Source organism: Taudactylus pleione, unplaced genomic scaffold (assembly GCF_031769625.1).
Source record: "Taudactylus pleione unplaced genomic scaffold, aTauple2 ptg000647l, whole genome shotgun sequence".
NCBI classification, from domain to species: domain Eukaryota; kingdom Metazoa; phylum Chordata; class Amphibia; order Anura; family Myobatrachidae; genus Taudactylus; species Taudactylus pleione.
The window spans coordinates 4940600-5005000 of record NW_028285049.1 but is presented as its reverse complement, the minus strand read 5'-3'; the positions used below and the strand labels follow the sequence as shown (position 1 = coordinate 5005000).

At 44.7% G+C, this 64401-nt stretch overlaps 2 protein-coding genes across 4 annotated transcripts in view; both read right to left on the bottom strand.

Annotated features, from left to right (window-relative positions):
- The window catches only part of FBXO4 (F-box protein 4), a 38199-nt gene extending 12718 nt beyond the window's left edge, over nucleotides 1-25481 (bottom strand). Inside the window, exons 1-4 of the mRNA XM_088455252.1 lie at nucleotides 25163-25481; nucleotides 14778-15013; nucleotides 4652-4872; nucleotides 293-368 (exon numbers count right to left, since the gene is read on the bottom strand). Of these exons, the coding sequence (XP_088311378.1) occupies nucleotides 293-368; nucleotides 4652-4872; nucleotides 14778-15013; nucleotides 25163-25342 (713 nt within the window). The 5' untranslated portion in view covers nucleotides 25343-25481. The remainder of the gene's footprint in view (nucleotides 1-292; nucleotides 369-4651; nucleotides 4873-14777; nucleotides 15014-25162) is intronic.
- Nucleotides 25482-34794: 9313 nt separating this feature from the next.
- On the bottom strand, nucleotides 34795-54645 carry RIMOC1 (RAB7A interacting MON1-CCZ1 complex subunit 1). 3 transcript variants are annotated; one of them, XM_088455233.1, is made up of 6 exons: nucleotides 54505-54645; nucleotides 46912-47018; nucleotides 38213-38359; nucleotides 36933-37061; nucleotides 35221-35335; nucleotides 34795-35124 (listed from the first exon to the last, which is right to left on the bottom strand). In XM_088455233.1, exons 2-6 carry the CDS (start codon nucleotides 46954-46956, stop codon nucleotides 34859-34861), a joined length of 702 nt encoding a protein of 233 aa, XP_088311359.1. In that variant the 5' UTR covers nucleotides 46957-47018; nucleotides 54505-54645; the 3' UTR covers nucleotides 34795-34858. The 3 variants fall into 3 exon arrangements, with proteins under 3 accessions (XP_088311359.1, XP_088311358.1, XP_088311360.1); XM_088455232.1 differs by lacking the exon at nucleotides 54505-54645 and adding an exon at nucleotides 53331-53477; XM_088455234.1 differs by lacking the exon at nucleotides 54505-54645 and adding an exon at nucleotides 53231-53323.
- Between the last annotated feature and the right edge of the window lie 9756 nt (nucleotides 54646-64401).

Sequence of the window (64401 nt, the reverse complement as noted above, 5' to 3'; positions counted from 1 at the left end):
GATTTCCCCAAAAATGACAGCACTATTTCGCCTATTTGCGTTTCGTCGAGTCCCCTTTTCGCCGATTTGGAATTGAATATGGGGATAAGCGGGGACGCGCGCGATACTTTTTCGCACCCAAAACCTCCGATAACGGCGAAAAGTCCGGCCTCGGACTTTTCGCTTCTAATTGAATATGGGCCACTGTTTTTCATAGTTTTAGTATATGATCATGGTATTACAGGATGTAAGGGCTGCGCAATAAGCATGAATCAGATAAAGTAATCACGGAGGTCGTATTCTGTGCACTTACCTTGTTGTAGAATATAAGGTTAAAATGTTAAACTTGTGCTGGTTATCGAGCTGGAAAGTGACACCAGAACCAATGCCTGTGGGGGGGAAACAGAATAAATGATAGTATGCATCATGATTGTAAGCTTGCGAGCAGGGCCTTCCTACCTATATATCCGTCTGTTGTTACCCAGTTTTGTTCTATTAATGTTTCCAATTGTAAAGCGCAACGGAATATGCTGCGCTATATATTATTATCCTTTATTTATATGGCACCACAAGTGTTCCGCAGCGCCTTACAAAGTACATAAACAAATAATTTTAAAAGTGACTTACAGTACAAAATAGGACAAGGACATGGATAATATACATTGATACATAATTGACCATAACACCTAGATATGCAACAGAGCGTAAGCAGCCAAGTGTTAGGTGCCCTTGGTGGGGGGTAAGAAGTAGATGAAAGTAAAGTAAGGAGAAGCACAAGAGGCAGGACTGGCGACAGGGGGGGACACCCATACCGGGCACCAAGGATCAGAGGGGCCCCGAGGATCAGGAACAAAAAAACCAGGGCAGCAGTACCTCTTAAAACAGCTGCTGTGTTGCCTGTGACAGCAGCCGTCTAGCCGAAGCCCCGCCCACTGACAATCTTCCCCAGTCAAACACTGGCTCACGTGACATGCAGGGGCCGTGCTCTTCCTCCTCCTGGGCCCCTCCTTCTTCCTTCCTGTTCTTCTCCTCTCCCATCGTTGTTCAACTAACCCCTTGCGGCACCTCTGCCCCCCCACCTGGCACCTCAAACCCCTCCCTTTCGCGGCACCTCCAACCGACCACCTTGCAGCACCTCCGACCCCTCCCTCTTGCGCACCTCTGAACCCCCTCGCGGCACACTCCTCCTCTTCCTTAGAGGTCCAGCTGAAGAGTGTATGTTCCAAGCCTCAAGATGAAGGTAAGTTGCTATGTTATTGTAATTTTAACACGTGTGTGTGTGTTTGTGCGTGCATTTCTGTATTAATTGTTTGTGTGTGTTATATACAGTCAGGTGCATAAATATTGGGACATTGACAGAATTTTCATATTTTGGCCTCTATTCACCACCTCTATGGCTTTGGAATGAAACAAACAAGATGTGCTTTAACTGCAGACTTTCAGATTTAATTTGAGGGTAATTACATCCAAATCAGGTGAACGGTGTAGGAATTACAACGGTTTCTATATGTGCCTCCCACTTTTTAAGGGGCCAAAAGTAATGGGACTATAAACTCAAAAGCTATTTCATGGACAGGTGTGGGCTATTCCCTCGTTATTTCATTATCAATTAAGCAGGTAAAAGGTTGATTCTAGGTGTGACATTTGCATTTGGAATTAGTTGCTGTCGACTCTCAATATGAGATCCAAAGAGCTGTCACTATCAGTGAAACAAGCCATCATTAGGCTGAAAAATCAAAACAAACCCATCAGAGATATAGCAAAAACATTAGGTGTGGCCAAATCAACTGTTTGGAACATTCTTAAAAAGAAAGAACGCATCGGAGAGCTCAGCAACACCAAAAGACCCGGAAGACCACGGAAAACAACTGTGGTGGATGACAGAAGAATTATTTCCCTGGTAAAGAAAAACCCTTTCACAACAGTTGGCCAAATCAATAACACTCTCCAGGAGGTAGGTGTATATGTGTCAAAGTCAACAATCAAGAGAAGACTTCACAGATGGGGTAAACAGGGAGGAAGGAGTATGTTGCAGCAAGTTAGAATGGGAAACTGTTAGTTAATTAATAAATAAATAAATAATGAAGAAAGCGTTTGGCTCTGCTGCGGTGCTGGTTACTGTGTAAAACAGTGATATAGAGCAATATTCAGATGCACCTTAGTACTGGAAAGCCCCCATCACAACCTACTCAACCTTCATGATGCCACCTCTGAGCGCGACTTGGATTAATCTGTCCACGTTTCCTTGTCGCATTTACATTGTTCACAGTTTTAAATATTGTAAAAATTCAGCAGGGTGAGATGTCGTCTCCAGCATAGAAACCACAACCACCGTCCTGTAATAATGTGCTGGGGGCCAGGGACACATCTGTATTGCCCTGAATTACTAAGGACAGGAGGGGTGTGTAGTTGTACTTTACTATTAACGGATCATAGACCGTATATATGCAGATATAGAATATTAGCAGGTGATGCACTTTAAGTATATTTTTATGCTACTTTTTTCTCTGCAGTAATTACATTCATGCTCAGTCAGCCAAAATCCACTGCAATGTATTACGCCACAGGACGAGTTACAGCCGGTGTGGTACGATTTGTCAACGTTATGTCGACAGTCATCAGGTCTACATGATAATGTCGCCATGGTTGAACTGTCGACATGCATGTTGACAAACCGTCCTGGTCTAGTGGTGTCTTCCCTTGTCCCTGCGGTAGCGGCGGCTCTAGCGTTTTCTTCCAAGTCCCGGCAGTCACGTGGTGCGCAGTTCCAGCGGCTAGGTGCCAGAAGCAGCGTTCCGTTTACTATTTTCCTCGCTATCCCCACCCCTAGTGCTAAGCCCTCGAAATGTCGGCATCCGATGTGAATTTTTCGACCTGTTGAACCATGTCGGCATTCTAATGGTTACTGCTGACTATCTGACCGGCAGAGCCGTAACTAGACTTTTTGGTGCCCTGTGCCAGAGAGAGCATTGGCGCCTCTCCCCCCCACCCCTCCATTTTTTTTAAATAGGGACATAATCTAGTGCCCCTGAAAAAAGGCCATAGTCTCATGGGGAAGGGCCAGGGAAGAGATGGGGGAGGCCAGGAGATGCTGGGGATAAAAGAAGAGGAAGCTACAAGAGAGAATGATAATAAACAGGAATACTGACAGACCAAAACAGCGCCCCCTGCCCTGCGGTATGACACTGGTCGCACCACCCTAGTTACGGCCCTGCTGACCAGATACGAGTTACAGCATTGTAACTAGTAGAGAGGTTGGCAACAGTTAGGCAGTGCACTATGGATGTTGGTTACAATTAGACAGAAAAGGAAATCATATCTTGGCTAAGTGTAACAAAACATACAGTAGTAACAGTGCTACCATTAGGGGGACCCTAGGCAGTTGCCTAGTGCACCGAGGGGTATAAAACACTGAGGTGCTCCTGTATGAGGCACCAATCATTGACATCTGACACTGCTGGCCACCACTCCCAGCCTGAGTTGGGAGTGTGGTACTTGGGTATGATGTTCGGGTATGATGCGCCACACTCCCAGCCTGAGAGCAAAGGATGCGGCCACTACAGTACCTCCAATCTGCTAAACTGAGAAGCCTGAGTGCTATTGGTCTCATGGCTTGCAGACTCATTAATACGGCACCACACAGCGCTGGCTACTAAGATTATTCCAGGTCATCTACTTGTACTTCTGAAACATCATTTAGAGGTTTCCTATCTGATGAAGCGGCCTCTGACGTTCCAAATGAGTCATTTACATTATTGGAAACTGCAACCGCTTTTATGAAACACCATCTACTCCAATATCGGTGTTAGAATATTTATATCCAGAACGACTCTTATGGTAATTCTCCTGACACACCTGTTCCTGTATGAGATTCCCTCCTTTCTACTTGCGTCAGAGTTGTCTAAATGATAGTCGCGTCTCCCAGGATCCTTCAACTTCCCGCAGTGTACTATTCCCAATGCGTTTACTCTGTACTACATACCGCACATATACTGCAGCTCTGTAAATGTCTGCAGGAAGGTTCAACTGTCGAATTATCAGTCAGAGATGGAAGCGGCGCTGATATTTACGAAGCTGAGTGATTATCGGTAACCTGCGTATGCGTCAATGTACCCGTAGTCGATCTCAGCGACTTTTTTACTTGCAGTGTGATTGACAGGCAGGGAGGTAACAGGGCATGGCCGCAAAGAATGCAGAAGTGTCGCGACCGTGTTTGGGGGCGTGTCACAGCCTGCATCTGTGATCCCGTACGCAATGTGGCTCCGGCGTGTCAGTTCCCGCGCCATCATTCTGAGTAGCCATAGGGTGACTCAGAACTGCGATAATGATCTGCAGGCAATGCTGCGCCTTTGTACGCAGATGCTTGGATTTGCATTCCTCGGCGTCTGCGACACTGGCATACTTTTGCGCAACGGCTGCCTACAGGATCAGAGTTGCGATGGCGTTAGCCTACGTCTGTGAATCAGGCAATACATGTCCACTTGTCAGTACAAAATAGAATTGAAACAATGTATCAAAAGAAAGCTGCATAACGTCATGGTCCTAACAAAGAAATACATTTTCCACAGGAGGGAATCCACTTTGTATCGCTACATCTTAGGTCTTCTGTGAGGAGTCATAAGCTGCACTGTAGCTCTCTGATCTCACTTATCAATGGGAGTTTCATTCTTACCATCAATTTGCCTTTGCAGGATGCTGACAACTGGGCACAGATCTGGAGAGGACATCATTCGTGTGACCAAAGAATCGTCCAGCTGCTCGAGACCAGGGCCGAACATAGCAAAGCGGGGCTCAGACTGCATGACCAGCGACTGCAGGAAGGAGGTCACTGCGCCATACAGGGGACGTCTGAGTTGCATTGACTTCCTGGTTTTTGGGCAGCCCCGTAAGTATCTATTAAAGGAAAAAAAAAAGTTAACAGTCACTTACTCAAAGGGTAAATTAAGTTTTGTGTGGAGTTGAGTAAGTTAATATACTAGAATACTGATGGCATGTACTGAGGTCTGCCCATTCTCCCTGATTCAGCTGGTTGCTGACGTCTTTTACAAACTAATAGTGGTAATGTATTTACCCTACAGTAGCTATGTGAAGCTCCTATTCACATGAACGGAAGATCATTCATGGAAGGGCTAATAAAACGGCAGCTAGTGCTAAAAGTGAGGATCACACTGGTTGGAGAGGCACAGACATCAGGGCACCAGCTGAACTAGGAAACAAGCGGTAAGTAGGATTCAATGCTATAGTATGAATGATTAAACGTAAGTCTTGTATCAAGAGATCTGAGAAAACAATCAACAAAAGGAAAGAAATATAGTAAATATTTTCTTTGGATTACACACAGACATGACCCCAATCGCTCCCTCCTAGTGTCACTGTGAGGAGTGCTGCTACACACAGTAATGAGCATGACAGTATCAGTGTGGGGAAAAGTAGTTTAGAGCATTTTAGACATCCCACATTTTATCTATAAATTATCTATAAATTCCCCAAAGCCCATAATCGCTGTATAATGTATAAACTCCTTGAGAGTATTGTTTACAACCACTTTACCTTTTTTCTTTCCTCCCACTCCCTCCTTGTCCCTTTTCAGTCTGGCTTCCGTTCTCTCCACTCCACTGAAACTGCCCTCAATAAAGTCAGCAATGACCTCCTTGCTGCCAAATCCAAGGGCCACTACTGCTCATTCTCCTTGACCTCTCTGCTGCTTTTAACACTGTGGAACACCCTCTCCTGCTGCAAATCCTTCACTCCCTTGGTCTACATGATACTGCCCTCTCCTGGCTTTCCTCCTACCTCTCTGACCGATCCTTCTCGGTTTCATCTCATGGCTCCTCTTCACCCCCACAGCCTCTTACAGTAGGTATTCCCCCTATACGTCCTCTCTAGGTGAAGTCATCAGCTCTTTTGACCTCCATTATCATCTCTATGCTGATGATACCTCACTAATGACTCGTATCTCCAACTGTCTATCTGCTATCTCTTCCTGGATGTCCCAGCGATTTTTTTAATCTTAACATGTCTAAGACTGAGCTGATAGTCTTCCCACCCTCTCACATCACCGCACTTACCACTATTTCTATTTCTTTATCAACTGATGAAATAACTATCTCATCTAGTCCCAAGGTGCGCTGTCTTGGAGTTATCCTGGACTCTTCCATCTCCTTCATGCCACAGATCAGGAAACCTCACTGAGTCCTGTCGTTTCCAACTCAAAAATATTTCTAAGATCAGATCCTATCTCACCCAGGATACCACCAAAACCCTCATACACTCGCTGGTCATCTCCAGACTGGACTTTTGTAACCTCCTACTATCTGGCCTCACCAACTCCAATGTCTCTGGTAATGCCACAGGGGCTGCTGCCAGATTGGAGAAATATGCCAGAACCTATCAGGCACCTCAATCATCTACTCAGACTGTGGCTGACCCCCCGCCCCCCCCTCCCCTCCATCTATTGAGGGTGATGCTGACCATAGTAATGCGTCACATTCCACTCAGCAAATTTTGCAAGCCATTTCCACTTCTGAGCAACGAGCCACTGAAAAAATTGGCCAGGTGCAGATTGATGTGTCTTTACTCCGTCAGGATTTACAAAAAATACGGGAGCACCGTATTTCAGATTTAGAAGACGTCACCTCCCCACTAAAACATACAGTTGAGGACTTATCTTCTCAGGTGGCATCTATTCAAACTAAACTTTCCGATGTTGAGGGTCGGCTTAGATGCAACAATATACGTCTTGTTGGGCTTCCTGAAAGGTCGGAGGGTCCTAACCCTGAGAAATTTCTCGAGGACTGGCTAATTCAGTCATTTACCCGTAAGGTCTTTAGTCCCCAATTTGCTGTGGAGCGTGCCCATCGGCTCCCCTCTAGACCTACCCCACCTGGAGCTCCTGCTAGAACCTTCATTGCTCAACTGCTACATTTTAAAGATCTGGACAGTGTTCTTCGTTTGGCCCGTACGAAGGGCCCGCTGCAGCTGGAGAGCCATTCTATTTCAATTTTCCCAGATTTTGCATTGGAGGTGCAGTAGAGTCGCTCGCAGTTCCTGCAGGTCAAGCGTAAACTCCGGGACAGCAATATCCAGTACTCAATGCGGTTTCCTGCGAGACTGCAAGTGGTACATAATAATACTACCCATTTCTTTACTACTCCTAGAGATGCGGAGGCATGGTTGGAGAGGCAGCCCCGTGCTCCAAATTGAAACCTCTTTGTCTCAAATTGTTTGAAATTTTTATTCTCAATGTTTAGTTTATACAGTGCTACAGGTTTTGTAGTAATTACTGTAATACTGCAATGTATAGCTCGCTGACTTTGATATTGTAAGTTTTTTTCTAGATGTAAAATTTATATAAGATTGTTCCACCAGGGGACCAGTTATAATTGTATTTTTAAAAGGGAGTTTCCTGCTGAATATAGTTATAGGAAATTATTTTCTATACCCCCAGTACTCTGTGCTCTATATAGGATTTAGATTGGATTCATAGTTGTTTAGCTATTTTATAGGGGGGTGGTAATGGCATGGGGATTAGGTATACCTCAGATTTTGTAGGTCATACAGGGTGGGTTAGGGATGGGACAGTTTGTTTTGTCTTTTTTTTTCTTTTTCTTTTAGGTCATCAGTATGTATATATGTCACTCTACAGTGTTCCTTGTGATCTACTATGCTATTTATATCTGATATGGCTGTTCAGGCCCATACTTGGAGGTATGTAGTCGGGAAGCCGGCGGACCTAATCCCGACAGCCGGCTTCCCGACTGCTTAATCCCGGCGAGGGTTAAATGACAGGTATCTAAATGTACTGGGTTTAGACACTTAGAGGGGGGATTAAGGTTAGGCACTGGGGGGGGAAGGTTAGGGTTAGGCACCCCTAAGGGAGGGTTAGGGGGTAGAATTAGGTTAGAGAATACTTACATTGGACGATCGAGATTTCCTTCTCTGCCGGGATGCCGCTGTCGGGATTCCAACCGCCGGGCATGGGTCCAGCAGTAAATCATACCGATTCCGTACTGGACCATCCTGTTACATATGGTATATTATCCTGCTTTTTGAGATTTGATGATGGAGGTACATTCCGACTCTTTAGTTGGAACGTTCGGGGCTTGAATGATAAAATTAAATGCTCATTGGTTATGTCTCGCATTAAGAAATATCATACTGAAGTTGTAGGTTTGTCAGAAACACATTTACGTGGCAGTAAAGTTTTGGTGCTCAAGAAACCTTGGGAAGGACATATGTACCATTCTACATTTTCTCACAATGCGAAGGGGGTTTCGGTTTTAAATAAAAAAATCCTTACAATTCAATTTGGAATCTAGTCTAGTTGATGCTCATGGTAGGTTTGTTTTCCTCCGGGCCACTATTAATCATATCCTTCTCCATATATTGGCTATATACATTCCTCCTCCATATAATAATGAAGTTCTTTGACAGGCTGCTTTATTTATTGGTCAATCCCCTGGTACTCCTGTGGTAGGTATGGGTGACTTTAATAACGTTATGGATTGGAGTTTGGACAGGTGGAGGTAAAGTGCTGATAATGTTATGCCTTCCCCTTCGCTCACTTCGTTTGCCAATCTTGTTGCAGAACTAGATTTGTTTGATGTCTGGCGTTGCAGGAACCCAAATATTCTCCAATTCTCATGTCAATCGGCTTCTTTTCATACGTTTTCTCGCATAGACTTGGTCTTGATTTCCCCTAATATATTGCCCATGGTGTGTGGGGTGGATTATTTATCCAGAGCTATCTCTGATCACTCTCCTGTGTTACTCACCTTAGCTTTGTCCCAGGATAGACGGGTTAGTTTTTGGAAATTACACCCATTTTGGCTGTCTGTAATGGGAGCCAGTTCTGAGTTATTGCAGCGTTGAAGGATTTTAATTTAGATAATCTCTCCCATCCGAATCCTAATACTAGGCACGATGTCATTAAAGCGTATATGCGGGGCTCTTTCATGAAGTGTATTTCTGAAATAAAAACGAATAATAGAAAGGAGGAATCTCGACTTGAAACATTGTGCTCACAGTTGGAGTCTCAATACATCCTATCTCAATCGCCCTTAGATCGTGAACTGTGGTTGGGCGCTCAGAAAGAGTGGTCGGAGTATCAATCCAGGCGCAGGCTGCTTTTCTCTAGACATAATCATTATTTTCAGGCTGAGGCTGGGGGCCGTTATTTGGCTTTTCTGGCTAAGGAGGACTCCCATACTAATGTTATACAGTGTATTCTTAATTCTAGTGGTCAGTCGTGTAGTTCGGGTGTTGATATATCTGAGGTTTTTTGCAACTACTATTCCTCTCTGTATGCTACCAGAGTTTCTTATTCAACTGACCAGCTGCAGGATTACTTAGATCGGGTTATCCTGCCAAAGCTTACTCAAGAAGCTATTACATATTTAGATGCCCCATTCACGTTGGAGGAAATTTATGCAGCTATTTCTTCCTTTCCCGCTTCAAATCTTGGTAGTGATGGGATTCCTGTGGAAGTATACAGACAATTTAAAGACTATTTTATCCCGTATTTATTAGATTTGTTTAGTTCTTTATTTAAAGGGGGGTCTTTGCCACCTTCTATGTCTGAAGCTATTATTGTAGTACTAGCCAAACCTGGGAAGGACTACCTGAATCTTACCATCCGATTTCCTTGCTAGCTACGGATGTAAACATTTTGGTATGCAGTCGGGAAGCCGGCGGATTTAATCCCGACAGCCGGCTTCCTGACTGCTTTATCCCGGCGAGGGTTAAATGACAGGCATCTAAATCTAGACGCCTGTCACTTTACCGACGCCAGTAGACTGGCATCCCGATTGAAGTGATGCCATGTGCCGAGCGTGGACAGCTTGGGGGAGGGTTAGATTTAGGGCTCCCGGGGGGGGGACTTAGGGTTAGGGTGGCGGGGAAGGGGGGGGGGTTAGGTTTAGGCACTGGGGGGAAGGTTAGGCACCCCTAAGGAGGGTTAGGGGGGGGAGGTTAAGTTAGTAAATACTTACCTGGGGACGATCGGGATTTTCACCCATGTCGGGCAGCCGCTGTCGGGATTCCAACCGCCAGACAAGCGTCCGGCGGTAAATCATACCGATTCCAAAAATTTTAGCTAAATTACTTGCTACATGTTTGAATTCAGTAATCACGTCCCTTATACACCCTGACCAGACTGATTTTATGCCGGGGAAGTCTACGATCCAGAATCTTCGTAGATTATTTTATCATTTACAAAGAAGAGATATGCTCGGGGAGGAGGCAGTGGTGGTGTCCTTGGATGCTGCCAAGGCCTTCGACTCGGTGGAGTGGGGTTATTTGTGGGCCGTGCTTCACAGGTTTGCTTTTGGCCCCCAATTCATTCATTAGATTGGTCTTCTGTATTCTTCTCCGGCAGCCCGAGTGTATGTAAATGGGTATATGTCAGCTTCTTTTCCTTTAGCGAGGGGGACTCATCAGGGTTGCCCGTTATCTTCTGCCCTTTTCGCCATAGCTATTGAAAATCTGGCTTGTTTGCTGTGTGCAGATCCAGATGTTCAAGGTATTAAAATTAGTGCAGTTGAGGATGTTGTGGCATTATATGCAGACGATATGCAATTGTTTTTAAAAGACTCGGAGGATTCCTTGAAATCAATGCTGCGTATTATTGAATTGTTTGGTGTTTTTTCAGGGTTAAATCCAGCATATTCCCTATTTCTGGCCATATTCCTGAACGAGAGTGGTGGTCTTGTCCCTTGCAGTGGACCTTAAAACTCAAGTACGTAGGTGTATGGATTACGCCCTTAGCCTCGGATTATATTTCACAAAATATTGACCCTATAACAGCTAAATTTAAAACGAAGGTTCATGTATGGAAAAAATTGCCCCTATCAGTTTTGGGGAAAATAAACTTATTTAAGATGTCTATTCAACCCAATTATCTTATATTTTGCAACACTCTCCAGTAGATGTTCCCAAGAGGGTGTTTTCAGTTACTGAGAGAATACTTTCATCTTTTATATGGGGCCTGCTAGAATTTCTATTAGAGCCCTTAGTAGGTCTAGAATTGCTGGAGGGTTGGCTCTACCTAATCTTCGGTTATACTACGTAGTTGCTCAACTGGCTCATCTGGGAGATTGGGTGCTGGATCTGCGGGTGCAACGCTGCTGGGCTTCCTGGCTGAACGTGTGGGAGCTTTCCTTGCCCCATTATTGTGTTTACTCTCTGGTATGTCTGCTTCTAGGCTACCTCCTCTGCTTCGTCAGGGTTTGTTAATTTGGCGATATGCTCATACCCTCTTTGACTGGTCTGATGTAGAACAATCTGATTTTGATATCCCAAATACAGCTTTTTTTCGTTCTCTGCAGATGCGACATGCTGTTCACACACAATTTGCAGGTGTTTCTCCTGTTCTCTCCCCGACTCCTGTTAAGTCCTTAGTTTTAGCTCTGGTGGTCTAGGGGTAGGGTGTCCTTTATTTATTCAGTTCTTAATGATAAACTCTGTCCAGCATTACTTTTGCCTCTTAAGTTTAAATGGGAAGCAGATTTGGGCCCACTCTCGGATGAACATTGGTCTCAATTACTAGGCTCAATTAAATATACTACACCATGTGTAGTATATTTACTACACATTTTTATGTCCTGCATAGAGTTTATCGTACACCTGTTTTTTTGCGCCGTGCTGGTCTTAGGGAAGATTCTATGTGCCCCCGATATCAGGATGAGAATGCTGGGTTTTGGCACTTATTATGGGAATGCCCGCTAGTTTTAACATTTTGGGAACTTGTATGGAGGGATATACTGGTAACGGAACCCTCTTGCCAAGATTCAGTCCTGAGTTATGTTTATTTCTACTTGATCTGGAGGAAAAACATTCTTTGGTATTATATCACTATGTCATGTGTCTTTCTAAGCTGGCCAAGGTCATTGTGGCTCAGAAGTGGTATACGTCTGACCCCCCTTAAGTGGAGAATCCTGGTAGGAGATGTAAATCAGAGATGAAAGACATATGTTCAGATCCCGTAGTGGGATAGATGTGCCATTCAAGACTAGGTAGACTTAATGATGTTGCTGCAAATATATAATAATTGTATTTATTTATTGATATGGGTGGGATGTGTGTGCGTGGGTTTGGGTGTAAGCATTTGTCATGTTCGCCCAACTAGCAATACATTGAATATCGCAGTGGATCTTTATCCTTAAGTACTGATATTTGCCGTGTTCTCTTTAGCTAGGCGATATTTTTATTGTCATTTGTAAGTCTGATTTCTATATATCGCCTGATCTATGAATATATTATATATGTTTTTCATGTGTTTTATCTAGTGTATTATTCTTTTTTCTTCTCTCTTATCTTTATGAATATGTATTATGGTCGTATATGCTGCTGATGACTGTTTTTTTTTGTTTTGTTTTGAATTGTTTGTATTTTTGTAATTCTGGAAACTTGTTCTTAATAAAAAGTACTTGATTTAAAAAAAAAAAAAAAAAAGCCTGAATATAAACTATACATACATCATTGGGTTGTATTCAAAGTTGTATGCAGGGGAGTTTTAAGAGAAGAGGGGACAGCCTCCATTTGGGCTCCCTCCTCTCTGACAGAGCAGTAGATTCTGGCTTAATGCCAGAATCTACTGAGCATGTGCGGGTCTCCGGGAAAATGGAGCCTGTACCTTATTCTCAGGGACATATTTTCTGCGCATGTGCGAGTCACCGGGAATATGGCCGCCGCCATTTTCCCTGTGATTTTTGCTGCTCTGCATCACTCTGGAGACTACGGACAGATAAGTACAGTATAGCACTATGTGGGTTCAGGGCGTGCGCCCCCTGGAACCAGGGACACGTGTGCACCTCACACCCATTATAGATACTCTCCTGGTTGTAATGCAAGCGTAATTGCAAAATGCTACAATGGGGACCTATTGCCACTGGGTAGGGGGATCTATTATCATTAGGGGGTGGGAGGTAATTTTACAATGTGGGGCCTGTGAACACCTGGGAGTGCAAGAAACCCTATAGGCAAAGTTTTTTTTTTCAATAAAAAAACAAAAACACTATTGCTTTTCTTATGAAATTCTGCATGTTTGATAGGTCACATGATTACCCTCTCAAGTAAAAAAATTAGAGTTGCATCAAAGATGGCTGACTTCAAGATGGCCGCCATACTGGTGATATACCCTAAAAAGTTTTTCTCCACTCCCATATCATATGTCTAGACACAGGATTAATATTTCCTTACTCATTTCCTTTTTATAAGGGTGTTTCCACACTTATGGACCACCCTGTATTTAAATATATTTTCAAAAATGTTTTTAAGTTCATTGAAAAATTAATTTTTTGAGGCCTTTTGTTAATAAAAAATGTGTCAGTTAAGTGTTTCAAACACACCCCATCACTAGTACAAGGCTCACGCGATTATGTATTTTAATATTACTTTAAATAAGCAATTTAAATACAGATATTCAGCGGTACTGCACAAACTTACACTTGTTGATACTTTACTGATTGGGGATTGACAACCCCATAAGCAGCTATAGAATATCTTTAACAAAAGGGTTATATTTACTTCTGGCCCTTACTGTACTGTGGTCCTGTCTACATGCCCCCTCTGACCTGGCCCCTTCTTTATTCCAGGAAACTTGTTCTTGCAGCTCCCTGCCGCAGCTAGTTTCCTGGAATAACCAGACGCGCCACCAAAAACTTACGTCCGCACTGAAGAAAACAGCAAAACAAAAACTGCGACTCTGAATAAGGCCCATGTGTGTATGCCGGTAAGTACTGCATCTAGGATACCTGCTATGATCTGAGGTAATGGTATATAGTGATACAAATGTCTAACACAAGGTTCATTGAGAGCAGAATATTATCTCTTGGCTAAACTGAAAACTAAAAAAAAGGGCCGTATTCAATTAGTTTCACACCCGCGATACTGTATCGCATGCCGCACTTTGCGCCGACTTCGCGGGTTTTAGCCGCTGAAACTTATCGTGTGCGCCCCCCCACTATTCGCCGTATTCAATTCCAAATAACGCAAAAACGCGTCTCGGCGAAACTCAGTCGAAAAGTGCTGTCAGAAATGGGGAAATCAGCCTGACACCCCCCAAAAGATGCACTAACATTGGGGATCAGTATAGATGTCCCCGATTAGCCCCCCTGGAGCTATTTGGGGTACTTATATGCTTTCAATCGCCTCTATATAGCGTCTTTGCACAAGTGGTGAAGAATAGCATTAAGCAGTATTTTTTGGAGAAAATAAGTAGTCGTGTCAAATTTAGGGTACTTAAAAATGGGTGCAAGCATAGTTTAAAATCACTAAAGTGAAGTTTTAAGTGCCGCCAAAAACGCACCTTCAGCACGCACCTGCAATCAAAAAAACACCTCACCCATACTTGCAGACCCCCCTAAAGTCTATTTAGCTAGTTTTTAAGTTTGTACCCCCACTTTGCACTTTTTCTAAGTAATTTTTTGGGATGTTCCTCGCTTTTTTTTTTTTTTTTTACGCAGTTATCCTTTGGAGGGCTATCCCAAGGGTGCTGAGTGTTTTCCCCACCTTTGCACCCCAAAATAGCGATTTTGCACTTTTTTCCGACACCTATTCATAGGCGACTCTTTTTCGCCTATTACATTGCATTGCGTTTTTGCATCCGTGAAAAGTGTTTGCAATTGAATATGGCGATACTTTTCCACCTGGCGAAATGACGTCATCCGCGATACTTTTTCGCAGATTACGGCTTTTCGCTGCTAATTGAATACGGCCCTAAATGGGTAATCCAAATGGGACAACCATTAACATCAATGTTGATTGTCTGCTGCAGGTTCCTTTAATTATCGATTACTCACATAGACATATAATTGAAATCATTCCCCTCCGTTGATTCAGAGATGCAGGATTTCAGGACATTTAAATCTGGCAAACTATGGCAATCAATTGAAGACCACAAGGGAATATCCCGTAGCAGAAAGTATTTCCAGAGAAGGCGATCTTGAACCATTAAATGCCAGTGACGATTTGTTACTCTAAGCATGCACAGGTCTTGTGGTGAAAGAAAAGACATTATATACAGTTGCATATCAACCTGAAAAATAAAGACAACCGTAAAATTTTTAATTTACAATCTTAAACAATTGGAGGTATAATCATTTATCATAACAGACTGCATTTAATCAAATAACGCCAGCTGCACAGATTAATCATAACCCATATAGTTACCTATCAAACATTTGCTTTAATTTTGTAAATTGCAGTCAAAAATTGGCGTAACGCGATTCATGATGTCCATGGTTACAGCACATCAGTGCACTCAGCAGCACTTTTTAGATTAATACGATCTGTCTCTGGCGAAAACAGGCTTCACCCTATCAATTCATTTTTGGCGAGGATAGTGTTTATTTATGAAGGATAATAGCTATACATATATATCGCTGAAACACTTTTTTCTGTAAGAGAAAATAGCTGATTTTCTTTTTCCAAATAATGGGAATAAAAATAAACTCAAATTTTGAAAATATTTTAGAATTATTTTTTTTTTTAGCTCGCTAAATGGAAGTGAAAGCGTTCAGTTCTAGTGTCCATGCTATGCGAGTCATGCGTGCGCATAACCTTTCTAGGAACGGACATTGTTATGCTGGATACACACAGGCCGACATATTGGCATTTCAATCGAATGGCCAATATATTGTGGGCGTGTCGGCTGGTGTGTACCAGCGATAAGTCTGTGAACGACGTTGTCTACATACATATCGTGTGGGCTGTGGAGCACAGCCAATGCCCAATATATTTGCCGATATGTTGGTGCATCGTGCTGCAGAGGTCGCTGGTGATTGACAGCTGCACTGGGCGGGCACATGTAAATGTCCGCCCAGTTGCGAGTTCAATCACAACACATTGGGCCGACGATTTGTAAGTGTGTATACACTTACCAATCGTCAGATAGGACAGAGGATCGGTAGGGTGGCCGAGGAGTTGTTCTAGTGTGTACCCGGTTTAAGATGATGTTTATCAACTATCGATGTTTCCAATCTGAAGAAAATACTTTTCTTATGGAATTGTGGCTTTTCAATGATTGCCAGTCATCGGACGCAGCTTTCCGATGCCCATCCTACCGCTGACAGACTTTTATGCAGCACATAGTAACCATTGATGGTTATACCATCGTATGGTTTTGATGCAATAGCTAGTAAACCATCGCATCACTTGATTTGATGGCGGAAGTACGGAAACCATTTGATGCTGGGCTTCCGATGTCCATCCCTAATCCTCTCAGATTAGTCTGGCAAACTGGTAAATTGACCCTGGACCTATATCGTCAAGGCAGCCTGGTAATACTGGGCCAGAGGCATAACACACTGAGAGGTTTATATAATTTAAAGTGATAGGTGGTTTTTGATCTCAGTAATTGTAAGCCAGCCCTATCCTTATACATTAATAAGCATGAGCTTTTGTGTGGAGAAAATGTATTTACATTGTGGCTACCCTTTTCCTAATCAGTAAAGTAGTGATATTGAATCAATCTTAGGACTGCTTGTATAAGTTAGGGTGCGTTTCCCCTTTGTCTAAATCTTCAAGAACTGTACCCTTTGTTTCCATACCAGAAATATGTAGCTTACGATGCTTATTTTCTCATAATTCAAACTCCTGAAGCACCAAAATCAAAAGGTTAAGTGAAAATTTGTTCCTACAAACCACAAGTCACTTCCCCTTGCATTTCAAAATTAAGGAAGTCTAGTATACTTATGATCTAGTGGCTTTGAATTGCTTTTATCCAGCCACATTGTAAAAGTGAAATTAAACATAAAAAAAACCTCCAAAAAAACCCACCCCACAAAAAAAATAAAAATAACGTGTTAGAGAAGGTCGTTTGTGTTAATGAAAAAGGACCAACCAAAATTAGTAATAAATAAATCTATATAATAATAATAATAATAATAATAATATGTTCAGTCCTGTCTCCCACAAGCAAGCGCAGTGAGATCCGGGACACGTGCCTCCCTGCTAACGGGACAGACCCTAGATGTAGAGGATGGAGAAATAAGAAAGTGTACAGCTGGGGTGGAATAGGGTAGGAGGCGGGTTGAGGTGACCTGGCACATGCCATGTTTGCTATACTAGTAAATAATCAGAATAATAAAAAAGGCTCCATAGCACTGTTATCTGTTTTCCCATCACATGAATACAGATCAGCCCCCAGCCAATCACAAGCCATAAATGTAGGAAACCCCTTTTGATCAGCCAGAAGCAGTCCTGAGTACTCCCGGCTTTAGGGCCATATTCAATATGGGAGCGAAAAGTCCGTGCTGGACTTTTCGCTCCATATCGGAGGGTAGAGTGGGGATAAAGTATCGGGCGCGTGCCTGCTTTTCCCCGTATTCAATTTAAAAGGAGCGAAAACGGGACCCGTCAAAATAGGATCTGCAAAAAAAAAAAAAAAAAACGTGAATTTTTGGTAAATGTGCATTGGACCTCCCTAACGATGTCCAGACATGGGGGATCACTATGGGTACCCCCATTTTTGCCTGCTGAAGGAAGTCGGGGTTTGTAATAGCCGCGGCAGGTGCATATTTGCGGCTATGAAGAAGTGGTGAAGAAAAGCACTTAGATTTTTTTTTTGGGCAAAATAACTATTCCTATCAATTTTGGGGTACATGAAAATGGGGGTAAGCATATATTTAAGTCCCTAAAGTTATTTTTAAAAATTCAGCAAAAATGCACCTGCCGCTACTCCGGCAATGAAGAAAACACCTGCCGCATGTAGGGGAACCCCTCTGGATTAAATTTAGCTATTTTAGAAGTGGTTTTTCTTTTCTTTTTTTTTTTTTTCACCCCAAAATTTTAAATATTTTTTTGGGGTGTCCCGATTTTTGTTTTAAACTTTTTTTTTTTTAACACAGACCAATTTAATGGGCCATTCCCAAGGGTGCAGGCTATTTTTTTTTTAAAAGCCTGCACCCCTAAACCCCAATTCTGCACTTTTTTCTCCAGCTAAAGGCTGGTGAAAACTTATCCCCGTTTTTTTACAAAGAGAAAGTCTTTGTAATTGAATACGGGGATAATTGAAACATGCGAAAATGACGTCATGCAGCCAAATTGAATATGGCCCTTAAACATTAATGGCAAGTAGCGTTACGAAAGAGGTGCATAATACCCCTTTTCCACCGAAATCCTGGGTTTTACCTGGGAATTTTTACCCGGTATTTTGCCGGGTCGTACTCGGCTTTGACACCATTTCCAGTGCACCCTTGTCCCGGGTAACCATTGTTTCCACTGTACCCGGGAAAACACAGCAGAACCTATGGATGTCATAAATAATGGACTTTATTGCGTCTCCTGATGATTACATCAGGAGCCAGCTACCGAGAAGGACCAATCAGCGGCTTTTAGAATTACCTAGGTAAAAAAACGGGGGAAAAGCAGTTTCCACTGCAGCGTTACCAGTGGCTTTACCCGCTAAAAACACTACTCGCTACCCGGGAAAAAATCCAGGGTAAGTAGACCCGGGATTTTTTCTTGGAGCAGTTTCCACTGAGCACAGTCTCGGGTAAACATGACAATTACCCGGGATTTTTAGGCAGTGGAAAATGGGAATTATTTTGTTTTTCCCCACTTGGACTACAACGGATTAAAGCAGAAGAAAAGAAGACTATTTTCCATTGGACTATGAAGGACCAAGAACAAAAATATTTTTTTAGATTTTATAGATTTAATAAAGTGGTAAACAAAGTTTTGGGGAGAAGTTTTATTCAATTAAAACTTATTGTAAACGTGTGTTTGTTATTTTTTATTTTTTTGTATAATGGATAGAGGTTTGAGGAGGACCAATCCATTACACTGGGACCAAAATTAATGCATGTCACAATGACCTCTAATTGTCACAAACCAAGGAAAACATTTAAAGAGAAAAAAAAAGAGGGGGCGTTAAAACTATTTTTTATCATCGTCTCTGCAAGCTGACACTTATACTCGAAGGGGGGAATTCAGTTCGGTGCAATGTGCCACCATGTATGACTGCGATAATGATGACCATCAATGGTTAACTGTTGTTTTGCCATCGATGGCAGAGATTCAATGTTTCTGTGCCATCGATGGCAGACTGGGAACAAATTTTTTTTCTTGTACCTGGCATCATGGGGTTAAGCCCTCCCTCCCCTTCCCTGCCCTCTAAGCCCTAGATGATTTTGTGCCATCGACAGCGATCACCGATGGAACCATAAACCTAAACTGCGATGCCCGGCTGTGTGCGTATCTGCCAGTTACGTTAGTGCCAAAATCACAAGATCTCCTTAACCACTCCATGGGATGCAAGAGAAAAATATGAGATATGGTAAGAACTTACCCTTGTTATCTCTATTTCTACGAAGTCCATAGGGTTCCACAGGATACCTTGGGGTATAGGTGATGACGTCAGGCATCGGGCACCATAGAGTTAAGTTTTCAGCCTCCCAGGATGCACTAGGGTCCCCCTCCTATACCCCACCCTCGAGCCAAGGCATCTCAGTTACGTACCAAGCCATAGGCCGGAGGAGGAGAAGGAAGAGAGAGAAAAAAGAACTGGACACACACAAGAATCACATTCTCACCAGAGGGAGACGGAAAAAACGGTGACCAGAGTAAAGCCCATCTGCAGCACAGGTGCGACAGGGCGGGAGTCCTGTGGAACCCTATGGACTTCGTAGAAATAAAGATAACAAGGGTAAGTTCTTACCATATCTCATATTTTCTACTTCAGGGTCTATAGGGTATCCACAGGATACCTTGGGGATGTCCCAAAGCAGTATCCTTCAAGGGTGGGGACGCTCCTGTGCTGAAAGGAGAATCCGCCGCCCGAAGGAAGCATCCTGAGAGGCAAAGGTGTCAAACGCGTAATACCTTACAAATGTATGGACCGAGGACCACGTGGCAACCTTGCAGAACTGGACTGCAGAGGCACCACGTCGAGCTGCCCACGAAGGACCCACAGACCTAGTGGAATGAGCCCTCAGAGAGGATGGAACCGGCAGGCCTTCATGAAGATAAGCTTCTGAAATGGCCATACGGATCCAAGCTGCCAAAGTTTGCTTTGAAGCAGGCCAACCCTTTTTACGGAAGCCATAGAGGACAAACAAGGCGTCCGACTTCCTAAACGAAGAAGTGCGGTCAACATAAATCCTTAAGGCCCGCACAACGTCCAAAGTGGCCTCACCCACCGACAGGTCAGGTGAGTTAAAAGCCGGCACAACTATTTCCTCGTTGATATGAAAACGGGAAACAACTTTGGGAAGAAAATCAGGACGAGTGCGCAGCACCGCCCTGTTCCCTTGAAAAATCAAGAAAGGGGGTCTACAAGAGAGAGCCCCTAAATCAGAAACACGTCTGGCTGAAGCAATGGCCAGAAGGAAAAATTTTTAGCTGTCAGCCATTTAAGATCCACTGAGCCCAGTGGTTCAAACGGCGGTCCCTGAAGAGCCCTCAGGACCACCGCTAAATCCCAAGGCGCCACCGGTGGAACAAATGGCGGCTGAATTCTAAGAACACCTTGCATAAAGGTACGCACATCAGGGATTATAGCACTCCTACGATGGAACCAGACAGACAGGGCAGACACCTGCACCTTTAAAGAAGCAAGGCGAAGCCCATGGTCTAGTCCCGTCTGTAGGAAGGCTAGCACTCTAGACAGACGGAACTCCCGAGGTGCATAACCTCTCGGTCGACACCATTGGAAGAACGTATGCCACACGCGATGGTATATTCTTGCAGAAGACGGTTTCCGAGCTCTCAGCATAGTGCGTACTACAGAGCTGGAAAACCCCCTGGACCTTAACATGGCCGTCTCAACAGCCACGCCGTCAAAGACAGCCGAGTCAGTTCCGGGTGAAGACAAGGACCCTGTGACAGTAGGTCCGGTCGTAGCGGCAACCGCAGAGGGATGTCCACGGACAGACCCTGAAGGTCTGAGAACCAGTGCCGTCTGGGCCACGCGGGAGCTATCAACAGGAGCGTACCTCCTTCCTGTTTGAATTTCCGGATTACCCGTGGAAGAAGGGAAAACGGAGGAAAGAGATAGGCAAACCGGAACGTCCACTGGACGGACAGAGCATCCACCAGAGACGCCTTTTCGTCTCTTGTACGAGACCCGTACACCGGCAACTTGTTGTTGTGCCGTGACGCCATGAGGTAGATCTCTGGAAGACCCCACCTGTCCACCAGAAGTTGAAAGAACTTGCAGAGACCATTCCCCCGGATGAACGTCCTGGCGACTGAGAAAGTCGGCCTCCCAGTTGAGGACTCCCGGGATGAATACTGCGGATACGGCCGGGAGATTGCGCTCCGCCCAGATCAGGATGCGGGACACCTCTACGAGTGCCGCCCAACTTCGGGTTCCTCCTTGCCGATTTATGTAGGCCACGGTGGTGGCGTTGTCCGACTGGACCTGCACGGGATGACCGTGGAGAACCCGATGGGCCTGCTGGAGAGCATTGAATACGGCGCGGAGTTCCAAGATGTTTATCGGAAGCTCCTTTTCCGCCTGAGTCCATCTGCCCTGGAACAAGTGTGGACCCGAGACCGCTCCCCAGCCCCGAAGACTGGGGTCCGTCGTCAATAGGACCCAGTTCGCCACCCAAAACGGACGACCCTTGTTGAGATGGGTCGTCTGCAACCACCAGGCAAGGGACAGGCGAACCTCCAGAGTGAGCACCATCGTCTGGGACTTGAGACTCTGAGGCAGTCCATTCCATTTGGACAGGATCAATTGCTGCAGAGGTCTGGAGTGAAACTGGGCATATTCCACCATGTCGAATACAGACACCATGGAGCCCAGTAACCTCATCGCCGAATGCAGAGACACCCGGCGACTCTACAGACAACTGCGCACCCTCAACTAAGGAAGATCTTTTCCCTCGTCACAAAGATCCTTTGCTGTCCGGAGTCCAATAAGGCTCTGAGGTGCAGAATCCTCTGAGACGGGATCAGGGTGGACTTCTGCCAGTTTATTAACCAGCCGTGCCGTTGGAGTACCGCAATCGTCAGGTCCAAGTAGCGTAGAAGGAGCTCTGGAGATCCTGCTACCAACAGAAGGTTGTCCAGATACGGCAACATGCGGACTCCCTGCAGCCGCAGGGAAGCCGCCATGACCGCCATAACCTTGGTGAACACACGTGGTGCTGTCGCCAGCCCAAAAGGTAACGCCCGGAACTGGAAATGATCGTTGCGGATTGCAAACCTGAGGAACTGTTGATGGCGTAAAAGAATAGGGACATGCAGGTAAGCGTCCTGTATGTTCAACGACACCATGTAATCCCCAGGTTCCAGCGCCAGGATGATGGACCGTAGGGTCTCCATCCGAAACCTCGGCACCCGCAAGGACTTGTTGAGTGCTTTGAGGTTGAGGATCGGACGGTACGACCCATTGGGTTTCTGCACCAAAAACAGATTGGAATAGAAACCCTGGCCCCTCTGGGAGAATGGAACAGGCACTATAACTCCAGCCTGGAGCATAGTGTGCAAAACCTTCCGCAGTTCCATGGTTTTGTTCCGGGCTGATGGAAAACCCGTGGTGAAGAATCGGGACGGGGGCCTGTGCCGGAAGGAGAGGGCATACCTGTGAGAAACCACCTCGAGAACCCAAGTGTCTGTCGTGCTAACCGACCAACACTGGGCGAACTGCAGCAGACGGCCTCCCACTCTGGGATCCCCCAAAGGGAGGCCCGGACCGTCAGGCCGCAGGTTTGTCATCGGACTTAGGGGCCGGACGTCTGGTACGCCAGGCCTGCTTCCGGGGCTTGGCTGATTTTTGGGGGCCAGCCTGACGGGGAAAGAACTGTGCTTTAGGCCTACCCTGGGCCCTGTTAGGCCGAAAGGATGACGTACCTGAACTGGAAGGAACTGCAGCAGGCGGGAGACATGCCGATTTGGCTGCCGCCAGCGTGGCTACAATTTTGTCCAGATCCGGACCAAAAAGGACTTCTCCATTAAAAGGCAAAGCTTCCAAACCCTTTTTGGAATCAGCATCCACCTTCCAAGATCGCAACCATAAGGTGCGACGAGCCGCCACAGCTGCCGAAGAAACCCGGGAAGTCAGTGTACTGATATCTAAAGCCGCTTTGTTAATGTAAGTGGCCGAATCCCGGAGATTGCCTATCAACTCGGTCTGTTCAGCCGCGCAGTCGAAATCGAAAGACGCCTCCAAACTATCAGCCCGGTGCTCCATAGCTCTGGCTACCCAACAAATGGCCATAGCCGGCCTGGCTGCCCCCCCACGAGGGAATAAACGGACTTCAGGCAGATTTCCACCTTACGGTCCGTGGCATCCTTTAAGGAGGACATGGAGGGCATGGGCAACGTGGCACTTCGGACCAGGAGTGTCAAATGAGAATCCACCTGTGGCGGTGATTCCCACTTAGCAAAATAATTGTCCGCAAACGGATAGCCACTGCTAAACGTTTTTGAGGCTGATACCGTCTGCCAGGATGTTTCCACGCTTCCTCTAAGTGGTCCACCAATTGACCCGAAAGAGGAAACACTGTGGTGTCACCCTTAACATCTTTGAAAAAGGCATATTTGGATTTTGAGACCGGAGGTTCATCATCCTCAATAACTAAAGCTGTGTGGACTGCACGAATAAGGCCAGGTATATAAACCTTAGACTTAGCGTCCGACTCTTTAGTACGGAGAGGTTCTTGGTCCGACAGATCCAGAATCTCCCCATCATCGGTCGTCCCCTCGTCATCCTCATAAGGAGCAGACAGAGACGCCACCGGCCGCTTGTGAGGCCGTAACACGGACTCCCCTTGTAACACGTCTGACAAATGCTACACAGAACTTGTCAGAGAATTAACCCACGCGGGCTCCTGAGAGACCTGAGGGGAAATAGGGAGACTGTGGGGTACCATCAGTTGTCTCGGGAACCCCTGCATGGGTGACGACACCACTGACTGCTGGGACAATCCCATTTGAGGGAACGCAGGAGCAGAGAGGAGGCCGGCCTGGGGGAGGAGCGCTGCCACAGGGCCAATCGGCAGGTGCAGAAAGGGCTGTGAGCAGCGGGGGAGGCGCCAGCCATGTACAGGGAAGGCGCGCTCCCCTGGCATGCAATTAACCCCTGGGACGCCGCAGCGCTACCGCTCAGCGGCGGTCCGCTGTCCCAGGGGGGTAGTGGAAGCGCAGGTCCGAAACCTGGCTCCACGCTGCAGCCAATCCCCAGGGAGCCCCCTGCCTGGGGACTCTGGACCATGTTCCAGCGGGGACCCACCGCGGGACCCCGCTGCTTACCTGCTGTCCCCCTTGAATCCGGCCATGGTCCCAAACATCTGGGGTCACCGCTAGCTGTGACCCTAGATGCCTACCAGCATCTCCGGATCAGTACCGGCGTTCTGGTACCGGCGGGGGTGTAGGGAAGACAGCACGGACGTCAAGAACGATTGTCCATGCTGTACCTCCAGATGTGCAGCCACAGCTGCCTTGTAGAAAACTTCAGGGGCTATCCTTAGCCCCCCTCTAAACAGGAGCATCCGACTCCGGCCAGGCACCAACGAAACTGAGATGCCTTGGCTCGGGGCGGGGTATAGGAGGGGGGACCCTAGTGCATCCTGGGAGGCTGAAAACTTAACTCTATGGTGCCAGATGCCTGACGTCATCACCTATACCCCAAGGTATCCTGTGGATACCCTATGGACCCTGAAGTAGAAACTTGTGATGCCGTGGGACGCATTGTGCCATTTCATAACGAGGGATTAAATTCCCTTCCCCCTAAAGGGGCTTTTTGATTTGGGGCGATGTCTGAAAACCATAGTTACACTTTTAATGGTGACACTGTGACAACATCATATCGGTGACCCATCGTTGTACTGAATTGAATATGCCCATGAATGATATCAAAATGTCAAAAGAGATAAAGTGGAGAAGTTGCCCATAGCAACCAGTCAGCTCTTAGGTATGATTTATCTAGCAGTCTATAAAATGAGTTCAAAGCTGGTTGGTTACTATGTGTAATTTCTCCACTTTATCTCCTGTGAGAGCCTACTTGATTCTACACACAATGCCGACCTAAAATGTGTACCTAACAAGAAAGGCCAATGTAACAAAACAATATTAAACTAAGCTTTTGTGTCTCCCCAATAAAAGTTGAACTTTCTTGAAAAAAATTGTCTAATAAAAATAAAAAACTATATATGGTCTATATGTTATATATGTATTATCCTGTGATTTAGTTGTTTTTTTTTTTACAGCCACAGGCAGGAAATTGGACACTCACCGGCAATCTGTCCAGGGGGCTGTCACTATAACCCAGGACAGGGCTGTCACTCACAGCTTCCCGCACCGCCCGGCCTCTCACACTCTGCAAGTAGCGATCCCTCAGCTGCCTGAAGCCCTTTATGATGGCAGCCTCCAGGCGACTCCATTCCACCGGAGAGACAGCGCCCCCCTCTGCCATCCTGCACTCCTCTGTCTGGCGGACAAACCCCAGCCAGCACCCTCCTAGATGTCAGTGTATCACATGTCTCTCTCTCTCCCACTACCACTTCCTGTTGTACGGAGTCCTAGTTCCAGCATCATCATAGGAGTGTCACTGCCGGGGGAAATGCCACACCAGGAGGCAGACATATTCCTCGTCACGTGATACCCCCATGTCACATGACCTGACCCCTAGTACACACAGAGAGAGCAGCTTGGTGACGCGGTAGTGATTTGTGCATGTGCAGCTGTACTGGGGAACACGCTCTTGCGCACTGTTGAGGTGATGAAACGTAGTTGCAGTTTAATAATAGAAAAAAAAAAAAACTTGACTCCCTCTAAAAATAATTTTTTTTTTTTTTTAAATAGTAAAAGTTCATTGTGATTCCTTAACACAAACTAGTTTGTTTCCCATAGACAGTAAACTGGTATCGTGTTTTTTTTTTTCTGATGGAAATAGAAATTCCACTCAGAATGGCCGTCTCAGCTACGTAGCTGAGGCCGGTAAATCTGCGTTGGAAGATGGAGACACTGGCTTCGCCACTCCAAGACAATGGGGCCGACATGATCCCGTTTTCGGGAATTTCCCGTCCCAAATGGCTGCAGCATGTCAAGCGGCGGCTTAGGGGCACTGTGACCGGAGAGCTGCACATGGGCAATGCGGATCTCCACCCAACGGAGATGTAGGTAAACTATCAGGTTTGCGTACATCTCTGATCAGGCCCTTAATCATGACAAGAACATGCGCAGCCACCGGGACTACGGTCTCCTATCCTCCTGCAGTGCAGGCAGCCGCAGCCCCCTCATTTAAGAGGGTAGGAGCCGCTGCTGATAATAATCATAAAATAATATGTATTTCAATATGGAATAAATATTTAGACTCCATTAAATGTTCTTGTCAGGAGCTCAACTTTTCATGTCTATATAAGCACCTTATTTTTCTGTATATAGGCTGTATAAGGCCCACCCAAAACATGTATATGTACCGCTACATGTGTGTATGTACTGCCAGGGGGGATACGTTTAGGAAGCCGGCAGCCTCAATCCCGACCGCCGGCTTCCCGAATCCATTATCCCCGCTTAGGGATAAATGACCGGCTTCTAAAATCTAGACGCCTGTCATTTTCCCGGCAGCGGGAGACAGGCACCCGGCATCCCTATCGAAGGGATGCCAGCCGCCGCGAGCGGACAGCCGCGGTTAGGGTGCCTGAGGGTTAGGTTTAGGGTGCCCGTTGGGGGGGAATTAGGGTTAGGCACCCCCCCCCTGGAGGGTTAGGCTGGGAGGAGGGAGGGTTAGGCACCCCCCTGGGGGACTTAGGTTTAGGCAGCGGGGAAGGGGAGGTTAGGCACCCCCCTAAGGAGGGTTTACGGTTAGGCGGGTTGGTTAGGTTAGTAAGTACTTACCTTAGGGACGATCGGGATTTCCAGCGCTGTCGGGCTTCCGCTGCCGGGCTCTGCTGTTTTGTCAGGCTGCCGCAGCCGGGAATCGGAACCGCCGGTCATGCGACAGCCAGCTCTTCATACCGAATGCCTGCCAGGGTTGTCTCCGCTCAGTCACCCAATACATTTTGTATCAAGCCCGATTTATTTTTTATTTCTTTTACATAACTGATGAAGGTGCACTTGCTGGCTATAAAGCACTGAAGTGGTTAGGACTGGACTGGGGACAGACAATGTAAGGAGGGTGAGTAGCACCTAGTTTCCCTTTGATGAAAGGACCTTCTGATGCCACACAGGGCGGATTTGAGAAGTTGGTAGGCAGCAGTTCGAAAAATTTTATATTTCTAAGCAATATGCAGATGGCTTTATACCATTTTAAAAAAATGATTTTAAAACAGAGAGAAGCTTGTAAGATGGTAAGCTGTCTGTCACCAGCTGTAAAGGCATGTGCATGTATGTAGTGTACTAGCTGACTAGAGAGAGGCACATGTGTGGTATAAGCTAATTATCCCAGCCGCCCTTTACCACGGTCCCTTCTCCCCTTTCCCCATAGTCGTAGAGGTTAGCTGGGGGGCAAAGACGTGAATCTGTCCTCAGTCAGATATGCTCGCACTGCGCAGGACAGATCTTGTAAAATACTAAAAGTATAGGGCCCTCACACATGGATATACAATAACAATACAAATATTTAGCAACTGGTTGGTCACAAACTTTCAGTTCTTGCTCAGCTTTGATGGAAGAGCAATTCCTTAAATTGCCTATTTGTCTCCCTGACATAACAGAGGGCCTGATTGAGACTCGCTGGAGAGCGCACAGCGCTCGCAAGCGGGTCGATGGTATCCCCCACTGTGCGCATGCCATTTGGGGGCGTCCCCCCACGAGTGATGTCAGTGGTGAGCTTCCGGCTCTATTAGAGCCGAAAGCTCACTGGGGCTTGCGGGAACGAGACCCTACCACAAGGGTCCTGTCGCGAGCACCGATGGTCACGACCATCAACTGGCCGCTCGCTAAAGTTGTGGGTGGTCACGCACAGCATAGCGAGCGGTCAGGGGGCCGTCTTTAAAAAAAACAAAAAAAAAACAGGGACGCCCTGATTAAGAGCGAACGCTCTCAAAGAGCATCTGGCTCTGAATCAGGCCCAGAGTCCGCAAATGTAGTGGAGCATGTCACCACGTGTCATGTTTTTTGGAGTGTGAGAGAAAACTGGAGCAAATACGGGGAGATTGTACAAACTCCACACAGATTATGCCCTGGTTGGAAGCAGGCCCATGAACCCAGCATTTTGCGGCAATGCCAATCACTGTGCAACTGTGTTGCCCAATTGTCAATGCTATTGTCATGATATTGCAGATTATTTACTTCCACCTTGCCAACGTAGGTCTTGATACAGAGGTGCACGCATGTAAGCCAACACTCACACAGTTGGCCGATGTCTGGAAGTGCTGTGCATGCCTCACGATGTTTACCACAAGGTGTTGCAGAACAAATTTAGACACAAGTCATGGATTTCATTGGGTGATCCTGGGATGTAACAGGGGAGTGGGTTAGGCAGACGTGGGTCATGTCGCTGACAGCGGCTGTATATAAAGAAGTAGTGCTGGCACAGGACGCCATGATCAGATGGAGAATTTGCACCTGCCATAGGAATGGTGCAAATATCGATGTAGCGTCTAAACACGCATCAAGAGGTATTAATGCTGCTGCCTATGGGCTTTTCAGTTTGAAGATCATCGGTGACGACGGCACTAGCATAAAGACGCAGTGCGTCTGCGGGCACCTCTGAACCAATCTTATAGTCCATAGTGATCCCGATCTGTAGTGCTGCTTCAGTCCCATTTAATATCTGGAGCACAGTTTACATTTTATGTATGCTGAATGGTCACACCAACTGGCTAGCAAGACATTCACATGATAAAAAAAAAGGAGAATAGGGCATAGAATTAAAAGGGAACTGGCATTTTATCATCTTTAATCTATTCACCAAATGTAAACTGCACTAGGCAGCAGTCCATCGTCCTTAAAGAAGTCCGGGAATCGGTTGGAGCTGCCATGCTATGCATATCACATATTCCAGGGCGGCGTCTGTATGGGTTAGGAGCAGAGTTAATTTATGCATTATTCACCCAATGAAGGTCAATTTGTAACAGTTGCTCCAACCATAGTGGTATGAGGTTAGTTGCCCTCCACACCCTCCGCCCTGTAGGTTTTAGAGAGCGCAAATTTAATTGGTCCTATTACAGCACTCCAAAAATAATGGTGGGTTCGCAGTCCCAAAACACTTTCTGTATTTCGCCCCTTTGAGATCTTGAAGAGAGTACATGATCAAAGAGCACATGATCAGAGAGAGGGCACATGATCAGAGAGAGAGGGCACATGATCAGAGTGAGAGGGCACATGATCAGAGTGAGAGGGCACATGATCAGAGTGAGAGGGCACATGATCAGAGTGAGAGGGCACATGATCAGAGTGAGAGGGCACATGATCAGAGTGAGAGGGCACATGATCAGAGTGAGAGGGCACATGATCAGAGTGAGAGGGCACATGATCAGAGTAAGAGAGCACATGGTCAGAGTAAGAGAGCACATGGTCAGAGTAAGAGAGCACATGATCAGAGAGAGAGCACATGATCAGAGAGAGAGAGAGTACATGATCAGAGAGAGAGTACATGATCAGAGAGAGAGTACATGATCAGAGAGAGAGGGCACATGATCAGAGAGAGAGCACACGGTCAGAGTAAGAGAGTACACGGTCAGAGTGAGAGAGTACACGATCAGAGAGAGAGAGTACACGATCAGAGAGAGAGAGTACACGATCAGAGAGAGAGAGAGAGCACACGATCAGAGAGAGAGAGAGAGCACACGATCAGAGAGAGAGAGAGAGCACACGATCAGAGAGAGAGAGAGAGCACACGATCAGAGAGAGAGAGAGCACACGATCAGAGAGAGAGAGAGCACACGATCAGAGAGAGAGAGAGCACACGATCAGAGAGAGAGAGAGCACACGATCAGAGAGAGAGAGAGCACACGATCAGAGAGAGAGAGAGCACACGATCAGAGAGAGAGAGAGCACACGATCAGAGAGAGAGAGAGCACACGATCAGAGAGAGAGAGAGCACACGATCAGAGAGAGAGCACACGATCAGAGAGAGAGCACACGATCAGAGAGAGAGCACACGATCAGAGTGAGAGAGCACACGATCAGAGTGAGAGAGCACACGATCAGAGTGAGAGAGCACACGATCAGAGTGAGAGAGCACACGATCAGAGTGAGAGAGCACACGATCAGAGTGAGAGAGCACACGATCAGAGTGAGAGAGCACACGATCAGAGTGAGAGAGCACACGATCAGAGTGAGAGAGCACACGATCAGAGTGAGAGAGCACACGATCAGAGTGAGAGAGCACACGATCAGAGAGAGCACACGATCAGAGAGAGCACACGATCAGAGTAAGAGAGCACACGATCAGAGTAAGAGAGCACACGATCAGAGTAAGAGAGCACACGATCAGAGTAAGAGAGCACACGATCAGAGAGAGAGTACACGATCAGAGAGAGAGTACACGATCAGAGAGAGAGTACACGATCAGAGAGAGAGAGTACACGATCAGAGAGAGAGAGTACACGATCAGAGAGAGGGTACACGATCAGAGTGAGAGAGTACACGATCAGAGAGAGAGAGTACACGATCAGAGAGAGAGAGTACACGATCAGAGAGAGAGAGTACACGATCAGAGAGAGAGAGTACACGATCAGAGAGAGAGAGAGTACACGATCAGAGAGAGAGTACACGATCAGAGAGAGAGAGAGTACACGATCAGAGAGAGTACACGATCAGAGTGAGAGAGTACACGATCAGAGTGAGAGAGTACACGATCAGAGTGAGAGAGTACACGATCAGAGTGAGAGTACACGATCAGAGTGAGAGTACACGATCAGAGAGAGAGTACACGATCAGAGAGAGTAGAGAGTACACGATCAGAGTAAGAGAGCACATGATCAGAGTAAAAGAGTACATGATCAGAGTAAGAGAGCACACGATCAGAGTAAGAGTACACGATCAGAGTAAGAGTACACGATCAGAGTAAGAGTACACGATCAGAGTAAGAGTACACGATCAGAGTAAGAGAGCACATGATCAGAGTAAAAGAGTATATGATCAGAGTGAGAGAGTACACGATCAGAGTGAGAGAGTACACGATCAGAGAGAGAGAGCACATGATCAGAGAGAGAGAGCACATGATCAGAGAGAGAGAGCACATGATCAGAGAGAGAGAGCACATGATCAGAGAGAGAGCACATGATCAGAGAGAGAGAGTACATGATCAGAGTAAGAGGGCACATGATCAGAGAGGAGAGCACATGATCAGAGAAAGAGAGCACATGATCAGAGAAGAGAGTACATGATCAGAGAAAGAGTACATGATCAGAGAAAGAAAGAGAGTACATGATCAAAGAAAGAGACAGGTTGCTTACTATATGTTTGGCATGGAAGGTTTGGCACAATTATATTATAAAAGATTTTATATCCTCTCATGCCTACTTCAGCCTATATCTTCCTGACGTTGCAAAATTAAAACTGCATATTTGAACGGGATTAGTATGTTTTGTCGACAGTTATGCTGTCTACAGTCAAAATGCCTACTGCTGAATGCCGACATGGGAGTAATGTCCTTACTGTGTGGGCATTAGAACTGTAAACATTGATGCTGCTTTACCATCATTGTTTACAGTTCCAATGCTGACACGGTAAATATGCTTTAAATAACAGAATACCAGGTCAGCATTCTGTGTGTGACATTATGCTGTCAAAGACATAGCTGGCGACCATTTAACCACCTCCTTGTCCAGAAACCTAAGCAATATATTCTTCAATACTTCAGTAGTTACAGCTCCAGCATGAACTGCAGACACACTTCCTCCCCCGGCTGTATGGCAGTTATCTGCCATCCCTGAGCAGTGGCACACGGTGTGTTTCAAGGTCGGGAGGTAGGGTGGGGCCAGGCCGATTCTGCAGCAAGCAGCTTCACTGGCATGGGACCTTCTTCCTCCATCTCTGGCTTATTGTCGTCCCTCCTAACCCCACCTTCCCGACTCCTCCCTCCTGTTGACAATGTTGCGGTGTCCGTATTCCGTAACTTCTTAATAGCGCTGCACAGTGAGCCCATCAATCATGGATTACGTTATTCTGCAGATTGTCTTTCCTCAGAAACCCTACCCCACAGTAGAGGGCATGGCTATGAAGCAGTGGGGTCTATTGGGGATATCCGCAGCTTCCTGTCTGGCTAGTCCAACACTGGCAGTAGGAGCAGCATTGTTTAATGCGGGATATTAGTCTAGCCGCTGAATTCAAAATAGATTGTATTGGTGAAAGTTGTGTTACGGTAAGGACAACAGGAAGGAGATTATAATAGTCTATAAGCCGTATTCAATTTGAGCGGACCCGCGATACTTTTACGCAGCCCGGACTTTTCGCCTACTTCACCTGTTTTGCAGGCAGATAAGTATCGTGAGCGTGCCCGCTTTACCCTGTATTCAATTTGAAAGTACACGAATACCGGACCCGGCGAAACTTGAACAGGCGGAAAGTACTGTCAGATTTGGGGAAATCAGCCTGACACCCCCCAAAAGATGCTCTGACATGGGGTTCCCTATGGTACCCCCCGATTTGGCTTGCTGAAGGTATTTGGTGTTTTTAAACGGGCTCAACAGCTGCTAAATAGCATATTTCTATACGTGGTGCAGAATAGTATTTAGGAGTATTTTTTCCTGATAACTTCTCCCAGCAAATTTGGGGTACTTGAAAATGGGGGTCAGCATATTTAAAGTTGCTAAAGTGAAGTTGAAAAAATCGTGAAAAATCCACCTTCCGCAAGCACCTGCAATCAAAACAACACTTGGGGCATACTTGGGGACCCCCCTAGAGTCAAGTTCGCTAGTTTTTTAACTTTGTACCCCAACATTTATTTTTTCATCCCCTCTTTTCAAAGTAATTTTTTGGGGTGTCCTTAAGTGGTTTTTTTTTTTTTTTTTATTTGACACAGTTTAGCTTTGGGGAACTGTCTGAAGACTGCATGGGGGTTCCCGCAACGTTGCGCCCCAAAACCCCAATTCTGCACTTTTTTCCGCCTGCTATTCATAGGCGAAACTTTGTCGTCTAGTACATTGCATTGACTTTCCGCCTAGGCGTAAAGTCTTTCAAATCGAATACAGGGTAAGAGCAAAACAGGCGATAATGACATCAGCGAAAAAGTATTGCGGAACCGGACTTTTCGCCTCAAATTGAATACGGGCCTAAGTGGGAGACTGAGTGCACGAATGCGTTTACAATGACTTCAGTAAGGTACGTCACATTTTGAAGATGTTTCATAGTATGTTTATAACAGGATTTGGCTACAGATTGGTTCCCAGTCATGGATGAGACCTTGGCAACAAGCTCGATGGGTAGGGTTTATTTTTAGGTTGTGAAAAGTAATACAGGCGACAGGTAGGCAGCTACCTGACATACTAATCTTGAAGTTGCCAGGCGACAGATGAAGATGAAATGGTAGAAAAACATTCAATACCGTGGGCCAACACAGGTGATGAGGTATCAGTAGGCGATAAACTTAGATGTCACAGGTGATACTAAAGACGCTGTCATAATACTTTGTTATACTTATGCTCTATCACCACGGCGAGCTACCTGGTCAGCCCATAGGCTGTGGACATCAGGTACCTCTAGTATTGGAATCACTTACGAAACTAGAAAATACATTTGTATTATGTATGAAAACACACAGGATAACAATGTTACAAGCACCAAAAAGCCATGGGGGACCATTACACAAGACCTACTGTATAACCATACCCTAAAGGGGCTAGAGTCACATAGGGGTATATTTACTAAGCAGACGGAGATAAAAGTGAACAGAAATAAAGTACCAGCCAATCAGCTCCTAACTGCCATGTTGCAGGCTGTGTTTGAAAAGTGACAGGAGCTGGTTGGTTAGTACTGTGGGGTCTATCTACTAGGCCTTGTATGAAGATAAAAGTGGATGGAGATAAAGTACCAACTAACCAGCTCCTAAATGCCATTTTTCAAACACTGCCTGCGGCATGGCAGTAAGGAACCGATTTGCTGGTACTTTATCGTCATCCAAGGCTTAGTACATAGACCCCTTGGAAATTCCTTTCAGCAATATCGCAGGCACTGAGCTGCACTGCTCACTGGCCAGGGAACCAGTCTGACATTCCCCTGCTTTTGGCAAATACGCAAGGCCATCTATCGACTTCTTGGATGGCCTCCTGTTGGCTAGGTGCCCAAATGGTAGCTCCATCATAGGGTACATGAATCCAGAATTGTCTAAGGATACAGATACATGGGGCAATCAACACATATCCAATACTACAGTACTAGCACGAAGTTCCAAACATGATTAGCCCTTATTCTAATCTGCTCTCTCCACAGAGGCGTACTCATATTCAAAAAGTGGTATAGATAAAGAAAAACATAGGGCCTAAAATGGAGCTTTGTACCAAAATTTTAAGTATGCTTTAATGAAACATAAAAATGAGCATATATTATGGATTAGCCCAACCGGACGGTGTTGTCCTTTAATAAACATATTCCTCTTGTACAGACGACTAGTGCTGAATCATGCACGAGGAAGATGAGGGTATTGCATGTGGTTTGTGATCCTTAGTAGAATTCCGTTGTGGAGATATGGATGGTCAGTACCCCAACACTGAGAGACCTCCATGTGCTATATGTACATGTGTGTATGGGAGAGAGGGGGGGGTTAATTAGTTCACTTTGGACAAACCTTTCCAAACCCAGTGAAGTGAGAGGCCTACCTAAAAGATGACTTTGCCCTCAAGGATTGTGGTTCAAAAAGTTAGCAAAGCTATGTTGCAGGGTGAGGAACGGAGGGGTGTTAACAAATGTTATCCAGCAATGGTGAGTACAGGAAACACTGAGATACCACTATTGTGGCACATATTTATAAATATAAAATCATCCTTAATTACTTAATTTATAAAAGGAATAATACACCATTACAGCTCAATACGCCCAATTGTTAAATTTTCTCTTTTTTCAGACTCTGTAGGATCTTCTTTGCATTGTCTGTGCTCCACCCTTGTCCACTTAGAGGCCCTTCGCACACGCCAACATAAGTCTCCAGGACACTCTCCCCAACTTCTTTAAAGTTCAGTCTGTTATTCCGTGTCTCAGAGTTAGGCCGAATGCCTGAAGTCTGCACTACTTCCATGCAGTACGTCACAGCCCAGAAACACATTTCCCCGCAGTACATCAGAGACAGGACGTGGATATCACTGAAGATACCTTAATAAGAGGTAACATCGGGTACTTGAAAATGGCAATATTTTATATTTAGTACAAAGGGAAAGGGACTAGAACAACAGAAGTGACTTGTTTTACCTTTAGCTAGCAAAGTGGCTGTATTTATGTCCTGAACTAAATCCTCATCATTCACATGTACAGGATTCCGGGTATGAAGCATTTTCTGTAGGTAATAAACTCCATCTTCAAGACACTGGTAAAAATTATAAATAACAGCAGAAAAAAAAAGTTTTAGAATTATTTTAATATTGTGGATATTGCTTACCATCATGTATTCATATTGGTGGGGGAGAGGGAGAGAGAGAATATAAAGTACCAGCCAATCAGCTCCTGTCATTTTTCAAACAGACTGTAAAGTGAGTTAGGAGCTGATTAGTTGGTACTTTATCTTCCTCCAAGGATTAGTACATATAGAACATTATGTTTGTTGTTCAAAATTGCTTTATGTAGGCAAATGTGTTTCCTAACACTGTATCAATGTTAAAACGTAATTGTGAATAAACACTTAAAATGGATGAATTTTTGTTATACGGATCATGAACACAAGTTGCCAGGGGGTTCATAGGCCCAAATGCTGTTACATTTGTTGAGTAAGGACCTTTGTGGGCATCTTACTTTGTAAGAGACATTAAAAATACTTAAGTAGCTAAGCTCTATGCAGATGAGCCATCATCAAGGGACGTCAGCTAGCAATGCTTCCGCGTTCTCTTAGCATGTTTAATGAAGGCAGTGCCACCATTATACAGTTATTAATGCATGTATAGGTTTACCAAGTTTATACAAACAAACATGTTTTTCAATTAAACAGCTTTGAAAGATGTAGAATTCTTTGATTGAAGTTACAAGTGTGGAAATTCCAGATTCTGATATTTGAAAGGTTTCATCCCATTCCAGGTATAACGGCAGGTCACTGGTTTACACCGTTATAGAGATGTGATAAACTCGGGAGGGGGCAGGTGCATTCTGTGAGGAAGGCATCGAGTGATTAATATGCGTAAGCTCTGGTGCAGTCACAAGCTTCTGTCATGGTTATTAAATGGACCCGATAACTATTATAATCTGATGAGTGGGCATTACAAAGGAAGATGGTAGAGTTTCTAATGCACAATTTAAAATATGAATACAGTGAAACATATTTCATTAACCCTATTATATTTACATGTCACATCCACCCATCTCTTCCCAAGCCTCTCCCAGTAAGGAGAACAGGCAACTGCTTAATGCAGGTGACGTTTATTCAATCTATTGGCAAAAAGAACAGAGATTTCTTCCACACATGAAAGCTAAATAAAAATAATAAAAAAAAGTTTACCTTTAGGTGTATCCTAAAAACAAGGGGCACAGTTCTGATCTGTGACAATGACGAGGATGCAAAGCCATTTCCTATTTGAATTAATTACTTTAAGCCATTGAGCTAAATGACAGTAGTTCCCCATTGGGTGTGAAGTCTCTTTCAATGGTCTAATTGAGTGACTGATGTGAAGATGCTGGACAAACAAGATGTTTTCTTAGACTATAGTACCAAAGGAAAGCTACCATGATTTAGTGTTAAGACAAAGACCAAAAGTCACCAAGACAAGCATTACATAAAATGGCTCAAAAGTTATGTATACAATAATGATAAACAATACAAATCACAACAACGAATAAAAATTAAGATTTATAGAAAATAAATTTCATAAAACAATTACAAATAAGAAAAAAACAAATGTGTAAGCCTGTAATAAACGCACTTTATTTGGGGTAATAGCCAGTGTGGCACACGACATTCGGTAACCCATGAAGCCTACCTGGTGGAAGGTCCTTTGGTCTCTGAGGACCCAGCCCTCCCTCTCTCCCACTGTATGACAGTACATGTAAAGAAGAGCCCCTCTCCTCCAGCGCAGACATTCCTGTACATCCACATCTAGAACAATATGCTGAAATATGAGAGCTTCATTATATTGGGATACATACGATACACCCCTCCCCCAGTGTGATACACACGATATACCCCTCACCAGTGCGATACATATAACATACCCCTACCCAGTGTGATACACACGATATACCCCTCCCCAGTTGGAATCGGTATGTAATACCGCCGGCCGCATGGCCGGCAGTTCGATTCCCGGCAGTGTCAGTCTGACAGAGGAACAGATCCCGGCAGCGGCAGCCCGACAGCGCTGGAAATCCCGATTGTCCCCAGGTAAGTATTAACTAACCTAACCTACCCCCCTAACCCTCCCTTAGGGGTGCCTATCCCTAACCTCCCCAAGTGCCTAACCCTAATCCCCCCTCTAAGTGCCTAAACCTAACGCCCCCCTTCCCCGCTGCCTAACCCTAACCTCCCCCCGGGGGTGCCTAACCCTAACCCTCCCCCTAACCTAACCCTAACCTCCCAGGGGGGTGCCTAACCCTAAGTCCCCCCCGGGAGCCCTAAACCTAACCCTCCCCACCCCGCGGCTGTATGCTCATGGCGCCCGGCATCCCCTGGATCGGGGCGCCGGGCGCCTGTCTCCCGGTGTCGGTGAAATGAGCGGCGTCTACATTTAGACGCCGGTCATTTCACCCTCGCCGGGATATGACAGTCGGGAAGCCGGCTGTCGGTATAATGTCAGCCAGCTTCCCAATTGCATCACCCCCCAGTGTGACACACACGATATACCCCTCCCCAGTGTGATACAAACGATATACCCCTCCCCGATGTTATACATATTATATACCCCTCCCCAGTGTGATACATATGATATACCCCTCAGAAACTACAAGTTTTCCATGCGATTGTAACCACCCGAGTCATTCACAGTACAGTATAATAATTAGAAGGCCCAGACTCCAATTTAAAGACCAAAAAGTTAGAAAAGGAAACATGCTTAACTGATGGATAAAAATTAGATCTCCTTGTACGGCTCATTGTATATCATACTTACATTAGGGTTCTCCATCAACGGCCGATGGTTTTTAACCACCGATAATGAACCATCAATGGTTAATGGCCAGCCATACCTTACATTCACAAATTTTTTAGATGGTCATAGAAATGCTGGAAACAAATACTACAAGAAAAATATAGAGCGAGGCAAACTACCTGTTTGTGGAAGTTACTTTCTTCAACTAAATGTTCCGGATCTGAAAGCATCTGAATAAGCTCTCTGACTTTCTGCAGGGAATCGTCACCTGGGAAGTCTTTATCTACCAGCTGATTTTCTTCATAGAAAGTAATGTCCAATACAGCCTGCAGAGGGATAAATCCTGGAAAATGAATGAATGTTCTACAAATTCCAAAATCCGTTATGTCACCATATACACAGTGGGAAGTACTAATAACAATGTAGATGGCATAAAAAAAAAAATGATAATATATATTTGAAAAAGAATCCAGGACGGAGTGAAGGATTTTAATTTACTGCTAACCTTTACACTTGGCGAGCTGACCTGTATCAGGGGAAATAGAGGAGTAAACATTGGAAGGCATTTGAAGCTGCATATCTGGAGAATCTAGCTGTGCGCTCCTGTATTACTGCTGCAGGAGGGAGACACACAGTATTCCAGACTTCATATACAGATGTGTCCTCCCACATCTATCCTCAATACACAACGCCGTGAGACATGCCTGGTGTGAGCGAGCAGCCGGATCCTGTGTAACTCTGCTAGCATCAGGCGTCCTTTTTTTTTTGCTTATAATGTCGCCAAGTCGCAATGCGATGTGACTAGAATGCACCGGGAGTCTGTGCCGATTAATTTGATATGTTACACTTGTGTATCTGTGTGCGACCGAGCCTGTAAACGGAACTTGGTGTGGAAACTTTGGTCGCTACATTGTAGCACTACGTATACTGATTCAGAGTCTCGGGGGTGTATTTACTAAACTGTGGGTTTTTAGAAATGGAGATGTTGCCCATAGACACCAATCAGATTCTAGCTATTATCGTCCAGAAGATGCTAGGTAAATGTTAATTAGAATGTGATTGGTTACTATGGGCAATGTCCCACTTCTTAAAAACCGCACATTAGTAAATATACCCCAAAAAAGAAGCCCGGCGCCAACTGAGTCTCTCAGGATTCAGCGTGCTGAAATGGGCTATTTGGGACAACCGAAGCAAAGATGTGCGAGGACACATCTGTACCTGCCTGTGATTATATATACCGGGAACGCCAGTGGAACAGTGTATCCACTCAAACAACTGGACAGTTTATGTTGCCAAGGTTCTTGTATGTATAATATATATTAGCGCTCCTGCTAGGCTGTTTGGAGGGCAAAAAGCGCCCTGCCCTCACAGCCTGCGGGTGCCGTCTTCACCCGCGGGTCGCAGTGTCCCGTGGGTGGGGAAATGTGCGGTGACCCGGCGTCTATTCTCCCTGTTGGCAGTGCTTAGGGGCTGCCCGGCGTGTTCGTAATTGCCGGACACGCCCCCAAGAGTGAGGAAAAGGGGACGCGTCTAATAGACACGCCCCTTTTTCAATGACCACGCCCCCTTTTCGGGGGGGCACGGAATTGCTAGCTCTGGCGCCCTGCCTGCTGCTGGAGTGAAAAATATATATTATATATATATATATATATATATATATATATATATATATAAAATGAACAAAGGGGGTGCACTCACCAGTCTTCTAAAATGAGTTTTTATTTCATCTTTTTAAAAAAAAAATTACAGCATCATAGTAAAGCTCCGACGTTTCGGTCCTAGCCATGGACCTTTGTCAAGGTACAATTCCAAGTAGTACTTTGCATCAATATATACCTGAGTCCAATTAAGAGACTCCTCCCTCACAATCATGTGAGTACAAACAATACAAACATATAGAGACATGAAGACATCATTTGTAATTGTGCAATAATACCAATCAAAGACTAACTAAAAAATGAAAAGTAATGAAAAAAAACATGTTAACAGACACATATATAAAAACAAACCTTACAGGTATAATCGAGCTGCATCCCCCGCTAGCGTGCGTGTCAATTCCCCAAACTTCCTGCCAAGTGGAACGCAAGTCGGTACCATTTCCTGTCAAGTGGCACGCAAGCTAATACAGCAGTCATGACAACCGCTGTTAAGGCTTCCTGCACTTCATCCGTCGATGCTAGCGCCCGGATCAATCAAATCACGAAGTAATATACAAGAACACTAGGGACCCGGTGACGCAGTCAAACAAGTATACGTCACCATATAACCCATTAATTTAAATGAAGATGTAACTAACAGAGTTTTCATATATTGACTCATCAAGCTAATATAAATCGGGCAGTCGACATGCACGTCCATCAAAAAGACGCAGCCTGTAAGCAAACCAATGATAAACACCTCCTCATAGATAATATAATGATAGGACAATGTCTATCCATCTGGATTGAATTACATATGCCTAAATTATAATGTATATAAAAACATGGTTTGTCAACATGTGTGTCGACATTTTTTAAAAAATTTCAATTATAAACAACCAAATTTAGACACATTAAATAATTAAAAATAAATAACAAATAAACAAACTCCATAGGAAACCCACATTGCCACAACACTCAAAAAAACAAAAAATCAAAAATCAAAAAAATTGTATCATTACAAAATCTGATGATGCACCCCCACTTGAGATCCAAAAATACTTTAATCCAAAAACATCCCAAGGTGTATAGCTTCATTAAGGCCGCGATGTCTTCATGTCTCTATATGTTTGTATTGTTTGTACTCACATGATTGTGAGGGAGGAGTCTCTTAATTGGACTCAGGTATATATTGATGCAAAGTACTACTTGGAATTGTACCTTGACAAAGGTCCATGGCTAGGACCGAAACGTCGGAGCTTTACTATGATGCTGTAAAATTTTTTTTAAAAAGATGAAATAAAAACTCATTTTAGAAGACTGGTGAGTGCACCCCCTTTGTTCATTTTTTGTATGCAGGGATACAGGTGATCCCTTTTGGGTGGCTACCCCAGCAATTGGATTTTCAGACGTGAGTGTGGACTAATACTGGACTTTAAAAATGTTTTGCATTGTCCTGCACCCGTAGTGTTTGTTACATTTTGGATATTTTCAAGACTTGTGATTTATAAATCAAAGTTTTTTTTCAACAAGGAGTATATGCATCTAAAGAACATTCGTGTGTTTTTTTTTTTTTAAAAAAAGGATTTTTTCATGTTTGTTTTTCTTTTTCTATATTTTTTCTTTTTTTGTTGCTAAAAAATTTTTTGCCATAGCCAGCCATAGTGGTGACTGTAGTTTTGCTAAACACATGGAAAATTTGGTTTCTGCCGAATTGTTATTTAGTGCTGAACATGATCAATTGGTTCTGACAGATGAGGATGCTGAGCGTGTGCTATTTGGGGTTAATGATTTCAGTAAATTGCCTGCTGAGAGTGCTCTCGACCTTTTCCACAAACTTTTACACTTAGAGAAGAGAGAAATAGATCTATTACTCCATGGGCAATTTTTATCTGATTACTTTCGAAAAAAGCAGATCCCTCGTGGTTTTAGAATAAAGAATATTCCCACGATTGGAAGAAATAACCCCATATTTTGTAGTAAATGGTGTACAGTACTTAATAAGTGCTCCTTTGATTTGCTTTTGTTGGTGATTGAAGAGGTTGGAGTAGATTTAAAAAAAGTCAGAGGTGAAATTGCAAGCATTAAACCTAATATAGTGACAACTTCGCAGGGTGATATCTCAGAGCAGTGGATTGATAAATTAAAAGTACAACTAGATAAATATCAGAAAGATTTGATAGCCTTCAAGCGGGTTAAACTTGAAAAAGTTAGTAGGGACTATCAGGAACATCGTGTCTATCGATGGTTGACAGGTACTGATAACCAGACCTATAGATTTAGAAATATAAGATCTAGAAATTCCCATTTTCAACTTGATAGCTATACTTCCTCTGATAGGGACTCCTCTGACACGCAAACCAACACTAAACCACCCTTACCACGGGTTAATACTCGCTCCCAGTTTGACATTGCTTTAAACACAGAAGGCCCCACCCGAGGCGGGGCAAATACAAAGGGAGGGAGAAAACCGACGAAAACGCAAAAAATTCGGTCATAAATTTGTCTTCTTATAAATTGAATATAGATGAGATGAACCTTCTATCGAAGGGTTTATCGTTTGTCCCCACCACCTATCATAACGATTTTAGGTGGAGTATTGACAAATATAAAATGAACCGGAAATTAAGATTGAAGGAGAGATTTAATGAGAATACTAGTACACAATGTAATGTATTTAAAAGGAAGAGCACGTTCGATCCACCATCGCAAAACCCTAGCATTAAAACGTTTTCTAGGTTATTGGATCAAAGTATACAAGAATCTCTCAGTGTACAACAAAGAGTGAGACACAATCTGCCTTTAGCTGAAAGAATCGCTTTACGCGATCTCAGTAAAAATGAGCAAATTACGATTAGAACAGCGGATAAAGGCGGGGCAGTGGTTGTGCTTAACACTACTGATTATGACGCTGAAGTAAGGAGACAGTTGTCAGATACTGGTACTTATCGATTGTTAATTGGTGACCCGATAGTGGGTTTTAAAAACAGATTGGATTTGGTCTTGGATGGTGCGTTAAAGAATGGTTGGATTAATGAAGCTGTTTTTGGCTTTTTGACAACGGAATATCCGATATGTCCGATTTTGTATTTACTGCCCAAGATCCATAAATCCCTTGATCATCCGCCTGGACGTCCGATAATTTCGGCACGCAATTCTTTGTTTTCTCCAATTGCCCAGTATCTTGACAGCTTTCTCCAGAAATGTGTCATTAGGACTGACAGCTACCTTAGGAATACACAAGATCTGATTACTAAATTAAGGTCTTTACCTTTAATACATAATGGTTTTTTGGCCAGTCTCGATGTATCGTCGTTGTATACTGTGATTCCCCACACGGAGGGAATGATGGCAGTTAGGATGGCTCTCTTGAATACACATGTGGGATCTCCACCCATTGAGTTTCTAATGGAGTTATTGGAGATGACATTAACGTGTAATTATTTTCGATACGGTGACCGATACTATCTCCAGACGGCGGGGACGGCGATGGGCAGTAATATCGCGCCAGCCTATGCAAACATCTATATGGATTCGTACGAAAAAAATTACCTGATTCCGCCGTTTGGAGATAGTATCGGTTTTTACCGTCGATTTATCGATGATATTATTTTGATCTGGAAGGATTCTGAGGATTCTTTATTGAAAATGTTGGAATGTCTTAATCACCTAGATTCGCCAATACGATTTACCATGACTTATGATAGTGTCAAAATTAATTTTTTGGACATTACTATTTTTGTCACTGATGCTGGCTATGGCTACAAACTCTATAGGAAACCCACCGACCGTAATACGCTTTTAAACTACAAAAGTCATCATCCAGTTGCTCTTAAGAGAAATTTGCCAATTTCACAATTCTTACGAGTTTTTCGGAACAATTCTGATCCTGAGATGGCAGATGTCCAGATCGGTGAGATGCGACAACGTTTCCTTGAAAGAGGATATAACTTGAAAAATTTGAATATATGTTTACAAAAGGCCAAAAAGATTTTTTGTGAAGGTTATAATGCGAAAAAGCAATCTAAAATTGAGGATCCTTTTGTAATTACTACAACATTTGACTCTGCTGGTTCGATTGTCCATAATGCAGTGGTTAAGCACTGGGATATTATTGCTACAGATCCTGTTTTAAAAAATTGTATACCTAAACGACCATTGATGAGCTTCAAGCGTGGCCAGAATTTAAAGGACAGACTAATGCGTCCTGATAGAACAAAGGCTGTGGCTGTTCAAACTTGGATGAACCAAGTGAAGCCAGGATGCTTTCGATGCGTAAATTGTATTATATGCAGGAGTATGATGGTGGGTCAATTTTTTCATCACCCACACACAGGTACCAAGATCTACATTCGACATCGAGTCACCTGTACCTCCGACCATGTGGTTTACTTATTGGTGTGCCTGTGCTCTCTGGTCTATGTTGGCAAGACGATACGTCCACTTCGTGAGAGGATGGCTAACCATCGATCCTCTATTAGAGCCGCGCTTGTTAATGGTTCTTCTGATAAACCTGTAGCAAGACATTTCCTTGAAACACAGCATGCTTTAGCAACATTGAGATGCATGATTATCGATTGGGTGCCTCCACCCAAGAGAGGAGGCGATCGGGCCAAACTCTTGCTCCAGAGAGAAGCGATGTGGATACATAAATTGGATACGGTCCACCCTCGCGGCCTTAATGAAGCTATACACCTTGGGATGTTTTTGGATTAAAGTATTTTTGGATCTCAAGTGGGGGTGCATCATCAGATTTTGTAATGATACAATTTTTTTTATTTTTTGTTTTTTTTAGTGTTGTGGCAATGTGGGTTTCCTATGGAGTTTGTTTATTTGTTATTTATTTTTAATTATTTAATGTGTCTAAATTTGGTTGTTTATAATTGAAATTTTTTAAAAAATGTTGACACACATGTTGACAAACCATGTTTTTGTATACATTATAATTTAGGTATATGTAATTCAATCCAGATGGATAGACATTGTCCTATCATTATATTATCTATGAGGAGGTGTTTATCATTGGTTTGCTTACAGGCTGCGTCTTTTTGATGGACGTGCATGTCGACTGCCCGATTTATATTAGCTTGATGAGTCAATATATGAAAACTCTGTTAGTTACATCTTCATTTAAATTAATGGGTTATATGGTGACGTATACTTGTTTGTCTGCGTCACCGGGTCCCTAGTGTTCTTGTATATTACTTCGTGATTTGATTGATCCGGGCGCTAGCATCGACGGATGAAGTGCAGGAAGCCTTAACAGCGGTTGTCATGACTGCTGTATTAGCTTGCGTGCCACTTGACAGGAAATGGTACCGACTTGCGTTCCACTTGACAGGAAGTTTGGGGAATTGACACGCACGCTAGCGGGGGATGCAGCTCGATTATACCTGTAAGGTTTGTTTTTATATATGTGTCTGTTAACATGTTTTTTTTCATTACTTTTCATTTTTTAGTTAGTCTTTGATTGGTATTATTGCACAATTACAAATGATGTCTTCATGTCTCTATATGTTTGTACTCACATGATTGTGAGGGAGGAGTCTCTTAATTGGACTCAGGTATATATTGATGCAAAGTACTACTTGGAATTGTACCTTGACAAAGGTCCATGGCTAGGACCGAAACGTCGGAGCTTTACTATGATGCTGTAAATTTTTTTTAAAAAAGATGAAATAAAAACTCATTTTAGAAGACTGGTGAGTGCACCCCCTTTGTTCATTTTTTGTATGCAGGGATACAGGTGATCCCTTTTGGGTGGCTACCCCAGCAATTGGATTTTCAGACGTGAGTGTGGACTAATACTGGACTTATATATATATATACATACACACATACATACACACAATTAATGTGGTGGCGTTCTCTCTACCTACTACTGAGTCCATTATCTATTTTATATTAACAGCACGGGTTGAATTACATGTATATGGGAATTTATTCCTCATAGACATTATTACGTTGTTTGATTGCAGCATTACAAGATGCATTTTTTTTAAGTGTCACTGATTAATCAGCTCATAAGATAACTTTCACCCTGAGACGCCATGCTGAATACGATCATATTATCTGTGTGTGTGACTGTTTGTAGAGAAGGGGGCTCCGCATTATTACAGCTCGTCATCAGTCCTCCTGCTAAACCCCCTCCCCTACAAAACATCAGATGTGGGACTGAGCATGGAGCCCTGGGCAAAAGTTATCAGTGTAACTGATCAAAAGCACCTTTAAAAAAAATTATTTTTTTAGGACTGCCAAAGGGTATAATTAATATAGTTTGTTATATAGTCTTGCTGCATGTGTTTTTAATATATGTCTCCAATGAATCATATGACCAGACAAATAAAAAAGTGTTGTGTATTGCTGAAAATGGGCCCATAGGTTAGCAGTGGGGAAATGTTGCTGTAACTCATAGCAACGAGTCAGATGTTATTTTATTTTCAAAACTGCTTTTAGTATAGTTACATAATCTGATTGGCTGCTGTGCGCTACATCTTTCTGGCTCCAAAGATACTTGTTTGCCAGTTTTAATAAATGCCTTATACACTGCTAACCACCTATATGACATCCAATTGTCAAACACACTTTAATCTACTTTGTATCTGTTTCTTATGGTGCGTACACACGGTACGATTAAAATGCACCATATGAACGATATCTATCATATCGTTAGCGTTCATATCGTGCATTTTTCAGTGCCTCCAACCCACCAACGGCCTGCGGTGTGCGGGCACGTATGGACGATAAAGATATCGTCCATCGACCGTGCATGCAGGCTAACCTGGTCGATATCGACCAGGTTACTATATTCTGTCCATCGTTGGTGGGGTGCTGGATGATTGATATCGATCATCCAGCACTCCGGGAAAGTGCAGGACGATCAGTCAGCGATATCGTTATGGCTGACAGATTGTACCGTGTGTATGCACCTTAGCACTCTCAATTATCATTGGTTTTCCAAGCAAATAAAGGGGAATGTACCACTATATAAAGAAAAATAGTTCCTGCATATAACTATAGGACGATATAAAAAATGCCATTATACGTTATTTGGTGTTTTGTACAGTCAGCTAAACATAGCCTTCTGTGACGTTTTATGAATACCAATGTGGCTCTAAACACAGGGTGACAGCTGTACTTGGAGAATAATCTTATTTGTCTATGCACAATGTTTTCACTATACTGTATACTACTAACTCAGAAAAGGATATAGCTAAATGGGTCATTATGTAATACTATACCTGAGTGTAAAGGCGCAGACATGATGTATGATTACAATTCCGCATATCTTTTGCGCACGCGTCATTCAAACTTTGTAATGTAGCGGAGGCCTTCAATAAAAGTGCATCTAAAACACAAAACAAACAGTGTTCACTGGTTTTATTGAAATATATATTTTCACTATGCGCTGATCTGCCCTAATATCTCACTGCGGATGGATGGATAGAGAGAGAGATATAGATAGATAGATATATATATATATAACACACACACACACACACACACACACACACACACGGCACTCGGAGGCTTGAAGAAAAGTGCAGAATTTAATCAGTCGTCATCATTAAATTCTGCACTTTTCAACAAGCCTCCGCCTGCCGTGTTGCTTATATTGTGGGAACATGTTCTCCTCTATCAGGAGGGCTCCGGAGCATACTATTCAGTATCTTCAGTGCCTGATCAATGTTGGTTAATATATATCAATCCAAAACTGCCGGCACTCAAGCACAATATGCTGCAATATACTCAGCTGATCCCGGTGCCATATCATATAGAATCATGTGCTCGTCCAAAAAGAGATCGGCACTCGCAGGATATCTTCCAACAAAATTTATTGTAACCACATAGTCAGGACGGTCTAAGTCACGTTTCAGGGCCTCAGCCCCTTCGTCAGGACCTCTGCACACCAAAGGACATACAAACACAGACAACACTTACCCATCCTAAATACCCACTGCTGGTGTAACCGCTACCACCGTCCACATCCGGCCGCCAAACGAACCGGCAACTCCCGTCGCTCCGCTTCCGGGATCAGCATGCTTCTGTTGCCTAGCAACCAGCTAGCTTGCGTCTCACACGGATCAAGCGGCAAGACACGCCCACTCCATCGGCTAGCACGGATGGGTCAGGGGACCCGATTACTACCACCTACATAAGATAAAAATGCACATAGTTTAATAACTACAATATAATCATAAAAACATACAACATCAAAAACATATACACAGACGAAAATACATAAAAAAAGAGAATACATAATCAGACATATTGCTACCAAAATCGGGTTCATTATATCAGACTATTCCAATTAATTTTTTCATTCAGGCCTTTTGGCCACACAGTATCAAGTCGGAATATCCAGCGCGCTTCTAATATAAGCAGTTTTTTTATTCTATCTCCCCCTCTACATGATTCGGGGATATGGTCAATGATCTGATATTTAAGAGCAGAGAGAGGATGATTACAATTCTTAAAATGTTTCGCCACAGTTTGGTCAATGTCTCTACCCATATTGGCTAAGTTAATCGCTGACCTATGTAACGCCATCCTATCACGGAACTTCCGTGAGGTTTGGCCCACATAATACAGGCTACATGGGCACCAAATCATATACACCACAAAAGATGATAAACATGTCAGGACATGGCGAATCTTGAACATTTTGTCACAATGAGGATGTTTAAAGCTACGAGATGACACCAAATATCTACATGTAGTGCAGTTGTGACAGGAATAACACCCCGGAGGTTTTACATAAATATTGGGGGGAACGGGTATTCCTCTACCAGTAATATCTGTGACCATAAGCCGATCCTTTAGATTGCGGCCCCTACGAAAAGCAGCCACAGGTCTCAACTTCTTAAATACTGGTAGTTCAGGGTCCGAAGAGACTATGGGCCAAAGTGCCTTCGTGGCATGTCTAATAACCGGACTTGCCACTGTGAAATCACTGGACCATGGTATTATCATATCTCCACCCCTGTCTCTAGGGGATAATAATTCCTTTCTGGACATACATAATACCTTCTTTTTTTTGTTGTTGCAAAGTATTATAATCATAACCTCTATTTGTATATTTGGCTATCAATTCATCCAATTTACATGAAACACTAGCTCTATCACTCATAATTCTCGACACTCATCATTTGTGAGAGGCGCAGGCCTTTTTTAAGGGCCAGGGGGATGATGACTACTAGCCATCAAAAAAGTATTGCGATCCACATCTTTGCAAAAAACATCTGTACTAATCCTACCATTACATCTAAAAAAGATGCTGTATCAGTACTAAAAGCATAGGTGAATTTTATCGGGGAATCTGAACCATTAATGCCATTAAGCAATGCCACAAATCGCTCAGCACCACCTGTCCACAATACAAATATATCGTCTATATACCTAGTGTAAATAGGCATATAGCACTTCACTTATTTTTTATATACGATGGTGATTACTACTTACAGTTGCGCGACTGCGCAATAGGGTCCTCTGTGGCCCCATCTTATGCACACAAATGATGAGAGTGTCGAGAATTATGAGTGATAGAGCTAGTGTTTCATGTAAATTGGATGAATTGATAGCCAAATATACAAATAGAGGTTATGATTATAATACTTTGCAACAACAAAAAAAAGAAGGTATTATGTATGTCCAGAAAGGAATTATTATCTCCTAGAGACAGGGGTGGAGATATGATAATACCATGGTCCAGTGATTTCACAGTGGCAAGTCCGGTTATTAGACATGCCACGAAGGCACTTTGGCCAATAGTCTCTTCGGACCCTGAACTACCAGTATTTAAGAAGTTGAGACCTGTGGCTGCTTTTCGTAGGGGCCGCAATCTAAAGGATCGGCTTATGGTCACAGATATTACTGGTAGAGGAATACCCGTTCCCCCCAATATTTATGTAAAACCTCCGGGGTGTTATTCCTGTCACAACTGCACTACATGTAGATATTTGGTGTCATCTCGTAGCTTTAAACATCCTCATTGTGACAAAATGTTCAAGATTCGCCATGTCCTGACATGTTTATCATCTTTTGTGGTGTATATGATTTGGTGCCCATGTAGCCTGTATTATGTGGGCCAAACATCACGGAAGTTCCGTGATAGGATGGCGTTACATAGGTCAGCGATTAACTTAGCCAATATGGGTAGAGACATTGACCAACCTGTGGCGAAACATTTTAAGAATTGTAATCATCCTCTCTCTGCTCTTAAATATCAGATCATTGACCATATCCCCGAATCATGTAGAGGGGGAGATAGAATAAAAAAAACTGCTTATATTAGAAGCGCGCTGGATATTCCGACTTGATACTGTGTGGCCAAAAGGCCTGAATGAAAAAATTTATTGGAATAGTCTGATATAATGAACCCGATTTTGGTAGCAATATGTCTGATTATGTATTCTCTTTTTTATGTATTTTCGTCTGTGTATATGTTTTTGATGTTGTATGTTTTTATGATTATATTGTAGTTTTTAAACGATGTGCATTTTTATCTTATGTAGGTGGTAGTAATCGGGTCCCCTGACCCATCCGTGCTAGCCGATGGAGTGGGCGTGTCTTGCCGCTTGATCCGTGTGAGACGCAAGCTAGCTGGTTGCTAGGCAACAGAAGCATGCTGATCCCGGAAGCGGAGCGACGGGAGTTACCGGTTCGTTTGGAGGCCGGATGTGGATGGTGGTAGCGGTTACACCAGCAGTGGGTATTTAGGATGGGTAAGTGTTGTCTGTGTTTGTATGTCCTTTGGTGTGCAGAGGTCCTGACGAAGGGGCTGAGGCCCTGAAACGTGACGTAGACCGTCCTGACTATGTGGTTACAATAAATTTTGTTGGAAGATATCCTGCGAGTGCCGATCTCTTTTTGGACGAATATATATATATCTATCTATCTCTCATCTTGAGAATGGTCCATGATAGGGACCGAAACGTAGATAGGTGATATTATAACCTTGCCATGCTGTGAACCAATAAAGAAGACTTTTTTACGAAGACTGGTGAGTGCACCCCATTGTTTACATTTTTTATACATGGGTGTTCTATGTTCAGACTCCCTTTTTGGACAGATCATCTGTAGAACGGCAGGTCTTGTGGGGTGTTCCTGGTATGCAGTGGTTAGTACCTACCAAAAGGGACATGGATGCCCAAGGCTCACTGATGTGTGTGGGGAGCGTAGGCTAGCCTGTCTGGTCCTATCCAACAGAAGAGCTACTGTAGCGGAAAAAGTGAAATCTGGCTATGATAGAAAGGTGTCAGGACACAGTACATCGCAGCTTGCTGAATATTGGCTGCAAAGCCACAGACCGGTCAGAGTGCCCGTGCTGACCCCTGTACACCGCCTACAATGGGCACATGGGCGTCAGAACTGGACCATGGAGCAATGGAAGAAGATGGCCTGGTCTGATGAATCACGTTTTCTTTTACATCATGTGGACAGCCGGGTGCGTTTGCGTCGTTTACCTGGGGAAGAGATGGCACAGGATGCACTGTGGGAAGAAGGCAAGCCAGCAGAGGCAGTGTGATGCTCTGGGCAATGTTCTGCTTGGAAACCTCGGGTCCTGGTATTCATATGGATGTTACCACAAACCTAAACAATCTTGCAGACCAAGTACACCCCTTCATGGCAATGGTGTTCCCTGATGGCAGTGGCCTCTTCCAGCAGGATAATGTGCCCTGGCACACTGTAAAAATGGTTCAAAAATGGTTTGAGGAACATGACAAAGAGTTCAAGGTGTTGACTTGGCCTCCAAATTTGCCAGATCTTAATTCGATGGAGCATCTGTGGGATAACAAATCAGAGCCATGGAGCCCCCACCTCAAAACTTGACATAAAGGATCTGCTGCTAACATCTTGGTGACAGATACCACAGGACACCTTCAGAGGTCTTGTGGAGTCCATACCTCAGTGGGTCAGAGCTGTTTTGGCAACACAAGGGGGACCTACACAATATTAGACAGGTGGTTTTAACGTTATGGCTGATCAGCGTTTATATCCAATACAAAACCGTGGCGCTATTGAATTAATCCCAATTCAATCTTGAATGTAATGCACTGATCCTCCACACATCCACTAGACGATTAAATTGAGCTCTTGAACGATATTGTTATCGTTCAATAATCGTTTGAAAATCATTTAAAAAAATGTCTAAAACGACCAGCGATGTGCGCTCCTGATGGTCGTTTAGACATCTATCATCGTGCAAATATGTTGTACAACCTGACGATAATGTCAGGTTCAGCATGTTTGCAGATGATTGATATGCCTACACTGAACGAGTACTCATTCAGTGTAGGCACAATGTCGTAATCGTGCAGTCTTTTGCCTGTCTTCTAGTGCATGTGTGCCTTTAGAGGAGCAGCCCAACTTGTACACCCAGTTGTAGGTGAAAACAAAATCTAAAAAAACAATAACAGGTATCTCCTTGTGCAATATTTAAAAGACACCAATATGATAAAAAGTATATGAATTGGTACCCGGCGCCTGCTCAATGATTCTGGCAGGCGTCGGGACCAGCACATGATCGGCGGAGGTGCCACGCATGCGCACTCTTAACACCAGCTTCTCGGGGCTGCATTGATTGCAACCCCGAGAAGCCCTGTAGGGCTGGCCAAAAGGCAGAGCAGCGGCTTCCACTGGCTGGACTGGCAGGGGGGGGGGGGGGCTGCAGCCTCGCAGCCCCTAGGTAAGATCCGCCACTGTTTATAGGCTTATCTGAAAACCTAGGGACTTCATATCCTCCCTAATTCATCCAGGTGCATTCTCCAGTTGTTCAAAATAAAAAAATAGAAGGAAATATCAAAGTGCACCTCCTATTATATTACATTTAATAAAATCCTTAAACACATTAAAAATGTACAATGCATTGAAAAAAATAAATAAATAAATCAAAGGCTTATCTGATGAAACACCAGACATCTACTCCCATTTTATACCCCTGAGGAAGTCACTGTCCACAAGTGTTGGACAGAACAAAACGCGTAGGGTAATTGAGGTCGGGACTCGTGGTGAAGGATGCAGATCTTTGGGGGATGTGATATATTAAGTCAACATTTGCCATCTGAAGAGGTGCTTACTCTAGCAATCAAAATTCCGAAAACATAGCACAACCGAAACATCCTCATACACTGTATGGGGACTGCATGTAATCTAAATTACAGGAGATCCTGAGACATCTCCTGTATTAGAAGCTTAGTAAATAGCCCAATTACTCAAATCAGCACTAATCACTGCTTCTGCATGATGAACGGAGCATTTAGGCTTATTTCCACACAGGAGAGAAAAATAAATGGCTAATTAGGATATTGATGATACATAGTTATTATTCTAGACAATGTATAACTAATTAAGCACAATCCCTGCCCCCTCTATGTTCTCAGATTAGATATAAACATCTTGTAACCTTTATGATTTAGAGACCAGAGCTGGGCAACCTGTCGGTTTGTAATCAGTGTGCAACTACAATTTCTGGCAGCACATGCTGGGATTTATAGTGCTACAGGCTGTCATAGTCTGATGCTGGCTCCTGGCTGTGTCCTCGGATTTTCACTAAAATACCTCAGTCACTGTACACAGCAGCTTTCCTATGGAGGGCATGGTCACTTGCTCTTATATGCTGTCTAATCGCTAATGCGGCTTTGGCTCCCCCTTGTCTCACCGCCACGGCCCCGCTCCTGGAGACTGTTCCATCTGAGCTGCAGCTTTTCAGCTCTACTCTTCCAGTCCAGGACACAGGGCGCCGCCATGTTGGACAGACGGGGTCACGTGAGGCACGGTCACATGATCTAGTGCTTACTTAGCTGTGTAGGAGAATAATGAGGAGTAAAGAACTGGTCTGTCTGTGTGTGTGCACCTCTCAGTTACTCTCCCTTATTATACAGCCACTAGTTCTGCATCTGACAGTGCCTCAATGGGCACTACTGTACCATTTATATTTACACACAGTCTTTATAATTAACCTTTACAAAAATAGGTAGGGCCACCAAGCGCTGGATTCTGTTTATGTACTCCAGGAGAGAATAATTCTTTATCGGTAAACATGTATTTCAACAAAGATTCCAAAGTCCTTAAACTTCTAATCAGGTTCTCACCTTAAATAGGTGAAAGGAGTTCCTTGAAAGGTATATTTTTTCTTCCCTTTATACCATCAGCATATATCCACAAATGGGGAAGAAACCCAATGCTGGTCCTTAGTATATGGACATCAACCTCCAATGCAGACAAACATGGAGAAAGAAATCTCTCATAGGGGCCCATTTATTAATGATCGCATTTTGCAATGCGATCAGGGCATGCAGTACCGCCCATGATCGCATTGCAAAATGCGATCATAGCGGCCGAATGTATGATCCGGCACATGTGGCCGGAGGCTGCTGCGCATGCGCAAGTCCCACGGACTGCACATGAGCGGCGCCCATTGCCAGCGAAGGGATCTGGCAGATCCCTCCGCCGGCTGACTTGCGGTAAGTCCCCATAGGCTACAGCGGCTAACGCTATCTTCAGACGGCGTTAGCTGCTGGTGCCAATATCAGGAATGCTTCGCATTCCCGATATTGATACATTTGGCAGCATCGCATCCCCCATAGAAAGCTATGGGGGAGGCGGCTGCCAGCGGCAGTGGAGGGATCGCAGCAGGTATCGGAGATACCTGCTGCGGTCCCTCCTTCATACATCCAGGGGATACTTAGTATTTGAGGTAAACCCCCGAAAACAGGTGTTTTCAGGGAATTTACCTCAAATTCCGTTTGATAAATGGGCCCCATAGTGTTTTAAAAGTTTAACAAACTATTTTATTCCATAACACACAAAAAAACAGTAAGATTGCTTCGTACCATATAGAGCCTTCCGAGAAAGGCATACATGAAATGAGTAGTGGTGACAAAAAGACACCCGGGTTTACCACTCCTCCTTTGCACGTGGACCTTCACAGGATCTCCTATGGTCACAGACGGGGCACACACCTCCACCGACGCATTTCGGACCCTTTGTCAAGGAGGTGTGCACTGGTGGCCATATTTAAACCCCTAGCAGATCATGTGATGTTCCACTTTGCTCTGCTCGTTTATTACTGGAAACATAATCAAAACAAAACCGGATCACTCAGGTCCCGATTTTCCAATATTCAGTCATCCTTTTTTATAAAGGGTTTAAACCAAATTCATCTAAAACACTTTAAAACATCACAAACTTATATAGACTCCTTAATAAAAAACAGCTGTGTGTTTGTACCAAAGGACGGTATAGAGAAACCTAATGCTGATCCATGCGTATACATACTATAATGCAGGTTTATTTTAAGTCCATACCGGAGTTTCCAGACAGTTTCCCCCCTTTCCTTTCTACTGAATGTCTAATAAAACTTGTTTTCTGTAAAATCCAATAACCGCGTCATTTCCTCTGTGTTGAAAATGAGTCTTGGGACGCTGGGTTGGAAACCGGAAGTTCCGGCGGGGTTGTTTCACTTCCGGCTGTTGTATATGGAGTGTTTTCGGAGCGGGCCATGGAGCGCAAGCTTAGTTATGTGTGGACCGCAATACACGGAAGTTCCTCCATCTTAAGTTCGGGAATTTTTCCATATATACACTGGTGGCCAAAATTGCGGACACATTTTGAATTTGAATGTTTTTCAACTTTGAATGCTTCACGCAGTGCAATGATTCATATATCAAATGAAAGGAAATTTAATGCTGAATTCAACACAATAAACAGAGGTCAAATATTTGCATTGCAAGGGAAGTTATGCTAATTTGAGTCAGAGAAAGAAGCACAGATGCATGAGATTCAAGAAGCGGATTGTAGTAACAGCTACTACCAGCCAATCTCAATCGTCGTTCTGAGGACCAATCAGCTGTCGTTTATGAGCAGGTGCAAGGTCATGTTCAAAGGTGGGAAAGGTCAGATTGGCTGCTTTATTTTGCAGAATAAAGGGCCTGATTCAGACCCACTCGCGAGCGGCTGTCCGCTCGCAAGTGGGTCGATGTTCTGGACTGAGCATGCGCACGACGGAGGGAGCTCCGCCGTGCGCATGCACCAGACGCGACGAGCGAAGGAAAGTCCTTCGCTCGTTGTGTCTGATCAAAGGGGGCATGCTGTCGATGTTGATTGACAGCACGCCCCCTTTGGTAGGCGTGCCTCCCTGACGGGGGCGTTCCCACGGGAACGCCTCCCGTCAGAAGCCGGCCCACTGACATCACTAGTGATGTCAGTGGGAGTGATTTTAGCTCTGATAGAGCCAAAATCACTCCGGAGCTTGCGGTTGAAAACCTCAACCGCAGGCTCCGGCTCGCAGTTTCGATGGTCACGACCATCGCGGCCATCAAACTGCACACTCGTATAGCCTGTGGGTGGTCACCCACAGCTATACGAGCGTCCAGGAGGACGCTCCATTTTCATGGAGGCCGGCCCTCATTCAGAGCGTGCGCTCTGCTCAGAGCGTACGGCTCTGAATGAGGGCCAAAGTTGGTTACTGAAGTGCAATTACGGTTGGATGTTTGTGTGTATTGTGTAGTGCTATTGATTGTGTAAAAAATAAATACAACAATGTCGTCCAGGCAAAGTGGTGACTGGTCACCCAGAATGGTCACCCAGGAAACAATCCAGGATTGTTGTGTTACGTGAAAATGGTCTTTCGTATGCAGCAATTGCGAGAGAAGTTGGTGGGAATGTGACAACATCAGTACGAAAGTTTTGTTTACGCTATCAGGAAACACAATCTATACAAAACAAAGAAGGAAAAGGCCGGAAAAAATGCACAACAGCTGTTGATGATAGGAGAATAAAACAAATTTGCGTCAGGAACAGATGGATATCATCTGCGGCCATTAGCAATGAACTGAGTGCAACTGGTGTTATTGTCAGTGCAAGAACGGTATGGAGAAGACTAACGGAGGTTGGCCTAAAAGGTAGGATTCCCCGAAAAAAGCCATTGCTGAATAAAGAGCAGCGGCAGAAAAGAATACAGTGGGCAAAAAAATACATTGCATGGGCAGAAGGTCAGTGGAAACAAGTGATATGGAGTGACGAAACTAAGATATCGATATTTGGTAGTGATGGGAGAAAATATGTGAGATGTCGCATCGGGGAAGAGGTACATCCAGATTTTATTCAAGCGACAACAAAGAGTCCTACAAGTGTTATGATCTGGGCATGTATGACAGCAGATGCTGTAGGCTGCCCTTATGTCATAGATGGCACACTGAACAGCAGAAAGTACATTGACACCACCCTACAACCAAAACTTTTACCTTCTATCAGGGATCTTTTTCCAGATAATGCCCCATTTTTTTCCCACCAGGATTCGACTCCCTGCCACACTGCACGGATATGCAAAAAGGGGTTCACAGAGAATGACATACAGGTGCTGGGATGGCCAGGAAACAGCCCAGCCCTGAACCCCATAGAACATTTGTGGTTCCGTTTGAAAAAACTGGTACATCTGAGGCATCCATCCAATAAATGACAATTAATTGAGGATATAATTGTCTCATGGCACCACATAATAAAGATGGAAGAGCTCCAAACATCGGTTGGCTCAATGCGACGTCGCTGTGCTGCTGTCTTGAAAAATAAAGGATACCCAACGAAATACTGATAGGACAGTAACAGCTACGTTTGTGTAGCCACCCCCCCGTCCCGCCTACAAAGCGGGCCGAGCTGTCGATCAACATCGACAGCCGCCCCTTTTGTAGTGAGCTCCGGAGCGAGAGAGTTTCTCTCTCGCTCCGGGGCTTGTGCACGCGCAGTGCGGCCGCTGCACATGCGCAAGGCCTAAACTTCGACCCGGTTGCGAGTGCTCAGCGCTTGCGACCGGTTCTGAATGAGGTCCTATGTGTTTCCAAACCTCTCTTTATATTTCTGCAATGCTCGCCTAATCTGGTTTTAAGCGTCCTCCCCGTTCTACCAACATATTGCCTATTGCATGATCATTCTAATAAATATATACAGTTCTTACGATGACATGTAATGAAGTCTTGAGTAGTCTAGTTTATTCCAGTTGTAACAGACTTATACTGTACTCAGTAATTTTGCTAGTGGAGCTCTTGCATTGTTTACACATTGTACATGAGCCACAATGAAAAAAACCTTTTGAACAAATCTTTTTTGTACAATCCGGTTTAGTGACTACACTTCTCACTAACTGGTCTTTTAAATTACGAGCTATAATTAACCTTGGTTTACTGGTTTTGACGGTGTTTGCCAGGTCACTTTGCTTGTATTTTCCCAGATCATTATTTTGTACAATAATTATCTATAGAATATCGGTAAATACTACAGAAAATTATAAAATTTAAAAGCGGAAATTAAATTAGCAGGTCAGGAAGATCCATGCATAGCTGACTCCTCTGTATTTAAGTAGATCACTGGCTTGTTATTGATGAAAAAAATACAACCCCCCCCCACACACACACATAGATTTAGGGGTCGTGCGAAGGGTGAGGGTTGCCGTTGCTACGGCATTAAAACGCAATGGACCCGTACCTCGCACCCTTCGCAGGCTGCTCCAATCCAAAGCCCTATGGGGCTGCGAGCAACATTCAGCGAATCCAGGCTGCCGTAAAGTGCGGCCATTGCCGTGATGACTTGCACTGGCGAGATCATCGCGACTAATAGGTTTGACCCCTTAGAATCATAGATAAGCACTAACACATGTAAGGGTTAACTGCATATCTGTTTACATTTGGAGATGCATTGTATGGTTTTCACATGTAATTGTGTATGACATGGTTCTCAAGGCACCCTAAAAGTCCCAGTTTTAAGGCTATCCATGCGTAAGCACAGGTGACTTAGGGAGTCATTCAGACACACTCGCAAGCGGCAGTACGCTCGCAAGTGGGTCGATGTTCCCCACTGCGCATGCGCACGACGGAGGGAGCTCCGTCGTGCGCATGCGCGAGACCCGGACTGCGACAGCCAAGCTGTCGCTCCGGGTCTCGCACCAAAGGGGGCGTGCTGTCGATGGTGACTGACAGCATGCCCCCTTTGGTGGGCGTGTCGGGGGCGTGCCTGCCAGACGGAGGCGTTCCCATGGGAACGCCTACCGTCTGAAGCCGGCCCCACTGACATCACTAGTGATGTCAGTGGGAGTGATTTTGGCTCTGATAGAGCCAAAATCACTCCAGGGCTTGTGGCAGGGAGACCCTACCGCAGGGTCCCCTTCGCAAGTCCGATGGTCGCGATGGTCAAGACCATCGCGACCATCTTTTTGGGCGCTCGTATATGCTGTGGGTGGTCACCCACAGCTATATGAGCGTCCAGGAGGACGCTCCATATTAATGGTGGAGGGCCCTGATTCAGAGCGAGCGCTCTGGTCAGAGCGTCCGGCTCTGAATCAGGCCCTTAATCAGTACCAAAGTCAGTTTGATTATACCATCTATGCACAACCATGGATATCCTTAAAACCTGGACTTTTAGGGTGCCTTGAGTTTGGGACACACTGGTGTATGATAAAACCCCCATGTGAGTTAGCAATTAATTGTGTAATTATGTGAGATACTGATAAAATATGTACTGTGTGGAGCTATGTTATGATTTGACTATCTGATTGCTCTATAATAAGTACATTTATATTTTTATAGTTTATTATTATAAAAGTATTGTTCTTATCACCTAAAATAACGCCTGCTGATGGCTTTCCTCCATAGTGACTTATGGTGCATACACACGTAGCAATCAGCCCTGGTGTGCTGGACGATCGATGTCGATCATCCAGCACACCACCTACTCACCAACGACTATAGCGAATTGTTGGTCCCTATAGTAACCTGCTCGATATCGAGCAAGTTGACCGGTATGCACACCCGATGGACGATATCACTATCGTCCATACGTGGCTGCGCATCGCTGGTCGATGGTAAGTTGGTAAGGACCATTTAAATTACCGAGTTGAACAATAACGATATCGTTCAAATCGATCATTTAAATCGCTACTAGGATGCAGATTTAGAAACAATACTTTGGATTCTTATGAGACAAATACAGCGCATTCGATTTAAAAATTATTTTCTTTCTGGATCTTGCCTAAAAGTTTTTTCCTCCCATAGCCTTTCTGTACTGCTGCTACTTTTGATTGTTAATCGCCATAAGTGATTAGACTTTTAATGTGGCTATTACACAGGTTCTCAAACTCGGTCCTCGGGACCCCAAACAGTGCATGTTTTGCAGGTCTCCTCACATAATTACTAGTGATATAATTAGCTGCACCTGTGGATCTTTTAAAATGTGTCAGTGAGTAATGAATACACCTGTGCACATGCTGGGTGACCTGCAATAAGTGAACTGTGTGGGGTCCTGAGGACCGAGTTTGAGAACCACTGGGCTATTATATTAATATTTTATAATAGTTTGATCAGGAAATACTTGTATGATTACTATAAGGGACAACTACATTTTGATGCATGTATTGGTCTGTATAATGTTTGAAATACTGTATGTATTAATATGATGTATCAATTGAGTTAGTTACAGCAAAAAAGTAGTAGTAAAAATGATGTAGAAAGTTTGAGATATTTTGAACAGAGCCATCACTAGATATTGTAGTGTCTTGGGCAGAGAGGTACAAGTGGTACAGCATTAAGGGGCCCTGACTGCCTATGAGGCCCACTGCGACGGGACACCTTCACTTTTATTTTGTAATTCAAATTTCTAGTGCTGCTATCACATGATATCACCAGGGGCAAAGAGAGAGAGGCGCAAGTACTTTGTACTCGGGCCGGGCTTGTTCTAGAGCAGAGCAGTGGTTCTCAAACTTGGTCTTCAGGACCCAAACAGGTCATTTTTTCCAGGTCACCCAGCAGGTGCACAGGTGTACTCATTACTCACTGACACATTTTAAAAGATCCACAGATGGAGCTAATTATTTCCCTTAGTGATTCTGTGAGGAGACCTGGAAAACATGCACTGTTTGAGATCCTGAGGACAGAGTTTGAGAACCTGTGTTCTAGTGGCCCGGTGAGAGCCCAGGCCAGCTGTTGAGGGAGAAAAATGCTGCAGCACATAGTATTTTTCATTTTGTGGGGGTGGAGAGTGGCCATGCTATTCAGATTTGCCCACAGTCTATCACCCGAGCTCATATGTCTTGACGGCCTTGCATATCACTGGCTAGAGAGGGCCTGCTGTCACATCATGCAGCAGCATGTCCTGAATTCAGTATTAGACCGTGTGGAATGACATAGTGCAGAGGTTCTCAAACTCTGCCATTACACTCCAGGTTTTAAGGATATCCATGCTTGAGCACAGGTTATTTAATTAGTATCTCAGTCAATTTGATTAAACCATCTGGACTCAAACATGGATATCCTAAAAACCTGGATTGTAATGGAGGGGTTTGGGAAACTCTGACATAGTGCAATGATACTGAATGTGCTAAACAGACTGTATCATCAGAGGGGCAGTCACTAGCAGAATGAGTGAGAGCAGGAAGGAGATGTGTTGGAGAAGTGTAATGTATGTGTCAGTCTAGTGTAGTCCTAGAGAAACAGTGATAACATAGATAAAAGGGAAGATGTATTAAGCCTTGGAGGGAGATAAAGTGGAGAAGTTGCCCACAGCAACCAATCAGGTTCTGTCCTTTATCTAGCAGAGTGTTTGAATGACAGTTGGAAGCTGATTGGTTCCAACAACTCCACTTTATCTCTCTCCAAGGCTTGATACATCCCCCCAGAAAGACAGGGGTGACACAGGGGGTAGGCAGTGAGGAAGGAGCTAGTAGCAGTGGGTTAGCTTAGGATGAGAGCTGGATGGCTTTGATGAAGAAGTGAGAAGTGATGTCTGATAGGGAGAGGGAAAGAATTACAGAGGTAGGGAGCAGCATGGTCAAAATCTTAGAGGCAGGAGTGGTAGGAAGTAATAATTTGGCAGGAGAGGCAGCATATATTTGTGGAGTAAAGTGGGTGGGTGGGAGTGTGATGGGAGATAAGGACAGAGATGTAAATGGGAGAGAATTGGGTTAGGGATTTGTAAGTGAGTGTGAGAAGCTTGAATGGGTTCTGTAGGGGAAGGTGAACCAGATACACAAACTGATCAGCCATAACATTAAAACCACTGACCGGTGAATACCATTGATTATCTTGTTTCAATGGCGCCTATTCAGGTATGGGATATATAGCTATATAAGGCAGCCAGTGAACACATGGTTCTTGAAGTTGTTGTGCTGGAAGCAGGATAAATGGGCAATCGTAAGGATCTGAGTGACTTTAACAAGGGCCACATTGTGATGGCTAGATGACTGGGTTTCCAGTACGCAGTGGTTAGTAACAACCGGTGACCTGACGACTGTGTCATTGGACGGCCATGTTCGTGTGGTGTTGAGATTAGTAACATATTTAAAAATATATTTTTTACCTGGAACGGCACCCTGTGGCCAATAGCGATGCTTCAGTGCTGCTCGTAGCGTAGCACTGGGCACGCACCCTGTAGTGCGTAGAGCCATCCAGGCAGCTCTACACTTTCTCCTGCCAGAAGCCCCACCCCTCGCGTGTTGACATGTGTTCAGGGACGCGGGCGGTAGAGGGTACCAGTGGGCGTCGCTCCGGCGCTGGTCACAGTGCTACTAGTGACATTAATAACATAATTAAGGAGGTTGGATGTCAGTTTGTGGCCATAGCTGGACAGCATCTTCATGATGGAAAAGTCAGAAAAGACAATAAACGCAGAACATCACAAGTGATAACTTTTCTGCAGATTTGAATCAATCAAAAAGTCCAGTTCCCTGGAGACGAGATGGCACATGTCCAATTCTCAGCGAGATCTCTATATTTGTGTGTGTGTCTGTCCCATGTGTATCGTGCGTGTCTGTCCCATGTGTATCGTGTGTGTGTTTGTCCCCATGTGTATCATCTGTGTGTCTGTCCCATGTGTATCGTGTGTGTGTGTCCCATGTGTATCGTGTGTGTGTCTGTCCCATGTGTATCGTGTGTGTGTGTCTGTCCCATGTGTATCGTGTGTGTGTCTGTCCCATGTGTACTCCGGGAGGGGGCAGCCAGGTCAACGCAGCGGGGGGCATAGTGCTGCATAGGAAGGGGCGTTGCTGAGATGTGACATGGCATTGAGGGAGGAGTCTGGGACATGACCATCATTGCGAAGGAGGGGGTGGGGCCACGATGACATGATTCAGCTCGAATCGCGTCATCGCCCCCCCCCCTTCCCCCAGACCACCCTCAAGTGGACAGCTGCCGAGGGAGTACGGAAGGATGGTGGCCAGACGGTAGACTTGCCCACTTTTCCTGGCAGCCAAGAGCGCTGCACGATTATCGGGAGCCTCTCGGTCGTTCCAGGAGAGTAGACAAGTATGCGTTAGCTATTGAAGCCAAGCCCCATTTTTCAATTTTAAGAATGGTGAGAACAGCTGTCTGCAGCGTTACTATAAGTAATGCAGGATATATCTGTGATGGGATGTAGCCGTAATGTCGACAGTTATGATGCTAACATTGTTGTAATGTCGACAATGAACATGGGCGGCAGCTGTAGAATGTAAACATGTTCACAATGTTGACATGTGAAATGTCGACATTCTGCAGGGACCAGAGGGTTAGGATTAGGGTGCGGCACTGGATGGTTAGGGTTAGGCTGCGGCACTGGAGGGTTAGGATTAGGGTGCGGCACTGGAGGGTTAGGGTTAGGCTGCGGCACTGGAGGGTTAGGATTAGGGTGCGGCACTGGAGGGTTAGGATTAGGGTGCGCCACTGGAGGGTTAGAGTTAGGCTGCGGCACTGGAGGGTTAGGATTAGGGTGCGGCACTGTAGGGTTAGGATTAGGGTGCGGCACTGTAGGGTTAGGATTAGGGTGCGGCACTGTAGGGTTAGGATTAGGGTGCGGCACTGGAGGGTTAGGGTTAGGATTAGTTTGCGGCACTGGAGGGTTAGGGTTAGGCTGCGGCACTGGAAGGTTAGGATTAGGGTGCAGCACTGTAGGGTTAGGATTAGGCTGCAGCACTGGAATGTTAGGGTTAGACTAACGGAGGGGAGGGTTAGGATTAGGCTGCAGCACTGGAATGTTAGGGTTAGACTAAGGGAGGGGAGGGTTAGGATTAGGCTGTGGCACGGGAGGGTTAGGATTAGGGTGCAGTACTGGAGGGTTAGACTATGGAAGGGGAGGGTTAGGATTAGGCTGCGGAACTGGAGGGTTAGGATTAGGCTGCGGCACGGGAGGGTTAGGATTAGGGTGCGACACTGGAGGGTTAGACTATGGGAGGGGAGGGTTAGGATTAGGCTGCGGAACTGGAGGGTTACGATTAGGCTGCGGCACGGGAGGGTTAGGATTAGGGTGCGGCACTGGAGGGTTAGGGTTAGGCCGCGGCACTGGAGGGTTAGGATTAGTGTGCAGCACTGTAGGGTTAGGATTAGGCTGCGGCACTGGAATGTTAGGGTTAGACTAAGGGAGGGGAGGGTTAGGATTAGGCTGTGGCACGGGAGGGTTAGGATTAGGCTGCGGCACGGGAGGGTTAGGATTAGGGTGCGGCACTGGAGGCTTAGACAATGGGAGGGGAGGGTTAGGATTAGGCTGCGGAACTGGAGGGTTAGGATTAGGCTGCGGCACGGGAGGGTTAGGATTAGGGTGCGGCACTGGAGGGTTAGACTATGGGAGGGGAGGGTTAGGATTAGGGTGCGGCACTGGAGGGTTAGACTATGGGAGGGGAGGGTTAGGATTAGGTTGTGGCACTGGAGGGTTAGGATTAGGCTGCGGCACGGGAGGGTTAGGGTTAGGCTGCGGTACTGGAGGGTTAGGCTGAGGCA

Coding starts and splice junctions, on each gene's coding strand:
- RIMOC1 (XM_088455232.1), bottom strand. CDS start 53,418: ATGGCGGCGCCCTGTGTCCTGGACTGGAAGAGTAGAGCTGAAAAGCTG. Junction 38,360..46,911: donor GTCTGCGCCTTTACACTCAG/GTATAGTATTAC, acceptor ATCCCTCTGCAG/GCTGTATTGGACATTACTTT. Junction 35,336..36,932: donor ACCAAAGGACCTTCCACCAG/GTAGGCTTCATG, acceptor AATTTTTACCAG/TGTCTTGAAGATGGAGTTTA.